The sequence below is a fragment of the Sceloporus occidentalis genome, unplaced genomic scaffold (genome assembly GCF_023333645.1).
Source record: "Sceloporus occidentalis isolate IW3139 unplaced genomic scaffold, rSceOcc1.0.p SCAF_47, whole genome shotgun sequence".
Lineage (NCBI taxonomy): Eukaryota > Metazoa > Chordata > Lepidosauria > Squamata > Phrynosomatidae > Sceloporus > Sceloporus occidentalis.
In genome coordinates this window covers 5,257,536-5,324,637 of record NW_028317027.1, presented here as the reverse complement: position 1 = coordinate 5,324,637, position 67,102 = coordinate 5,257,536, and the positions used below count along the sequence as shown (strand labels likewise).

General features: G+C 40.4%; 1 protein-coding gene across 1 annotated transcript; it reads right to left on the bottom strand.

The window, feature by feature from the left end:
• Positions 1–9,748: 9,748 nt before the first annotated feature.
• On the bottom strand, positions 9,749–34,675 carry LOC149289267 (GRIP and coiled-coil domain-containing protein 2-like). Its single transcript, XM_089490908.1, has 24 exons — positions 34,670–34,675; positions 30,914–30,970; positions 30,066–30,150; positions 29,760–29,827; positions 28,616–28,720; positions 26,435–28,073; positions 25,268–26,011; positions 22,354–22,443; positions 21,850–21,950; positions 21,231–21,329; positions 20,851–20,970; positions 19,880–20,044; positions 19,244–19,348; positions 18,448–18,610; positions 18,076–18,176; positions 17,881–17,958; positions 17,611–17,748; positions 15,181–15,302; positions 14,106–14,282; positions 13,057–13,274; positions 11,976–12,167; positions 11,090–11,229; positions 10,339–10,540; positions 9,749–9,819 (listed from the first exon to the last, which is right to left on the bottom strand). The coding sequence occupies exons 1-24, from the start codon at positions 34,673–34,675 to the stop codon at positions 9,749–9,751; spliced, it is 4,986 nt and encodes a 1,661-aa protein (XP_089347034.1).
• Between the last annotated feature and the right edge of the window lie 32,427 nt (positions 34,676–67,102).

Genomic DNA, 67,102 nt, shown 5'->3' with positions numbered 1-67,102 from the left:
CTCTCCACACCCTAATTCGGTTAGGCTTTTACAGAAGTGAACATGTAAATTTCAGTGTAAGGGTGTGGTTGGGATGTCCCCCCCCCCTATATTCTGGACCTCTCACCATCTATAAAGCTAAACAGATTCCTATCACTATGGGGATTATTCACAAAATCACAAGCTACAGGCGATTTAACTATAGATTTCCAAGGACCATCCATGGGGAGTTTCATCCGCAAGCAGGACCACGTGGTCCCCGTGAAATGATTTTTATTTTTTATTTATGCATTATGGCACCTACTGACGTTATATTCAACCTCACGCAATCTAACTTTGTGTTTTAATCACAACATACAACCTTCCGCGCACAATATTATTTATTGTTATATAGGGCCATCATATGCCATAGCGCTGTACAACGGGATTAAACATGAACAGAAGCTATATATTTATTGGATATATTGAAAACTACTTAGATTTATTTACTGTTGGGTTTGCCAATATGCAAACATGTGATAAACCAAGAAAGAGGGGTATTTAAATTGCACAGATTTCCTGGTAAAGGAATGCCATGGACTGCCATAACCAAAGGCAACCAATGGCAATCTTTCACGCTCACGGTTTATGCGTGCGCGCGGGGGCATTAACAAAAATACAGAAAACCGCATTCAACAAAAATGACAATATTCTATATCCACGTCCATTATAAGCTAATATATCGCACATCAATGAAAACACTAGCAAATAAGAAGGGTGCGCTACAAGAACGTTTCTCTCGTTCCTGTCACCAAAACAATGTCGTGATCTACCATTTATTTACGGAGCAAAAAACAAGCTAGTGCTGGATCCTTTCATGCATTATTTAGGCTGTTACACTATAATTCTGTATTTAGCACCGTTTACATAACTCGCCACGCCGACCTATCAATAAGATCCTGAACAGAATACTACTACTGATATTAGTCCTTTCCCTTCACTAATCACTATGAAGGGCCAAACACCAGCACTGAGCTAGCCCTGTATAATGCATAATTCAACTATACCTGATCAGGGGCCCTACAAGATTTTTTTCTGCAGCAGAAGCCCCCTAGGGTTGGCCCTTCATAATGTATAGTGAAATGAAAGGGTAAACTCATCTGTCAACCTTTTAGTGAATAGACCACGATGTGGCCTGGTGTGGGGTACTGATGGCGATTCGGGGAGGATGTTCTGTTATTACAACTAAGACAGAGATGTGGCATGAAGTAGACGGCAGCTCCACCAATGAATCCCAAGTACACGGTGCCAGCGGGTGTGCACTCATACGCGCGTATGTGCCACCGACACAGGGTAACGGGGTTTATCCGCACGGGTCAGTCGCGGTACTGAGGCACTCGAGGGGTTAAAGCCGAGTACCCCCACGTGTTGCAAAAGTTCCCAGCGAAGAATAGAGAACTTTTTTTTTTTTTCGTCTCGCACATCTGGCTCGGCAGGGAGGTGCTGCCCCTTGTGCGCCGAGATACTTAAGCTAAATAAGCGAGCGCGCACACACACAGTTAAATGCATATTAAAGTACCTCAGCTATGGGTGCTCTTACCTATTCGTCATCCCTGCTACACCCAGCATTGGAGCCGGTAACGGGTGCTCGGGTAATAGCGATAACAACTCAGCTTTCCCGGTCAGCTCCAGCAAGAAGGAGGAGGAAAAGCTGGGAGAGAGAGCGGGATGGGCAGAGTCCCCCGGCGAGAGACAGCCCCCTCCCACCCATGGACGGCTCCACGCCCGGCATTGACTCACCTCCGCCCACTCTACGCAGCTGCCAATCACCCGAGGAGGATAGGTTACCGGGGTAACCAGAGAGGGGCGGGGAAAGGATGCTCAGCACGACCCTTTACGAGCCAAATGACTGCGGAACGGGCTACCAACATCCGGGAGCTATACAGAACTGGAGGAGGCGCGCTGGCTCCGCCTATAATACTAATTTGTGTCGGTCTATTCTCACACCCCGCCCCTAACGGTGACGCCATTGCACTTCCTGGGGAATTGATTATTTTATTTATCCGCTATTCCAAAGAGGAGGGAAAAGGGGCGGAAATATAGAGCTTTACCTAACATACGCCTCAAAATTGCGTGTTCTAGAACAGACGGTATACACCTTTTAATACCCACGGAACAACGGGGTTATGTACGTTTGAGAAGTGCTTTTATTGCAGTAGCTACCAATATTCGCCCTGCTGATCGGAGCATTACGGTAGTCACTGTGGTGCTGACGCCACTCTTTCAAACGTTGAACTTTCCATCGTCGAGTGTATCGGTAGAAAACCAACTCTGATGGTGCTTTTAAAAGTCTTTCAGAGCCTTGTATGTTTCCTGATAAGCATTATGATTGCTCACGACACCTAATTTTTATTTTTTTACTGAGTGATTGATAGATAAATGGAAAATCACACATCAGAAGAGGTAGAGGCTAATACAGTGGTGAAATTTAACATGCATGGGATAGTCATAAAACTATCATGACAAGCGCCTGAAAGAGAAAAAGCCTGACTATAAGACGACCTTATAGGAAAAAAGTTTTACCAGTAAATGTTAATTCATGCAAGCAATTTTTGAGAAAAATATTTTGTTTTTATTTCCTTTTATTTTTCAACCTGCCCCCCAGTTATGCACATCTGCCCCCAGCCTTGCCACTCTGCCCCAGAAATGCCTTATACTCCCTATATGCCACTGTGCCCCATGATATGCTTTTTTACCCTCTAAATACCACTGTGGCCCATAGCCTTTTAACCCTCTATATGCCACCGTGCCCCATGATATGCCTTTTTACCCTCTAAATACAACTGTGGCCCATGATATGCCTTTTAACCCTCTATATGCCACTGTGCCCCATGATATGCCTTTTGACCCTCTATATGCCACTGTGCCCCATGATATGCCTTTTGACCCCCTATGTGCCACTCTGCCTCCAGACATGCCTTATACCCCTATATGCCACTCTGGTATTTAGGGGTTAAAAGGCATATTATGGGGCAGAGTGGCATATAGGGGGGTTAAAAGGCATTTCATAGAGCACTCTGCCTACAGAAATGCCTGATGCCCCCATTTAACCCCCCCCCCCCCAACTTACCGGTGCTTCTGACTCCCGGTGTGTTGTCCGGGCAGCAGGTAGATGTCTACGTGATTCGCGTAGGTAACTTCCGCTGCAACCGGAAGGAGGTGCGGTTAGCAGCGGGGGTTGTCTGCATCCATCTCGGCTGTCAGAGAGTGCGGGGAACTCTCCTCACTGACAGCCGGGGAAGGTCTGCGCAATGGACGCAGACAACCCCTGCTGCTAACCGCACCTCCCGGCTGCAGCGGAAGTTGTCTACGCATAAATGTCTACACGCTGCCCCAGCTGCACACCCCGAGTCAGAAGCACCGGTAAGTTGGGGGGGGGGGCATAAGACAGGAGGATCCAGGTCCCCTGCAGCGCCCCTGATCCAGGTCCCCTGATATTAGTCTGGCCTATTTGCTCTGAAAAAAACCTTGTCTTATAATCAACAAAATACAGAGTGTATATATATATATATATATATATATTAGGGCTGAAACAACGAATCGATAAAATCGATAATAATCGATAACGGAAATCGTTGTCGACGATTTCCGTTATCGATTAATCGAGTGATCGATTCGTTGTTGGCTCCTTTTACTTACCTCCGCGAGCGTTCCCCGCTTCCGCTACTGCACTCTCCGCCTTCTTTTAGTTCCGTGACGGATGTGACGCGTTCCGGAGGTAAGTATTCTTCATGTCTGTGCGAATCGCTCTGTGCGAGTGGCTCCATTCGCACAGAGCGATTCGCGGGGGTGGGGTTTCAGGGGATGCAGGGCAGAGTGGGGGTGGGGGGGCAGGCCAGGGTAGGAGACTGAGTGCAGGGCAGAGTGGGGGTGGGGATGCAGGGCAGGGTGTGAGTGTGGGGGCAGGGCAGGAGACTGGGTGCAGGGCGGGGGTGGGGGTGCAGGGCAGAGTGGGAGACTGGGTGCAGGGCAGAGTGGGGGTGTGGATGCAGGGCAGGGTGTGAGTGTGGGTGCAGGGCAGGGTGTGGGTGCAGGGTGTGAGTGTGGGGGCAAGGCTGGGTGCAAAGTGCCAGGGCTGGGTGCAAAGTGCCAGGGCTGGGTGCAAAGTTCTGGGTGCAAAGTGCCAGGGCTGGGTGCAAAGTGCCGGGTGCAAAGTGCCAGGGGTGGGGCAAAGTGCCGGGTGCAAAGTGCCAGGGCTGGGTGCAAAGTGCTGGGTGCAAAGTGCCAGGGCCGGGTGCAAAGTGCCAGGGGTGGGGCAAAGTGCTGGGTGCAAAGTGCCAGGGCTGGGTGCAAAGTGCTGAGTGCTGGGTGCAAAGTGCTGGGTGCAAAGTGCCGGGTGCAAAGTTCTGGGTGCAAAGTGCCAGGGCTGGGGCAAAGTGCTGAGTGCAAAGTGCCAGGGCTGGGTGCAAAGTGCCGGGTGCAAAGTGCCAGGGGTGGGGCAAAGTGCTGGGTGCAAAGTGCTGGGTGCAAAGTGCCAGGGCTGGGGCAAAGTTTCTTGAACAGTAATAGTCCACCTCTTTTCAGAATGTTTGGGGTTATTTTGTTTCATAAATATTGTGTTTGGGTTTTTGTACTTTGAAAATATTGTTTTTTTATTACATCATAACAAAATAAGAATGTTAATGTAAATTTTAAGTTGTTTTTTAACATCCAGTTCATTAAATTATTTGAAATAAACGAAAAATTTGCATATTGGTTTTTTTTAATCGATTAATCGAAAAAATAATCGGCCAACTAATCGATTATTAAAATAATCGTTAGTTGCAGCCCTAATATATATATATACACACACATATAACATTGTGTGCCCTTCCACGGAAATCACGGCGAGCCTTTATATCAAAATCATTGCCGTATGAAAGATGGCTTCTCGCTTATAGACGTAGTACTGACCCCATGAGCAATCTCAGCAGTGGGGGAGGCGGGAATATTATGACTTTTCACCCACAGTTATCCAAAATGGTTAATTTCTGTACACTGTATGCACAATTAGGCAAGTTGTATTTTTTCAATGTATTTTATTGAACAACTACAGTGCTCTCCACCAATCTAAAATGTTAGGAAACCTTAAACCTGAATATTTAAGAAAGTAAAAGTGGTGTTTTGGCTTTTTTAGGAGACTATTTATGTGTGCACAATTATTGGGCAACTATTAGTGTGCACAATTATAATACAACTAAATGAAAAAAGTGAGAATACTAAACAACTCAAAATATAATAACAACTTGGCACGTGATTATCATACCTGGGAACTTCTGGGCTCCGGCTACCCTTGCGGGACATGGCCAGGACTGCACACTGACATCAGTGGGCGGTCACGTGATGTCCATGGGCAGTCCAACTGACATCGGTGGGCTGTCCCGCAGATGGCAGCAGGAAACACCCCCATTTAAAAGAAAAAATGGGCGGGGAGAGGGTCAAGCTCCCGCGACCGGGAGGATTCGGGTCTTGACCTGTTGAACCAGTGCTCACCCAGCAATCTCCAGGTCAAACCCGTAGAGTTCCCAGGTATGGTGATTATGAGCACATTGCATTGGACTCATCTGACTTGGACCAAAAGTTAGTAAATGCCTTAAGAACTGATCTGCATATTTTTGCCAAGGTACATAAACTATTGGGAACCCTCAAGCCACTGTGTAGCTAGAATGAGAGCCAGCTCTACCAGCTTACAGTGCTATCCGATAATAGCTGTGATCAATGTTGTTCCTCCGTTTTTGTCAACTAACAGTTCTGCCGTCATGCAATACATGCAATGTTCCCTCTATGTCAGGACTTTCCTGTGAAGGCTTTTGTGTCACCTGACAATTAAGTATTTATTGAGAAAGTATGATTCAGGACAAAAATTGTGTGTACTATTTCTGGGAAGGTTTAGGTATCCAACATTATGCTAGGATTAGTGTTTCTAAGGCAGTACTAAGTTCTAAAATGTTTAAATCCAGCACAGCAGGAAGAACACCACATTTAAAAGGACTTGTCATGGAGCCTCACGATCAATAACATACAATTTCATCCTATAAAAATAAAGAACATACCTACTGTGGGTGACTTGAAGCAGCCAATCAGCAGCAGAAAAGCACTGCCATTTAAGTCAATAGAAGCGCTTTCTGCATATAGGGTCTGGCAGAGAGTATAGCACACATGCACTTTGGCAAGTAGGCGACTTTGGCCAAGCACACTTCCATAAACATTAGAAGCTGGAGGTAGAAGGCAAATGCGTGTGGGGGGGGTCTGTAGAACCCATCCAAACATTTGCAAGAGGGATCCATTGATTTAAAATGCACAGGATGGCTGGAGTGGCCCTTTAAGCATATTTATTATCACTTAGATAAGACTTGATAAGTTAAGCTACATGTAAGCACCAGCTATTTCTAAATTTTCTTAGAATTTAAGTTGTGAATAAAGTTAGAACACATACAGAGTAATGTGGTACGTTACACAGACTTAAATCAAACTATACAAGGTGGAACAGCAGAATTAGCTGAAGTAGGGTACTATGTATAGAAAAACTTAATTTTAGTATACCTGATACAGTTGTACATACAGTAGGTTAGTAGTCTGAGTAAACGGGGGGAAAAGTCTGCAAGCACATAACATACCTTTTTGTAGATATTTATTTTCCTTTCATTTTTTGGAAGGCAAAAACAAAAATATAAAATTTACATTTCAAGTGTTTTGCAAAGTTTAAGCTGCAGACAAAAAAAACCCCAAATAGAAATAAAGCATACCATACAGACAGAATGACAAAACAGTAAAATGTACAGATCTTTAATGTATATTCAAGATTTTTCAATAAAACAGGTACATTAACCCCTTTAGTGTCAGGGTATTGAAATGTACTCTTCCAGTATAGTTCGAATTGCCACTAAATTGTAATTGTCAGCATTAACATTCCAGTTCATCTAGGTAATATAGAGTTAATGAAGAACAGTCACCCCGACATAAATACACGGATTTACTCCTACGGATGATCCTACAATTTGTGTATTCACTTAAAGAAGAACTTTTACAAATCTTAAACATTTCCACTCACTGACGTCACCATGCATTATAAAGGACCAACTCCATTGAGCGTCTCCTGCAAGAAACGTTTGGTTAGCCCTGATCAATGATATTACTTGAATGTCACCAAAATGATTAACTTTACATCATACATGATCTGTTTAGCCCTTGTAACAGGAGAGATTGGTTGGGGTTTTCCCTTTAGAACGCATTATCAAGTCAGATATTGAAAATCTTTTATTCTCCTGCTTTAGTGAATAAATCCCACTGGAGATTTCATAGGAATCCTCTGTTCAACCCAAAGACAGGAAAGTGAAAATAATCAGAGACGTTAGTTCCTCTATAAGTGCAAGTTATTTCAAATTACAATATGAATTGCACATTGCTGGATGGACAACATGTTCCATAACAGGGGTGAAGGTGCATTAGTGCGGTTACTTACGTCACCACTCGTGTAAACAATATCAAAAAGGCAAAGAAGTCTCAAGTTATTTCTTACCAGAATACCATGTATAAGGACTATTTTTTTTTTTGCAGTACAAAAATGGAAACAATATTTCATGCATACGAGATACTCAACCAAATTGGACCTCGTGATTGAGAACATCATGCCAACTCTAGATTAGCGACATCCGAGTCTTAACATTGGGAGATGCAGGCCTTTCAGAATCCAGCAGTTTGATGCTTATTTTATAACCAGTATAAGGCTTTAGAATGTATAGGACTTTCAAGAAGAAAAGGGGCTCTACAACATCGATTGAGGAGAGCAAAGAGCTAAGGCAGCTCTAGGCGGACAACAATATTCTAGAATAAGTCTATCCAACTGGACGACAGCAAGACAAGCATAGCCCAAGAACGGCTTTCCGAAAGAAAAAACACTATTATATATATATATACATACATAAATATAAATCATGCAGGGCAAAAAAGGAATTGCAACATACCTCAGCCAATTTTAAAAAGGCAAAAGCAATACCCAAAAACTAAAGCTGCTTAATTTAAAATTAACCTTCACTTTAAATGCAAACGGGTGGACGTCTACCCTGACTGACTCAAAAACTATAGGCAGGGATATATAACCCCAAAACTGAATTATACTACGTGTAAAGAAATGCTTTGGTTTAATTAGCCTTCCACACGCTAAAGATTAATCACTGCTGGACGTCACAAAAGTTGTTTCTGATTATTTATATTAATCACCAAAAATGTGTAATGGTTGAGATAATCTACATTACAGGAATTTATATGCAAGACTTACTACAGAAAAGTATTTCTATTCAGATGGGTATTTTTGTACAACATAATACAGACGTGTTGGATTACATTTTTAGATGGTCACTTTACCTTGTTTGTCCACATTTATTCACAGTTCTCTTTTATTCGGTATTGTTTACATTCAAGATTTAGACTTACAGTTCAATAACGTGCACATATATCTATACTTCAATTTAACCAGGCTACAAATGTTCCTGCTGTATCAAACGTCCAGCGTAAAAAGGCACTCCCCGATCGGAGCAATACTGTACATTTTGAATAAATTAGGCGAGTAATTTGCGACTTTTCGCAACAAACTTTACATGTACATTCCCTTTTTTTTTTACAAAAAGGAATATAAATTAAGGATATAAAAGTATATGTGTGTGAGAGTGAGTGTGTGTGTGTGTGTGTGGGGGGGGGGGGGTTGCCCACATTAAAGGATCACATTGACATGTATTGCCGAGACCAATGTTTTACAATGGCATGTACAGAATTTTAATTTTCAGTAGAGTGACACAATGTGTGTATACACTAGACAGGCGGCAGGAGTGTTTCAACCCCTGGATTCTTTGAGAATTTTAAAGGGCCAACATCAGTGTCCCTTTCTTCCAAAAGAAGATCGAGCTAGCCACGTATAAATTATTCAGCCCAGATCTTCTTGCAGAACCTCACTGAGTTTCAGCCACCAGATGGTGAAGCCAGGGAGGCTAATTTTTTCTGCAGACCCCATGATATGTCTGCTAAGCATGACCTGCAATAGTGCGTACCCTACAGCCTTAACTGTTACTCAACCTAATCCTTCAATATTGATAAAAAAAAAAGTAAAAATATAAAACCGGGCAAAATAGAAGTTTACAGTACGCCAATGTACAATCAATGTAGTTCTAAAAAGGTACTGTAGTGTTGGAGAGGCCAACTACAATCTTGTGGCATTTGTAATCCTACCATTAATGCCACAAAACTGTATAACAACATTAACAAAAGCATTACATATGCAGATTAAATTAGTTCATACTTATACAGGGGGTTTGAAAGAGATGGGATCTGAAATAAAGGTTGCATGAAAAAACCAATAACCATAGTGTGATTTGAGTGTTGACCACCATTGCGTTGAATGGAAGTTTGGAGTACAGGATGGTTACTGAACAATTTGTTAAATGGAATGAGGTGTACCGTAGGTTATTGATACCAAAATAAAACATTCTGTGCTTCTTATGGATGTGTTTAAAAAGGTCATAGTCCCAATAGCTTCCTTATAGAGAAGTTTCTATTCACAGTTTTATAGGCACTCTGAAACAAACATCTTTCATGTGACAGAGTTAACTGAAACCATATTAAAGACAACATAGTTTTTAACACACAAAATAGGAGAAAATATATGTTTACAACATATGGTGCAAACGAAAATGAAGAAAATAATTATCTTCATAGTGCAATCCTGGAATGTCTTGTTCATCTGTTCACATCCTTAGAACTACCGGAGTCCTGACCAGCTGTGCAGATAGGAAGCCCAACCAGCGGGTCGCGCGGCAGACTCTTCTTCACCTTTTAAATACAGATGTTTATTAAAACTTGGGATTACTGTTATACATCAACAGAAATACAAAAAAAAACCCCAAAAATAAAACAAGCAGGCTCCCTACCGATATTAACTGGTATCAAGAGCAGAGAATAGGTTGTATGCTGAACCTTGATTCCACCTAGGGCTTCTGCGCTACCTGGGTCCACAATCAGCTTTTTATTTATATAATGGGCATCATGTTGGTTCAGCAGTAAGCACCAGGAAATTGTATGTGTATACGAATGCTGAATGCATATTTAAGAATGCCAATCTCTTTAACTTTAAGAAGATTGACATAAATAACCAAAATTGATTCTTTTGGGACCCAGATTTTTCATTAATATTCAGTTTCTTCAGCTGAGAAGAGACATTCAGTGAAAGATTGATAACCCATTTCAACGATGTTTGTCATCGGTTAATGAAGTAGATCACAGCGCCTACATACATTTTAACAGAAGAGCATAAAAAAAGCCCCAAAAAACTAATTTAACAGTCTGTCCTACCTTGAGCTATGGCAAAAAGTTTCCCCTTTTCCTCTGGACTCAGCTGCAGCATGGTGTCGATGACCGGAAGAAGCCTCTGTCTCTCACTACCGGCCTTCAGAAATATGAACTGCAGCAACACGTTCTTCAAGTATTCTAGGTTTGCCACAGATTTCTCTCTCTCTTGATTCCTTTCCAGGCGTCTAATTTCATTCTTAAGAAGCTATAAGAAAAAAAAAAAAAGGCAAGTACGACTAATGTTAGCCTTTATAGAAGATTTTCTCCAGCCTCCATCTCACACAAGGATTGGGCAATCTTTGACAGTGGTCAGTATAAACCAGTTTAATTTTGTGTGATAAGGAAAAGATAAAGGGAAAAAATACACAATAATCAAAATAAACTTAAAGTAGAGGTGTGCAAACCAAACAAAGGACTAAAATAGAGTTCAGGAGAAAAGAAGTCTGAGCTAGATTGACTTCATCACTCAACACTACAGACGAAGTTTGTTTACCAGAGGCACCTGGGGAAAAGCCAAACCTGTATAGCCGTGTACCCGTTCTCTGTAGCATACAGCAAAGCATAGACAGAGGTTTACCTATTAATTAGCTCTGGAGGGGAAGGATGTTACTATTTGGGTTTATTTATTAACGGCACCAGAATAATTGTACACAACACTGTGTCTGTAATGAAGTGTATGTCATTAGATTGCCAATGTTTATGAGACAAGCCTTTTTAATATTCAGCATTATAGAAGGTGGAATGGAATACATACTGTAATTTGTTCCATAAGGATGGCATTAGTTGCTTCAGTCTCGTGAAGAAGCCCACTCAAATGGTCCACGCTCTTTGATGTAGTATTGAGCATCTGAGACAATTCCTCCTTAGAAAATTCGGGTTGCCACAAGGGAGTCTCTATAACTTTATCTAGAGGAAAATTACAAGAAAGCAACAGGAATATTACCTTATAGGGACACTCCAAGGATAACACTGAACAATGAATGCACATAAAAGTCCCCCCACATGCACTTAACAAAAATAAATAAAACACTTTAGGGAGAAGCCATCTCCAACATTTGCAAGGGGGAGCTACATGTTAATTCGGTTAATCAGCTCCCATATCCAATAAAGTGCTTATGATGCATTAAAGTGTCCATTTAAGACTTTCAGGCCCATTATCAACAACTGTCCCGTGTTGGCAGAAACCAACATAGCTGGCTTCCTGCTGATCGATCATGTGTAACAGTGCTGGGTGTGAGCGCCAGTACACTGTTATTCAAGGAATGCCTGATCACACGACCGGGGATGCCCTTCGGTAGGTATCACTGCTGACATCCACCAGACTTAAGGCCCCCACAGGGTCTTACTAGACCCTGATGGCCTCCCCTATTGCTCCCCCTGCTGGCTGATCGCAATGATTGCAAATCAGCAATGCAGCGGTATGGTTCAGGTTAAATTATATATATTCAGTGTGCCAAGTTTTCCCCTTGTTGATCTGGACATCAGATAAAAGTATTTGTGTGTACACTCTGAAACATTCAGATTCAGCAAAGTATATACAATGTGGATGCCTCCAACCACACGTTTTCTTCCCTTTAACACTACTTTAACACTCAAAATCTATACATTAAATACATTTGCAAATGGAATTATATACATACCAGGTCTTGCTTCAGAGGAATTGAGAAGCTGTTCTAGTGATGCTACATGGGTACTAGCTGAAGACACTGATTCAGTATCTGTTGTCTCCATTCCTTCACCCTCTTCTCTGGCCAAAGAGTACAAATCCAGGAGAGGAAGGTCATTTGTTCTCCTTTCCCGTAGGCCCTTTGACTGCTGGGAACCTGTTGGATCTAGAAAAAAGAGGGAATATATAGTACAGCATTAAACATGTATTACAATTTATGAAGAAACCTCCACATTCTTATGATGTTAGTCACTACAATCTGTCATTTAATACTTATAGTTGAACTAATGTGGTAGGGCTTCCTGTAATCCAAACCAAACGTTAGGCTGACTACCATTTTAGTATAATGTGTGTATATATACACATGAAGATCATATAATTGCAACATGTTTACTAGCTTCATTACATGACTAATATTTAATGTGCACTGAAATAATTTTATCATAGAAGTATAGAATTCAAATGTCAGTGCCATTTTTGCAACATTTAGATAACCAGTTCTCCTACACAGCCATAGCAATGAAGAAAGGGGACAGTGCTCCTCAACTATCAAGTAAAGAGATGTGTTCAGCCAAATACATCTCATGCAAACCAAAAACACCCGTAAAGAGTGTAAGGTGGGGGTTCTAAGGAATCCATCATTGGCTATCGTATTCATTAAAGTGCCTAGGATTGTTGGAGCGTCCCTTTAAAGATCGTTGCTCTATTTCGAAAGCACTATAAAAATGTACATTCTTCTATAGAAAGGAAAACACAGATGTTATTTTTATTTGTCTCCCACACAGTCTCCCCAGCTGAGTATATATGCATAGCTCTAAGAAAATATTACTGTTAACAATTAAGCAGCAACTAAAGGATCTTGACAGATCTAATTAATAAACATATCGGGCTGGAAAACAAAGAAAATTGTTGATGTGTGATCTTTAGGGGACTGGTTGGGGATGTAAAAATTCTGTTGGTAACAGGCTGACCCTTCGGCACATGACAACCAGTAGTTCAGTACATATAAAAGGAACATTACAAATTCAGTTGCATTTTATTATTCTAAAACTTACTTGCCACCGTGGATTCACTCTTAATTTGAAAGAGTTGTGCTTCCACTTTAGACAACTGCTGCTGTAGGGTCTCCACAGTCTTCCTATGGTCCTCTTGCATGTGTCTTACTTGGTCCCTGAAGTTGCTCCTCTGAGTTTCAATTTGAGAAGAAAGCTGACTGACAGTCTGCGCATGCTCGGTTTTCAAAACCATATTCTCTGACTGTGCTGCAGATAACCTTAAAAACATTTAACATACAGTTAATGTATGCTGGAATATCCCAAATTAGCAATAATACATTGACTATGCAATACTGACTCCTAATATAGTGAGTGCATACAATGAACAAAAGAGACAGTCGACATGCATACAAAGAGGTGCAAGTCTTCCACATTGGAGACACCACTTTGTCAGTCTGCATTTAACAAGAGCTGCTCTTTAAATTTGGATTGGATATGAATTTAGGTAACTGAGTTCTCCCCAGCATGTGTTATTTTAACATTTAATCAGTACCTGGGAGACCACGCTCTAGGGTACTCAGTGCATTAAGTACGCAAACTGGCCCAAGTAGCAGGACGATGAACTGGTGTTTTGTCAGCTGGGTACTGCCGGACCCCTCCACACCTTTTGTTGCTGTACGTCTAAACAGTTATCCAGTGCATTCGTTGTTACTGGGGTTCTGTCTACCCATTGTAGAGCATTGGAACGGTACATGTTGCTATACACACACATATGAAATTCTGGAATTGCATAAATTGTATAGGGCTGGTCTTTGTTTTATGCATAATTAGTGCACTGATGACACTTTTACATTTTTAGCACCTTGAGAATTTAGAGAACAATCCTTGTTAGTGATTAGGACGATTAATTGCCATTTGCATTTTTTTTTTTTTTACTTGAAGCCAGGAGACATTGGACATACCTAAGAGAAAATGTACCTTACATTTTTATTAAACATATCTACACATAGCACAAACTATTTTAAGTGAAACTGGTTTGCAGCTCTTAAAGATCAAAAAAACCCGACATTTCTGGTGAACAATATTCCAAAGCAATGTAACCAACTCACTTTTCTCGTAGCTCTGCCTCCTTTGTAACAGTCTCTTGCAGCATCTTATTGTGTCTCTCAAGGAGGACGTCATGTTCTGACTGCAATGTCTGCAGCTCGACTGCGTTAATCTGGAGAGTGTGTTGAGTTTCTTGGAGTTTGACTTTTATTTGGTCCAACATTGACTGCAGATGCTCTCTTAAAATACAGAAGGTAAGTGAAAAAGTAAAATACTCACTTTTTAAAAAAAAAATGATAGTAAAAATTTTCAGGTTTTTTGGCCACAAATGGACAGGAAACTTTTTACCCAGGGTGTGGCAGTCTACCTAAAATCTCTTAATGACAGAAAAGTGGAAAACCGGTGGTACTTCCATGTCAAGCACAGGCTACAATTTACATCCGTCAGGCCAACGTCGGGAAAACTTGCTATGGCTACTGCACACTGGGTAAGTTTTAATGTTGATGTTCCAAATGCATGATGTGCAAGGTACTAACAAGGTACTAATGTTTACCAATTTAAACGTTTTAATTATTTACCAATTTAAAGTATATCAAGCATTGCAAACAGGCAATGTGGGTACAATTGTACATGCAGATGTAATGTTGATCCACAGAGGGATAAAAACAGATTTAAGGCAAAATTCTGAATTGAGTATATGACTTCATTATGCATTATGAAGGGTACATCTTAAGTTTCACCTGAAAGAAGGGCTTTCTTACCAAAAAATAAGTTAGATCTGTGACATTTTCTTTGAAATATGAGCTACACGTTCTGCAGGGCCAGCCCTTCTGGTAGAAGCTCACTAGGATTAACATAGTTACATAGAATTTGACAGCAGAACCATTGAGGTGATCAAGTCTGCATATATTATTTCTCAGATCTTCATTTCTATATACTTGCACCTACACCACCAACACTACTGACATGGACTCCACTAAGTATCATGAATGACCAGTTCAGGATTTCTTGTAGGAGAAGCGTGCTGGATTTGATGTTTGACATATTAGTAATCTATTATCACATCCACAACACTGCAAAATGTCTTGGTGCAGTAGAAAAAATAAAAAATAAATTATAGCCAAATAAGCCATTTACCGCTCTTGTTTGAAGACTTCCTGTTCAGCCTGTGATGCAGATTTGTTCTTCTGCTGCTTTAAGACATTATGGACGCGTACTTTGTAGCTTTCAAATTCAGCAGTCACCGTGGCTTGCTCTGCCTGAAGGGAAAAAATATTTACTTCCCAGGAAACATACGACAATGAAGCATAAACAGAAACAAACAAAATTCCATTACAAATGCATGGCAGTAATACAACCTCCAGTCCTTAATGCGACGCGCTGCTTTTCTAATTAACACAGATATAGTTAAAACATGTTATCCAAGCCCATTGTTAAAAGGGACAGCTTAACATACATGATACCCCTCCTCTACAGTACTTTAATATGCCCTCTACAAAACAAAAACACAAAACCAAAAACACTTGAGAGGGAAGCTGCAGCCCTGCGGTTGTAGCTGCCCTCCTCCACAGCTGAAATCAATGGGATCACTTTCCCTGCATGCGCATGTGGACCTGGACAGACCCCTTACCACTGTATTTACCCCCGCACACAAAATAACCGGGGAAGGGGTGAAAGGGGCAGGCAAGGGCATTCTGTAGAACCCCTCTATGCATTTATGAAGGGGACATCATGCAAATTTTTATGCGCCATGCAACTTTCACATTAAAGTGCATATCATGGCTGGTGCGTGCCTTCAATTTTGTTCTTTCCTTCAATCAGTTCTATGTAAAATGATGGTAACATCTCTATTTGGTCACAGTTGAGACTAGTCCAGTATTTTATTCATGCTTAACCACTAACGCGAAAGTAACAGTTATTTACTTTCCATTAAAAACTTACATGCAAAAATGCACACATTCCCCTGGATGCAGCTATAGCAATGAAGGGCTTGGTTGGGATTGTTTAACTTTTAAACATCCTGTGTACATGAATCCCGCAGAGCCATGGGAACTTTCCAATGTAATGCGGGGCTAGGAGAGGATGATAGAAGCGCTATCGCCCTACAGGAAGCATTGGGGTCAACAGAAAGCAGATGTGCCTTTTTACGCAAGAGCGCAAGTATCCTTACTGTCAACGCTTACTGGACACGCTTTACAGACTTCAGTATTAACGTCACAATAAAGAGTTCCATTATATTGCAGATCAGACTGATATTTTCTTTTCTGGTGACGCAGATATGCTACCATTTCTGGGGTTAAATTTGGAAGATTTATTTTAAGTCCATCTTCCACGTCAGCACTTTACAAAACTACATGACGGCATAAACCCGCACTTTGTATGGTCTCTTAATATACTTTGTAAGCAACTGGAATAGGGCAGAAACTATGTTTTTATCTTACATCTACCAAGGGTGCTTCCTTTAAGTCAATAGCAAATTGCTAGCGTCTGTGGTGATAATGGAGTGGAAATGTGGCACTCAATGGTCAACCGGCAATACTGGGTCCAATCACTTAGTAGCAGTATAGCAACATAGGCATTTTAAATGTCTATTTACATATATAGTATATATATATATATATATATATATATATATATATATATATATACTTATATTCTATTGCACCCTCTATTCCTTAGAATACTAATAGCTAAGCTGTGTTTGCAACTGCGATGAAATACTTTGCATCCCCATCCCAATTCCATATTCCATCATGGGATCACTGCAGGCAAAAGCTCTTACCATGGATGAAGGCATGCCTACTGTTTGCCATAAAAACAATTACAGTGTGCATAATGCTTCATGTCAAGCATCCAGCGCTGTTCAGGGTTGTTTCATATCGCAGTTACATTTAGTAATGAATCTGCGTGTCATATCGCTACAACATAATCCATACTAATACATTTTCCGGTTACTTAGCGTGCAGGAATGTATTTAACTACCGCAGTGCTGGAGGAAACCTAACAGACAATGGGGGTCGCTTTGCGGTAAAGGAGGTTAATCTGGAACGTAAACGGTCTTGGAATCCACTGCCAGCATGACTGCATTTCTATAATTAGATCTCACACAAGCCAGATGTTTTATTTCATTACTGCCCATTAGAGGAGAAGTCAAGATGTGCTTGTCCCGAAAAAAGAAACATGTATGTTAACCCCTTTGACAACGTTGAACAGCATGTCCAATTTAAAGCCTCAGAGGAGAATTGTGTGAATATACAACACCACTGGCGAAACACACGCATTTTCACCCTATTGGGACACACATAGTTTAAAGCCCCTGAAAAGTGGAATTCAAGCAGATGACCAGGCATGATTCTGCTTCCGCCCATACTCTTGATACAAAGATCAAGTAATTGAAGATAACTACAGGACATGGTTGTGCTAGGATGCTTTCGTATTTGCACCTACACCGTTTTACAGCTTTTATGCTTTCTTTAACTGGATACAACAAAAACTGAAGTGGGAAAGGTAAAGGCGAAGGAGTTTATGAGTGGATTAAAAAGGTACAGCCGGGGAACATGCAGATACCTTGGCAGCCGTGCATTCCTCCTGAAGGGCAGACAGCTTTTGCTGGTAGGTGTTGGTGGCACGTTGGTGCTGCTCAGACAAGGCCCTCAGCTGCTCCTGTACTTTGTGCTTTTCAGACATCAGTTCTGCCACCTGAATCTAAAACAGCAGAGTGAGATGTAAAAGAAAGCAGAAACCCATCACTTACTAGTTTATAGTAAGAGAACTTTATATTTTTTTATCTAGGACTCTTCTGCCAGATTTACTCATGGGTCAGGGAATGTAGCTCACCTTATATGCTTCCACTTGCTGCTGACTTGCTTCCAGTTCCCCCTTCAGCGATGCTTGGATAATGAGTTGGTCAGACTCCTATTTTAAAATGATGTTTAAAAGTTAGCAATTTCTGGTCAGTTTGAATAAAAGACACCCCTATGGCAAATGAAACCCCCAATAATCCAACATACTTGCACACAACAGCATACTTACAGCTTGTTTTGAATCTGCAAGCTCCTTTTTGGTTTTCACCAATAACTGCTTCATCTTTGTGTTGCGCTCCTCATGCTGCTGCAGAATTGTCTGCAGTGAAGCTATAGACAGAGTAGAAATGTAAACATGGTCATCCTCTAAAGCTAACCATTTTATTATAAATATTCATTTCCAAAGCCGATTGTTGGTATCTTATTTTCAAACAATTAGCCACTTGGCCATATACAATTTAAAGGAGGGGATGGCAGGCAATTTAGACTTCATAGTTTTTATAAAATTCATACCATGCCATACAGCATTGACAAGTAATTACTGCACACAACGAGCTTTCTTCCCATTCTGTGTGTTTATATCAATCTCAAACATGCTTACATATTTCTTCTTGTAGCGTGGTCTGTTTCTGTTTCTGTATATGAACCTCCTGCTCCAAGTCCTCCAGTTGACTACTCTTATTGGCAATCTTTTGGTTGAGGTCTTTAACCAAGCGCTCATAATCTTCTATCTCCATATTCATCAAGGTGCTCTGCTGAGCGTCCTAAGAAAACACAGTTCATTAGTTTAGCAGAAGAGAGGGTGAGTAGTGTATGCGAGTGTGTATACTATAGTGTCAGAGTGAGTGTGCCATATGTATAGTACCGGAGTCAGTGTTTGTGTGTAAATGTATAGTGCCAGAGTCAGTATGTCTACTGTATTGCAGTACAAGATTCGGTGTGTAAGTGTCCACAGTGTTAGAGCGGTCTATTGGTCGCTCGTAGGGACCTTTAACTCCTGGGGTGGGGCGTTAACATGTAACCATACACCATGACCCATTTGTAACGTATTACCTAGACTCCTAGATCATACCACAACCAAAATTAAACACAAGTGATTTAGAACACTAAATATTACATACAAATAAGGTTGAAAACAGAACTTTAGCAGCTTGCCCTCTGGTGGGTAAAGTGCCAAGTTTTAGCTCACATGTGGAATTACAGAAGAAAAATCTCCTTCAGTATTTCGAACTAGCCCCATACTCAAGGGCAGTATCAAACTGAAATTATATGAAACTTGGAAAGCAACAACCCCAGTGGTAGGTTTTTGGCCTCTCCTGGGCCCCGTCAATGAGGAGTTGGTATCCCTCTAGGTACAGTGAGCAATATTACACCTAAAAACACTTTCACTAGATTACCTTTCTGACGAGCTCCAGCTCCTGCATGGTTTTCTGAAGCAGTTTCTTTTCTTTCTGAAGCTGAGCCTGAAGATCCTCAATTTGTTTTAGTGCACCACAGTGATCCTAAAATGAAAAGTAAAAACAGTACAGGTGAAGACCATAATAATGAAGCTGCTGATGCCGTCTGAAGGTCAGACCTAATGATCTAGTATAGTCCCTTTTTTTTTTTTTTTTTTTTTTACTTTCAATAGCGCCACATTATTTCAAATAATCCTCTACTTGGTTACATCTATACTAGAATGCATTTAACTAAATCAATTACAGACAGGGCGACTTCAGTACAACATAACTGTTTATTATAATAAGGATGTCTCAACAGCACAGTGCAGCCAGCCAGCTATAAATAAATCTGAATTGCGTCAAAGAATTCTAAAGCCTGTTAGGGAATTTTAGTTTTGTGCTTTTTGGAGTTGAAATCAAGTGCTGGCAGACAATGTTTTGCCTTTATGCATAAAAGCTCAGTGTAAGAGACTCTTGACCCACAACATTAACATAACACAAAGATACATAAAAAAAGATAAGTGTTACAAATACACAAGTAAAAAAAGAGACAGCTGACCTTTTGACGGTATCACAAATCAATTGAATGCGTACCTTTATCTTTTGCTCCTTCAACAATCGTTCAGCTTCCAGTTCTTTATCCACTGCAGCCTTGGCTCGCTGCATCTCTAAAATCTGTGCTTCTAGCATCTTTGTATTAGACTGCAAGGTTTCCACACGAGCTGTGAAGTCTTCGTTTACAGATGTAAGCCTTTCTTGCTGAAATATAAAAATACATATTTTTTTTCAATAAAAAATAGCTGTATAGAAAATGAATGCATCATTTATTGAAGGCCAATTAAAAATTGCCCCGTTCATGAAATTAAAACATATCTAGTTTGATTCTAGTTTTAAAGTAACGAAGCTCCGTTTATTTTCACTCTATAGGGGAACAAATTAAAAGTAGTCGAGATACAAAGTATGAGCTTTTAGATACAAATGATAATGACCCGTGTGTCCCTTGATTATTATAACCTGCCTGCGTAAAGGGATAGTTTACTGCCCCTGACACCCCTACTAAAGAAGAATACCTATTAAAGTAATCTGCGAGTACAAGGGGGACATCCCTTGGGAATTTAAAGGGACCCTGCAGCTATCATATGATATTAAAGAGCATCTCTTTCAGAGTTAAGATAGACGAAATCTTGCTTTAATTTGTTACCACTTAAAAGACTGAAGACAGAGTTATTATTCAAAAAAAGATTTCTGGTTTGGATCGCTCCTCCATAAGATAAGTAGATCGATATAAGTGTATGGGTAGTTTATTAACACCAGTAACCATATTCTTTTACAAACGTGTTGTTTACCCAAGGCCCTTTTAATGAAATTGTTTTTGGCCTTCCCTTATGTGAAGTCAACCATACTGAATCCTTGAAGACTGCATGATTGCAGCAGAACATACCCGGTAAATGATTTAGACTAAATTAAGTTGTGTCCTTGTGAGCCATGAAATATGGCAAGTCAGATACAGTGAATGTTAATTAAAAAGAAAGGACACGTTTATAAAGCTAGGAGATGTAGTTCACCTCAAGAGAGGCTGCAGAAAGCTGTCGGCACAGGCCCTCCACTTGATGCTCTGCATTGTCTGCTCGCCCCTTCTCGGTTTCCAGCTGCTCTGCTTGCCTGTCATATTCCCGCAAGAGATTCTACAAAAAAAGAACATACTGCAAGCGTAAGCAACACAGACATACATGCAGATGATCTACTTAATGTAAATCTGTGAAGATGGGTTCAAAACACACACAGAAGCACACTACAAAACGGTTAACGAAAACAGTTAATACTACAGTCCTGGCAAACCATTGCTCCAAATAGCAACATTGTGAACCCAGACTATTTTACAAGTGCCTTTACATTTTCCCTTAGCTCTATAGCTTACTGTAAGAAAAAAAATAATCGTATGTACCCGATACCCCTCAGCTGCTTTCACAAGATCATTCATGGCAGACGTCATCTGGTCTCTTTCTGCCTTCAACTTTTCCAGCTCCTCTCTTGCTGACTGAACCTTTTTGGCAGAAAAAATATGTTTAGGTTCCCAAACATACATTACGTACTAACAATATTATTACTAATATTAAAAAAACATATTTGAATACACCTGTTTTAATGGGCCAGTTAGCTTGGGTTGGAGAACAGCTTCAAGGACAGGAATTTTTTTTTTAACTATTGACAAGCCAGCCTAAACACCTATCGGCATGTCCATACAGTAGCACGCAAGGACTTTTGCCAACCAGTGGACAAGATCGGACAGGCTTGTGCTGGGCTAGGGAGGATCACCCACAAATAATCATGGCTGCATGTCAACAGTACCAATACTGTAAATCAGGTTGCACTACTTACAAAACACAAGCAATACTAAATGACCTAAAAGTGTGAAATTGGACATTTTTGCCTATTCTACGTGATTTTACAAGTGTAGAACAGATCATAGCTACCAGATGTTGGTACCCCGATTTTTTTTTCCCCCACAGCATATTCTTTGTACAGAAATTACAAAATATGATAATATATGTAAGATGGCTTACCTCCTTCTTATTAGCATCTAACTCCTTCTTTGCTTTAACAGCCACTGCCTTGATCTTATTGCTTTTCTCTTCTTTTTCTTTAGATTCTTTCTCCATAATTTCTACATGAGGGAAAATCTTAAAGTATATATACATGTAGAATCACGTTGAGACTTTCTGGGAAACAGCATTTTATATTTTAGAGGTATTTGTAAAATGTTTCTCAAGACAAGTATACTGAACTGAACAGCACATATAGAGTGTTGCCTACAGTATGAATTACAAGCCACTTAATAAAAGCACCACATTCTGCAACATAGCACATGTAAGGGACATTATTGCTTCACAGGTATACCAACTACACTTATGTTGTACCATTTATGTGCACTAGTGTGAAAAGTGGAATATCTGCAATGCAGAATCAAAGCAATATTGTAGAACTGTTAACTGGCCATCATAGTCTGCCAATTCAAAATCGTATTGCAGGTGTTTAGGTGGCAGGTTCGCAAAACAGATTAACCATACCTATTTTGTTCTGAAGTTCTGATATGCATGACTGTTGCTGAAGTTCCAAATCTTTTGATTTTGAAAGTAAGTCCTGTAAAATGAACAATTCTATGAACTCACAAATGGCACTGAATGCAAAATAAATGAATCTGTTTCCCATCATAATCCCTCATTATGACTGATAAAAAGGTTTTGTACCGTGTTAGCCGTTGAGAAAACAGGAGAAAAGTATAGTTAAAATGATACCATTTATTGGCTAACTGAGAGTTTGATTGCGAGCTTTCGAGACCAAGTTGTTAGGTCCCTTCCTCAGGCATTAATGAAGCTAACACAGACTTATCTAAATACAAAAGCACAATTCGCACGTTAACAAAGACTTTAGATAAACACAGAGGTATTGGGGAATTTGTTCAGCAGTAAATTAGTTGGACAGATCCAATGGCCAGATAAGGTTCAATCAAAGCATCGTTGGTCAGTTCACTCCCTGGTTAGAGGGGCCATAAAACCATTAGACATATGCCAGATCCATGAAGGTGTCAAATGTTCCCAGGAATAAGTTGTTTGTAGTAAATTCGAATTGTGGGAGGATTAATGGTTGGTGATGTTATAATGGGAGATGAATTCTCTGTCTCTGTTGAGGCCAGTAATTAGGGTATTAAAACGGTATATTAGTTTGATCTCCCATATCTTTCTCTCCCTCTGGGTGCGGAACGATCCCATCAGTACTGACAGCTTCACATCCTGAATGCTGTGTCCAGGCTGACAGAAGTGTTCTCCAACAGGTGTATCTACTTTTTTCTGTTTGATGGTATGTCTGTGGGAATTAAACCGTTTGTGTAATGCTTGGCCTGTTTCCCCCACGTACATCGCTGTTGGGCATCTAGCACACATGATGAGGTACACCACGTTAGATGATTTGCAGGTAAAGCAGCCATTGGTTTTGTGGTGTAAGTGTGAGCCGGGTATCTGTATTTCATCTGTGGGAAGGATGTGTGCACAGGTCTCACATCTCTTTTGTTGGCAGGGAGAGGTACCATTTGCTGTTCGCCTGTGAAGGGTGCTCCTCACTATACATTGTTTGAGATTGGGAGGTTGTTTGAATGAGAGCAGTGGGGGATGTGGGAATATCGTCCGAAGTCTTTCATCAGTGTGCAAGATTTCCACCTGCCACAACAAACACATCTCCACCTGCCACAACAAACCACTGGTATATCTCCGCTACATCGACGATATACTAATCATCTGGACTGGTAGCGAAGAGGAACTCCTCAGATTTCATGAAGGCTACAATGCCTTTCATCCCACTATAAAGCTGAAACTGAGCTACTCCCGCACTAACATCCAGTTCCTGGACACTACCATCTACATAAAGAACAAGTCCATTCAGACTTCACTCTACCGCAAACCAACAGATAGACCAACCTATCTGAAACACAACAGCTTCCATCCCAGACATACCAAAAACTCAATCATCTACAGTCAAGCTATTCGATATAACCGCATCTGTTCGGATCCTATGGACAGAGATAAACACCTCCAGAATCTCAGGGAGGAATTCATAAACCATGGGTACAGTACAAAAATCACAGACTCCCAAATACAGAAAGCCATCAATATCCCCAGAGAAAACCTCCTGAGATACCAGCAGCCACAAAAAAGAGATCGAGTACCATTAGTGGTCACCTATAATCCACAAATGGAAGCCCTGCGCAAGATCTCAAAGGAACTACAAGAAATCTTGCACACTGATGAAAGACTTCGGACGATATTCCCACATCCCCCACTGCTCTCATTCAAACAACCTCCCAATCTCAAACAATGTATAGTGAGGAGCACCCTTCACAGGCGAACAGCAAATGGTACCTCTCCCTGCCAACAAAAGAGATGTGAGACCTGTGCACACATCCTTCCCACAGATGAAATACAGATACCCGGCTCACACTTACACCACAAAACCAATGGCTGCTTTACCTGCAAATCATCTAACGTGGTGTACCTCATCATGTGTGCTAGATGCCCAACAGCGATGTACGTGGGGGAAACAGGCCAAGCATTACACAAACGGTTTAATTCCCACAGACATACCATCAAACAGAAAAAAGTAGATACACCTGTTGGAGAACACTTCTGTCAGCCTGGACACAGCATTCAGGATGTGAAGCTGTCAGTACTGATGGGATCGTTCCGCACCCAGAGGGAGAGAAAGATATGGGAGATCAAACTAATATACCGTTTTAATACCCTAATTACTGGCCTCAACAGAGACAGAGAATTCATCTCCCATTATAACATCACCAACCATTAATCCTCCCACAATTCGAATTTACTACAAACAACTTATTCCTGGGAACATTTGACACCTTCATGGATCTGGCATATGTCTAATGGTTTTATGGCCCCTCTAACCAGGGAGTGAACTGACCAACGATGCTTTGATTGAACCTTATCTGGCCATTGGATCTGTCCAACTAATTTACTGCTGAACAAATTCCCCAATACCTCTGTGTTTATCTAAAGTCTTTGTTAACGTGCGAATTGTGCTTTTGTATTTAGATAAGTCTGTGTTAGCTTCATTAATGCCTGAGGAAGGGACCTAACAACTTGGTCTCGAAAGCTCGCAATCAAACTCTCAGTTAGCCAATAAATGGTATCATTTTAACTATACTTTTCTCATTATGACTGTAAACTACCCCCAACATAATATTTTAAGCCCAAGTACAGTACTTATTACCAACCCATGAGAGAGCTCAACCGTATAGTGTATTTGCTGCCCATAGCACACATGCCTTCCACAAACCACAGGTAACGGCGTCTCTGCACCCCTTTGGAAAGCTTCTACTCCTTTCCAAGTGTGCTATGATTTTTTATACACATCCAATCTATCCAACACTCACCTTAACAGAGGCAAGTTCTGCTACGAGTGTTTGAATACCGGACTCCCTTTCTGCTGAGCTTTCTCGGTCTTTATGGCCAGACTCCAAAATGGTTTCCGTTTTGCTCAGTTTCTCAATGTTCTCCAGGTCAGCAGAAATCTTTCCAACGTGTAAAAGGAGATCCTGATTTTCAAGCTTTGCCTTTTCAAGAGCATTTTTCATTTCGAGCAAGTCTCTCTGCAAAGCTTCTTTGTCCGCAAGCGTTTCCTCTAGCTCTTCCTTCAACAGCACCTTTTCTTTAGAATAATCACTTAATAAGTCTCTTAATTCTGTGCATTGAGAATCAGACTCCTCTCGCAGTCTGTCAAGCTGTACCGATTTCTCATTTACCTGCGAGACCAGTTGTTGTTTTGTTTCATTCAGTTGATGCACCGCAGCATTGACGGCTTGAAGCATAGGAACTAGATCTTGTTCGGTGATCTCAATTGACAGTGTTTGAGTGAGAACAAGAATCTGAAGTTTCATGGCTTCCATATGGCTCTTTTCACTTTCAAGCAATTTTGTCATTTCTTCTTTGTCTTCTGTAAGCAGCTGAAATCTATTTTTTAATTCTTTAAGCTCCTCTCTTAAACCCTCATGTTCAGCTACGACTTTATGCAGTTCTCCTCTCAAAGTATTCTTTTCTTCACGAAGACTTAATAGTTCATCGTGACCCTTTTGTGATTTGGCTTCCATGAGTTCTTTGTCAAGTATCAATGCCTCCAATTGTTGTTGAAGTCTTTCAATTTCATGTTGATGCTGGTCTTTGTTGTGCACATAATCCTGGAGTTGTTCTGTCAATTCATTTACGGCTTGCTTCAATAGCGCATTACATTTTGCCTGATTTTCAACTTCTTGCTGCAAAGCCAAATTCCTTTCCTGCTCGCTCTTCATGGAGGTCAAGTCATTCCGTGACTTGACCTCCATCTTTTCTTTGTCAAGTATCAATACCTCCAATTTCTGTTGGAGGCTTTCAATTTCACATTGACTGTGTTCTTTGTTGCGCACATACTCCTGTAATTGTTCTGTCAATTCAGCTACATTTTGTTTCAACTGTGCGTTGTGTTTTGCTTGGTCTTTTAGTTCCTGCTCTATTTTGCACACACCCTGTAACTCAAGCACCACCTTTTCCTTCTCAAGTATCAATACCTCCAGTTTCTGTTGAAGACATTCAATTTCACATTGACTCTGGTCTTTGCTGCGCACAGACTCCTGTAGTTGTTCTGTCAATTCATCAACTGTTTGTTTCAGCTGCATGTTGCGTTGTGCCTGGTTCTCTACCTCCTGCTGTAAGGCCAAGTTCTTCTCCTGCTCACTCTTGCATGTATCTTGTAGTTTATGGATTTCCTCACTTGAGAGTTTAATACTAGAATCAATCTCAGTGTTTTGCAAAGTAGTTTGACTCATTTTACTCTCCATGTCTTTTAGCATTTCCTCCTTTTGGTAGAGTGATGTCATAACCTCTTCGTTCTTCTGTTGCAAGTGACTAACTTTAAGCTGAAGTTCTTCGCATTCACTTTGCTTGGCCAATAAGAGCTCTGATTCGGCCTGTAGCCTATTCACAGTTTCCATTAAGTCATTCTTGTTATTGTATGCAGTTCTCAACTTCTGCTGAAGCTCATGGACATCTGTGGCCTGTTGCGCTTTGAGTGCTTTAAACTCCTTGCTAATCTTTCCAGCAGATTCACCAAGCTCTGTCTGAAAGGTAACTAGTGTTTCCCGGATGGACTCATAATTACTTACTGCCTCATCTTTCTCTTGTTGAAGTTTGTCACATTGTTCCTTGAGAACCTTTATTTCATTCACAAATCCTAATCTCTCATTTTCAAAGACAGATGTTATTGCTTGTTTCATCTCTGCTATTTCCTTCTTGTGTTGTTCCCTCATGGCGTGAATACCTTCTTGGTGCTGAGCCCTTAGTCTGTCATAATCCTTTTCTGTGACCTGAAGCTGAGACTTTAGCTTCTCTATCAAACTGTTGTAATCTTCTATAGCAAGTTGGAGTTCATTTATCTTGAATTCCAATTCCTCTCGCTCATGAAAATACTCACTCTTTAAGTGTTGTACCTCCATTTCCAGTTTTATCTTCACATTGTTAGTGTATGTTAACTCATCTTTTAGAATAGCATGCTGAGACTCCAACCCATTTAGAATACCTTCTAAAAGTGCCACTTTATCACCTTCTGATGGTGCATTAACAGAAGTGCTGCTGTTTTCCTCTGGCTTTTCTTTGAAGAGTCTAATTTCCTGGTCATATTTTTCCTTAGTTGCTTCAACTTCCTTCATCAACATCTTCTCTTTTTCCACATGTTGGTTGCACAAGACTTGAATTTTCTGCTGCTCGCTCTCATATAGCGTTGCTGCTGCCTCAAGTTGATTCATGAGGTTTGTCACTTCCTCCTGGTGTAGTGCTCTCTGGTTCACAAGTTCTGCATGAAGACTTTGGACCTCGTTACTGTACTTTTCAGAACAAGAGGTGTTAGCATCCTTGAGCTTGCCAATTTCCTGATTTTTTTCTTTGGTGACAGTTTCTAAAGTTTTGTGCAAACTTGCTATCTGCTCTTCATAAGCAGTCTGGGTATTCTGAATCTGTTCCTTCAGGTCCTTCACCTCAACTCCTTGGCTTTCATGTTCATGTAATGCATCAGAGAGAGACATCTGCTTTTCAAGGGAATTTTGCAGCTCTTCCTTCAGCAAGTCCACCTCTTCTTTCTGCTTGCATTGACTTTGTGTCAGTTCATAGTTTAGGGATTCTATTTGTTTGGAAAAACTGTTTCTTGATTCTTCCAAGTGTTCTTGTAACTCAGTTGCTTTCCTGGCAGAATTCTAAGTATAAATTAGTAGAAAAAAAACAAACTTTATATTAAGCACATATATAAAAATGTATGTATATGCATAACATATACCTTTAATTACTTTACATCTAATATCCAAATACTTTAATTGTAAATTATTTATTTTACATAAGCAACCCATATAAAGGGGAAATTGGGTTATTGTAAATGGAAGACTTGTATCGCAAATCTCATCTATGTAACTGAGATGTCATTTCTAGCCTTAAACATTTGCTTTCCATTTCAGAATTTAGATAGCTAGCAGATGTTCTAATTAGATTATTCTACAATTTATACTCTGCCCCTTACGTAAAAACTAAAATAACTGTATAAGTATTTAACAACTTTTTAACGCCAGATAACTTTATAAAAGCCACATTAAAAGGAGGGATATAGCTTTTCAGACTAGTCTTCCGTTTACAAGACTGCAACGCTCACCTGTAGGTTGCCAAGAGGGCTAAAAAGAATATCCTAAACTGTATAATGCGTCACAGTCTAGCGGGGGGTTAAAAAAACATTCAAACAAAAAACTACCTCTGCATCGTGTTTTGCTTTGGCAAATTCTTTCTTCAGGACAACTAATTGCTGTTGGGCTTCTCCCTTTTCCAACAGAACAGAGTTCAACTTTTCTGTCAGCGCCTGGTAAGTAAGAGAGAATACCATAATAGTTAGCAAACTGTTCACAAACTGCTAACTATACCACAGACATTGTTAGCCTGCAAGCACACATAAGACACTTTATTTAGATTTGCTTTCCTTAAAGTTTACCTATAGCTGCTGCTTGTTTTCCAAAGATATGATTTAAAGGGACAGTTTATTGTCCCTGACACTCCTACTATATAATAATGCATATTAAAATATTCTGCGAGTACTGTAATATGAAGAAAAAAAACTAGACAGAAGTTATAGCCATGCTGCCCTTTTGTCTCCATGATCTCAAAATTCTTGCCACTGATTGGTTGCTTAAGCACTGAAATCAATTGCAAGACGTAACACATGTGCACTGGGGTCTACACATACCCCTGCATTCAGTGTTTAGTAGAACCAGCCCTGAAGCTCACTAGAGAGTACAACATTACAGGCAGGGAGACAAATTCAACCCAATGCATCTGCTGCAGGGCATTTAGCACACGCATACGGTGGGATTCTGCAGAATCTCCCCACGTTTGAAAAACAGATCACACAAAAATTTAAAGTGACCAAGCACCTATCATACGCATTAAAGTCTCTTGGTGCTACAAGTGAAAGCAACACCACAAACCTACTGGAAACATGTGAATACAACACAATTGCAGTTAAGCAAATGTAGGAACCTGATGTTTAGTGTATATAGTAAAGTAAAAAATAAGAAAAGTTGCACATACATATTGTGCTTGATAAACATTTGGGTATATTTTACATACACAATTGGAAGGTGATATAGTCATGTATGTAAACCCAGACAACTGTCAGAGAGACTCCAAGTACACAGTAGCAGTTCTCATAATGTAGAAACTTAACTTTGACCACCAAAGACAATAGCCATATAGCAAAATACTTGCTCTTTACTGTCCATGCATGGTGAATAGTGCTTAGTTTAAGTAAGTGAATACCAGTTCGCTGGTTTGACTACAAACATACTGTACTGCTAAATATAAAAGTGCAGCTAATACAGGAGGTAAGAAAAGGGTTTATTTACCTGCACAACATCATCAGTTCCTTCTGCGACAGGTCTTGACTTGAGTGTCTCGATTTCTTTCTCCAGGTCTGTAAAATAAGTTATGTTCAAGTAAAAAGAAATAGTCCCTGAACACTATTCGGTGGTATTCCCACTTACTGTACACACAGATATAACACATGTAATTGTGTTTTAACAAGGCTTGAAATTACGAAAGAAAAACAGAGAGCAAAAGAATATGTAATCCCTAAAAGAAAACACAAAAAAGTAGGTAAAATAATAAATAAATCACAACCTGAAAACAAAATAGGAAAAAAAGGGTCACACCTGAGCATCTTCCTTTAACTTTCTGAATAACCACCATCTGCTTCTTTGCAAATTTTATGAGATCTTCTTTAGGTAATGTGTCCAGCTGCAAAATGCAAAGGTCGGTGTGTTTTAAGACTGCATTGGATTGTAAACCCACAGCACCAGAGTTCCCTTCTGTACCAGTAGATTATACAATGTTCAAATTCAGAATATTTTGTATATTGGCAATTTAATATTATTGGCAATTTTGTATTGTGCCTCTTGTGAACAGTGCTACAGAAATTAATTTAAAAAAATGCATGTGAATATAAAAGCGACCTAGTTTGAACCCCGACACCCTACACACCGTAACACTATATGCTGACATTCACTCACACTAATGCCATACAGTAACACACACCATCATATGTGCTAACATACAACTAAAACACACTAATTGTGGCACAAAACATACACACACCAACATTACAGTACACACAATGACTCCACTACTATACATATACACACACACACACACACACATTACTCTCCCTCTAACCTGTCTGCATCGCTGCCTCTCTTATACCGCAGGATCATATAACACAGGCACCCGGGTGCTGTGAACGCCTCAGTGATCCCCTGCAGCCAAGAACCAGTACCAGGCGTACATCCCAGGCACCAGGGAGCGATTTCCAGACACGATGCCAACCTGGCATCCATGGTTTGCCCAGCGCTGTGTATATGACTATGTAAACTCATTGTCTCTATATGCTGAGTGGGATTTAGGTCTGACAAGGTATACATACAATAATTCTATAAAACTAGCTTCTGTTATTACAGCGTCATCAAGCTCCATAACAGTACATATACAAAAAAATCCCTATCACCTTTGATTTGCTTGCTCCTGGGGTTGCTGGGGATGAGATCCCATCCTGACCAGTGTCCTGTGGAGAAGACCTTTGGTTAGAAGTGGTTTAATGGACTTCAAAACAGGTTTCATATCATTGCAAATCGGTTCTAGGATAATTTAAATACAGTATACCACTGCATCCATTACTAACTCTTAAATAAAACATGAATTTCCTGAATTAATAAAATACTAAAATGTAAAATACCGTATTTGCTCGATTATAAGACGAGGTTTTTTTCAGAGCAAATGCTCTGAAAAATACCCCTCGTCTTCTAATCGGGGTCGTCTTCTAATCAGACCTCAAATAGAGGTCTGATTATGAGACTAAGATCCAGATCCCCCGCACAGCTGCAGGGGACCTGGATCCTCCTGTCTCCCCCCCCCACACTTACTTACCGGTGCTTCCTGCTGTATTGCCGGGGCAGCGGGTTGACGTCTACGCGATCCGCGTAGACAACGTCCGCTGCAGCCGGAAGGAGGTGTGGCTAGCAGCGGGGGTTGTCTGCGTCCGTCGCGGATACCTTCCCCGACTGTCAGAAATCAGAGTTCCCCGCACAGGTGCCGGAACTCTGATCTCTGACAGCCGGGAAAGGTATCCGCGACGGACGCAGACAACCCCCCGCTGCCAACTCCACCTCCTTCCGGCTGCAGCGGAAGGAGACGTCAACCCGCTGCCCCGGCAATACAGCAGGAATTTGGAAGCACCGGTAAGTGTGTGTGCGTGTGCGCGTGTGTGTGTTAAATGGGGGACATAGGGCATTTCTGGAATGCCTTATACCCCTATATGCCACTCTGGCACTTAGGGGGTTAAAAGGCATATTATGGGGCAGAGTGGCATATAGGGAGTTATAAGGCATTTCAGGAGGCAGAGTGGCGTTAAGGGGGCATTTAATAGAGCACTCTGCCTCCTGAAATGCCTTATAGAGTGCTCTATACAATGCCTTTTAACTCCCTTAATGCCACTGCCTCCTGGAATGCCTTATACCTCCCTATATGCCACTCTGCCCCATAATATGCATTTTAACCCCCTAAATGCCAGAATGGGATATAGGGGTATAAGGCATTTCTGGAGGCAGAGTGGCACATAGGGGGTCAAAAGGCATACCATGGGGCACAGTGGCATATAGAGGGTTAAAAGGCATATCATGGGCCACAGTGCCATATTGGTGTGGCAAGCCTGGGGGCAGATGTGCGTAACTGGGGGACAGGTTGGAAAATACAAGGAAATAAAAACAAAAAAAATATTTTTCTCAATCATAGCTTTTATTTAAAAAAATAGTTTACATGAATTAACATTTACTGGTAAAACTTTTTTCCTTTAGGGTCGTCTTATATTCAGGCTTTTTCTTTTTTCCTAAGTTAATATTCAGATTTTGGGGGGTCGTCTTATAATCAGGGTCGTCTTATAATCGAGCAAATACGGTAATAATTGGATGGTACAAGACCACAAGGAAAAATATGTAAAACACTACTAAAGGAGGAAATTAAGCTCACATAAACCAACAAAGTGGATTTATTTGCAGGTGAATTGTGATTTCATCAGGCATACTGAAGTTGGTTTTGATCCCGCATTAGTGAATAAAACCTTATGCCAGATACAGTTTAGATATGGAGACATTAAAACAGGAGACAGGTTCACAACTAGGTCTATTCACTAAAGAGATTTTGCAGCTCCGCCACTTCACTATTTATTATAAAGGGGCAACACTGGCAGCTTTCTCCAGCATGAAGGACTGAGCAGGCCCTGTATAATGATTAGCTTAATACGCAAGGAGACATTGGCGAAAGCAAAGTTCATCAAGGATGGGCCTTCATAATGTGTAGAGATATCAAGGAACTGAAACCACTAGTCTATCAATTTTCTCTTTAATGAATAAAGCCTACACTTAATACAATTAAAGTCTTCGATGTTTCACAGCGGTGTTACGGTAAGCTTCAACATCGCACAATTACAAACATATGAACATCAAAACTAGAAATTCAAAGCATACAAAACCTCCAGAGTATTCAGAGGAACGGAATCTTACACCAACTCCAGGAAACTGTCTTGGGACCATAACTGCTCAAAACAAGGACCTTATTAAACTGTAGCAGCGAACCCACCCCTGTGTTCACTACAAACACCATCTACAAAGCTGTCAACTAAACGTCTTTTTCTTTCGGTAGCACTACAAGAGAGATCTGTTCTCCGCATACGTGTGAAATAGGAGTGTGTTACAAAAGCAGAGAACCAGCATGAGACCCACGCAGTTCTCTGTAGATATGTTACATGCATATGTCTGGGTGTTTTCTATATAGCCACTGTTTACATATTAAACTAGTGACAGATTTTTTTGACAACTTAGGCGTGCAGGTGAGTTTCTGTATGTTTGGTACTATTAGGCTCCTGCTCGGAAAGCCAGCATTGATTGATTTTTGGGTTGTGCGCCAACGTTGTTAACTGCTTTATGACCCGAGTGTTCAGTCTACAATCATTTCCCTGCATGTGATGGTTTCTAAAGCCGGTCGAATGCACGGTAATGTCAGATGACAAAGGCAATGCTTGTAAGCTCTGTCTGTCTCTGCCGCTCTTCTTCTCACTGTTATCGTGAGCTTGACAGAGACAGGACAGTCAAAACAAAAAACAAATAACAAAATAAAAACAGTGTTTCCAAGGGTTTATTAAAAAAATAATTCCCACTTTTTTTTACTTTAAAAAGTGGTTTACCAACAAGGGTTTTTTTTATATACATTTAATGGTTCTTAGTGTAGTTGGTTAGTGGGAGGTTTTTTTTTAGATAAGGTAGGGCTTAAAAAAGAGAAATAAAAAAAAACAAAAACTTAAAATAAATGAAACCCATATAGGCATATATGGCGGTTTCCAAATCAGGGCATGCTAACCAGTATATATCTTTTGCTAGTTTCTCCCATTTATACCAGCTCTGCAAAATTTATATATTTGTAAAGACTGAATATTTTGTTTCCAGATCCCAATTTCTCAAAATGTTATAAAATTCACTAAATGAGAAAGCTGAAGGGAGACATAGCAAAGTAAACTTTGAAGTAGCTTAATACGTATTACTCTCCAGAATATTAAACTGTTGTTAACATGTATTCTTTGTTTAAAGGGCTGCCTGGGACACAGGGGCACGTGCCTTTAAGTGGCATTTAGGGCACTAGGCTTGAGCATACGTTTCGTTTACACCTTGCATTTCGTCCAGTACTTTAAAACAGGTTTTTCAAGCACCCTTTAGGCTGCTTTTGTATTACGTACAGACAATAGAGCTGTAATGGGTATCCTCGCCCACATTTAAAAAGGTATCAACTAAAATGACTCGATTTTCCCTTGGACCAGTATGGCTATATCCATTTTATTTTTCAGTGGTAGAATGGAACATTAGACTTTAGTCTATGCATCTAATACATGCCTGGTCACACTGGGAATATTACAATCATACATGTAATATTAATAAATACCCCATGTCGGAAACATCCTCAAGACACACACAGTCACAAAACAATCACTACAGGGTTTAATAAACGTGACAACAATATAACCGCCGATTTCTACTAGTTTATTACTGATACCCATGGCATTTAAACTGTAATAGAGCATTGACATGGAGTATTTATCTAAATAACTTCCAAAGAACAGGCAGTCTTTCAAATAATTCTGCCAACACAGGGGAACCGCCGTCCATGCGGCACAACTTAACAAAAACCCTCATATATAACCGAAAAGCCTTATTCTCACCTCCATTTCCGCAACAGCACTAGGATTCACTATCACCACTTCCGCCTCCGTCACTTGGTCGACGTCAATCCCTTGGAGCCCCGCCCCTCATTCGTTTACGTCATCACGTCCCAGCGTTCGCAACGCGCACGTAGTAGGGAAAAAAAAGAAAAACACTCTACAACGCTCTTTTTTTCTTTCTAAGACAAGCTATGATTGGACAATGCGCCTGTCAATTCTAACGTGGACGGTTTCAGTTTGTGCGGAAGGGGGTGTGTTGCACTTTCCTTTGTGTATTGTTAATGTGTATCTACTCTTGCCGCAGTGTTCATGTTAACCAGCCGGGTTTTTTATTTTTACTTTAAGTTTGGTGCTCATGTCAGAGATCTTTTTTTTTTCCTTTGTCTTAATTAAAAAATAAAAAAAACCCTCTCATGTAGTTTTTTGAGACCTTATTAACACATACGATATATACAAAAATAGAGGCGCACACAACTTAAAAAGCAAAAAATTCAGCACGTAACCCAGTGAATACCATTCAAAAACACCTGAATCTGAGGCATAAATATTGGTGATTCCGTCATACTAGATGGCCATATTTTGCACAGTCCACCTCTATGTCAAAGTAGCCCAAGTTTGGCGAGTCCTATCTAATTTTCCATAGCGGTGTACAGAGAGGGCTTTAAATTGCTTGGGAGTCACATTTGGGATTAAGCAGTCCCGCTGATTCTGCTCCTTGGCAAACAATATAGCCATGAAAAATTTGATAGAACTTGCCAAACTTGGGGTACTTTGACGTAGTGGCGGGTTAAGCAATATATGGCTACATAGTGTGACGGAATCCCCAATATTTAAGCTTCAGATAGATAGGAGAACTGAACAAGAACACTGTTCATTATGCCTATTCATTTTAAAACCAATACTTCCCAAAGTTAACAGTAACATTAATTGAGCTTTTATTTTTTTTCCAGAGGAAACACATAAAAGTGCATCTTCAGATTATAGAAATAACTCAGAGCTATAGTTGACAATTAAAAACAAAGTATGTTAAAGTATGTTAAAGGTTTTAATCAATTATTTTTCTAATCTTGCCTTGTATGTAATGGTTTAGTAATAAAGCTGGGCAAGACGTACGTGAGCCGGGAAAGCATTATTGTGCCTTTCTAGCCTCACCTCTCATATCTAGTCACTCATCAAATCGTGCTGCCTTCACCTGCCCAGTCCTTGCACAGAATAAAACAAAAATACCAATTCAATCCCTTGTGATATCCTATCACCCTAATAATTGATCTTCACCCCATCTTTTCACCACCCCATATCTCATAATACAAATCCTTCAGATTAAAATTGAAGATCCTGAACCCTACTTATATAGTCCTTAATAGTGCACCCCCTACATCTCTGTAGACAAGGGTTGTCAAATCTAATCCACAGTTGACTTAAAAGTTCTTACTTGCTGGGACTCTGCATTCCCTGATCTATTTGGCAAGTCTTAGCTACATGTTTGTCTCATCCTTTAATACGTCACCTTAACTTCCAAGTTCTGATGGCCGCTCAAGGGGCTCAAGTAAAAGGGGCCAGGTCCAGTTAGGCGTACCTCCCGCTACTGAGGGTGTAAAAATAGACATATATTTTGTTTTTGAATATGAATATTTTAAGGAAGTGTCTACGCTTCCTAAACGTACACAGGTAAAATAATAATATAATAATATCAACACAATAAAGCAGTGTGATTGGTTAGAGAATAAAGTGGCAGTAGTTTTGGTCTCAAGTGTGTTTTTCTGTGCGTAGCAGTTGAATGGGTCCATGATCATGGTAAAATGGATTGGACATGTAGATGGTTTTGAATAACTTACCGCATAACCCTTTTTCCAATAAAACTGTAAGTGTGTAACTGAAGTAGCCGAGAAGTTCATACTTTATTTTGCCTAAATAGCTGTTGTTTTTGAAAGAACACTTAATTTGATATAGCAAAAAACAAAAGGGAAGTTGGTTTCAAAGGAAGAGGAATATTAGAACAAGAGGTCAGGATTTATAACTAGAAGATCAGAAGAGGTTGTAGAGGCTAAACATTGAGGGGATTTAAACATGCATGAGATAGGCATGAAACCATCTGGAATGTAAAATAAGATATATGACTGTTAAATACTTGACTCTTACATCAGGAAAAACAGACTTGATGGGCAGAATGTTTATCTGCTGTCAAATTCTATGTTAAATTGAAGCTACTATTTACATTCTCCACTGTATCAATGATAAGGTAGCAAGGGTAGTTTAGTGGAATCATTGTTATGCACGGTGTATTGTGACCTTCACAATGTATTCACTTTATTTAATGGATACTTATAGAAAATCCATCCAACAGACAGCCAAAATGAAGACTGCTTACTCACTGATTGCCTTCTATATTTGGAAAAATGTTCTGAACTTCGCAGCCTCGTATGATGGTTTTTTTATTTAGAACCGTTAAAGCCTGAAAGCTGTAAACTGAGAATTTCATGTAGATGACATAATTTAAAGACAACCTTTCCCCTAAATAGTTTAGCATGTACATTAAGACCACAGCCAACCACTTTGATGTTAAAATAGGTAACTTGCAGAGCGAGAAGCTAACTCCTATTTCTTCATGCACATGTTACAGGGGCGATTTATTGTGAAAGTTCATCTCAGCCTGAAACAGAGCTGCACCAATTTGTGCTTATATACCTAAAGACATTGAAGCAAAACAATTAGTCTGTGTATATTTTTAGTAATACAGTTAATTAGTTAATTAGTTACTTAATCCAGATTTTCATCAAAACTGGTCATGGCAACCTAAAATGACATTTTTCAATTAGAGATATTTTAAAGATTACTTTGTGTTTGCTGGACACAGAAGAAAATCAATTGCCTGTAACTCTTTGAACAATGTCGTAAAATATTTAATATGTTACATAAGATTTATTGCCACTGGAAAGTGACAGGTGTCTATGTATTGTGGTGAGGCTGTATGATCTAGAGATCCCATTTCTTGTTTTATGCATATGAATTATACGGAAATTGTGGTATTTGCCTGTTTTCCATCTGGCTCTCAAATAATAAGTAGATTACATACCTCCAGAAGCAGATAATCAGATGAAATGTACTAAATGGGCTATATTAGGACACTGTAGATGAGATAAACAGATGTAATTTACAGCTGCTGTTTACTTTCCAATGTTATGAGTGGACTGTGGACGATTCATGTTTTCTTGTATTATTTTTGAATAATCTTAATATACTTCAAGATATGTAAGTGTGTTACATTTTAATCTATGTCCTTTCCAGATATATAATACACCAAGACTGGTGCACCGCCACAACAGTTCTTCATTATAATTGTGTTGATTTAATTTTCCCTTCCCCTGAAGTGCCCATTTTTTAAAATTATCTGTTTATTAAGTGTTTGCATCAAGTAAAATATACAAATACATGGTACAGTTAAATACAAGGAAAAGAGCTTTAAAAAACCTCCAAACCTGTATCTAGATCAGCAATATCCCATAAACAAATGGGAAACAATAAATAAAAAAACAAACAAACCCCTCTCCCCAAACTAATGTAGACCGGGTACCCCAGAATGTAGCACCAGTGTAGATAAAGAGGCATCATGGCCCAGACCCATCCTCAATAAGGACAGAAAGGTATCTGAAGCTGTAAATTCCCTCCAAGGCAACAATATGACTATAAACTGTTGGTATTCTGTCTCATTATATCAACATTTGTTCTTCAGTGTTGCTCATATCCTCCACTGCAGGAATATGTTGCACCCAGGCTGTAATTGAGAAAAAAAAATCCATAATGCGTTTTGACCATCTCGTTATTCGCATATTGCAGTCCTGGGAGGCTGGTCATGGGGCTGCCTACTTACCTGAAGTCGCAGGGGTGTCCAATGTGCGGCCCGCGGGCCAAATGCGGCCCACCGGACTTCGTGAGCAGGACTGGACTGGCCTATCATGCACAAGCAGCCAATACATGCACATAACCTACAGCCTCCCTGTGCCCTGCCCCCCTACTTAGACATCCATGCTATCACATGCTATCATTCACAACCCTCCCCCACCCTTACCTGAACTGCAGATCTTCTGGTGCCGCTTGCAGACTTTCGCAGGGGCGCTGTCTCCCTCTGCGTTGCTCGCAGTCTGTTTGAACTTCTCTTGACCTGCCCAGGGGAACAGGAACGGAGCAGAGTCACGTGAGGTGACGCACATTCAGGTGACTCTGCTGGGTTCCTGCGTCCCCTCGACAGAGCAAGAGACGCTGCTGAGCAACACAGAGGGAAGCGGCAGAGCCCCTGCGAATGATTTTTTTCAGTGGGTTTTTTTTTTGGTTTCGGCATTTTGCCGATAATGCTATTTTCCGCCGATACGTTTTTCGGTGCTTCCCTACTGTCTTGGTGTCGGTATGGCAGAGCCTGTCTTGGTGTGTGTGTGTCTGGGTGTCGGTGTGGCAGAGGCTGTCCTGGTGTGTGTGTTTGGGTGCCGGTGTGGCAGAGCCTGTCCTGGTGTGTGTCTGGGTGTCAGTGTGGCAGAGCCTGTCCTGGTGTGTGTGGGTTTCGGTGTGGCAGAGCCTGTCCTGGTGTGTGTGGGTTTCGGTGTGACAGAGCCTGTCCTGGTGCGTGTGTGTTTGGGTGTCGGTGTGGCAGAACCTGTCCTGGTGTGTATTTGGTCATCTGTTTCCTGGCACTTTACTTACTGTACAATTAAATGTAACTATTTATCCTGAATTTGTAGTCACTTCAGAGGACAAAACTTTCTTGGCCCATGAATCAGTGAGAGGAAAAGTAAAGGTTTTGTGTTATTTACTCTGTTTCAATCTGCATATTTTATTAAAAGAGGATTAGTGGCACTAAATTGTGGCTAAAGGCTCTGATGTGTATGATGACTTTTTTAGTGTATTTACTCCCAATCCCATCACATAAGATTCTATCTTGTATTATCTGCAGAGCATTAATCTTTATCCAATACACATCGATGCCGAGGAGTTAAGATTCTGTCAATTTTATTTATTTCCATAAAATGGCCACCAAAATCCTCAGCACCAGGCCCACGATGCTCTTAATCCAGCCCTGCTTCCAGTGTGCGTCAGCTATCTTATATCCAGCTGGTACCCACAGTGTGCTCCAGCCATGTGCAGTTTTATTTGGCTAAACTTGTTTTAAATGGTTTGGGGACTGACTTTGTTTTACTGTAATTCAGTATTGATAGAATGACGTATAAAAGTTGCTCAAAAAACTGTTTGTCCACTGCTTTTTTCATTATCACCGAATGATTGACCTTTAAGTAAGATACATCTCCAAACAATATCAGATCCTCTTGCAAACCCGGCAGAAAAATACGTATCTGAGAAACATAAAATAAAGCGTAAGAAGTTTGTGATTATGATTTTTATTGCCCTAATCTCAGCGCTAGATTGGACAGACTCCAGTAGAGCCTCCAAAGAAAGCACAAAAGGAGGTATCTCTGTTGTACACTGTTATAGATCTGGAAGTGATCAAAAGGGTAACAATTTACTTTTAGACTAGCTGAAGAGTGAGAGAGTATACTTGTTATTCAAGACAGCACATTCCTGCCTAGACCAAAACTTGAGATAAAAATGAGATAGGGCCAAAAAACATATTAAATGCCCCCCCTGGCGTCAATTGATAACAGCACTGCCTGTCCCCTCCTGCCAAACCCTCTACTACAACATCCTAGGTCCAAATCTTGTTATCTCTGGCTCATATACTATAGTTTATTAATAATAAACTATAGTATATGAGCCAAATCTTGTTATCTCTGGCTCATATACTATAGTTTATTATTAATAATGATATCTAAAGAAAACCATTCTTATCCTAAACAAAACAATATATAACATGTGTGGCTACACTAAATGAGAAAGAAGAAAATGACAGCTAAACACAAACTCCGCAGAAATATTAAAATTGGCCGCGAAGGGTACAATTTAAAAAAACAAAACAGCCTGGTGCTTAAGGGGTTAAAAGGCTAATTCATCATTAGAAAACCATTTTTTTAAATTATGTTAAAGCTAGACATTTCCCTGTTGGACATGAAAACAGCAAATAGTGATCCCAAACTTTTGAACAGTAGTGTATATGTGTGTGTATTTTACTTTGTTTTCTAATGACAGCTATTTTTTTATGGAATTGAATCCAAATGACATTGGCATTTTCTTCATGTACTGTGTGCATTACTTGTGCAATTCGTATCGCCCGACGCCCAGGACATGCAGTTCTGGGCACCAGCAGGTGTTTTTCTTTTTCATTTAGCCCTGCTTAAGGCAAGCAGCAGGGTTAGGATCCAGGGCCCCCACAGCACTGCAGGGGACCTGTATCATCCTCGCTGGCAGCCGGTGGACGTCTGCACCATGCAGACAACCCCCGCTGCTGCCGGCACTTCTGCCGGGGCTTCTATGACGGAGCGCTGGAGTGACATTAACTTTCGGGGCTCCACCATAGAAGCCCGACCATCACACAGACGTTCACTGGCTGCCAGAATTAGTACAAGAAAACTAAAAATACACCCTCTAGTTTCACAGTAACACAGTTAAGATTTTATTACATTTTCTCAAGACACTTGTTCATGCTCTTAAATAAGAAAGCTTTAACTTGACATGTAACTATAACCAGACAAATGGTCTTAGTCCAGTGTATGAACAAGAAAACAAGACTGATAGCAAGATTAAGTGTTTACATGTAATTTTTATAAAGCCTAAGGAAGCTTGTTATAGATGGCAGCATCATTCTGGGAGCCTGAGAATAAATGCAGGGACAGATCCATAAATCATAATGAAAGCCGACTGCTGTGGTGTGGATTACCTTTCATGTCCCTCTCCGAGTGTTTAAATTACCATGGCTGGCTTAAAAAATGACTTCCAAAGAGTTGACAGAGTTGATTTTCTTCTGCTTTTATAGGCAGGGTGATGCTTGTGTCATTCATTCATCAGATATACTCAGAGGCTGAAGTGGGCTCAGTATCTGCATGAACATAGAATATACACTCAATATAAGGAGACTAAAGTAGTCCTATAGATGGTAATTATATTAAATGAAATGCAGTTTTGCACCTGTTTCCATTCCCATTTCCTTAGAGGATAATAATTAAAACATACATATTTTTCTTATGATATCTCCAGTTTTGAAATGCAAAGAATACTTACTAGAGAGCACATCTCAAAAAAGTAAAGCTACTTAGGTTCCAGATGTAGCAGGACTAACCTGTAATTCCCAAATTACAATACAAAAAAAGGAAATGTATTGACAACCAAAACATATTAATTACAACTATAAGATGGAGTACATCACATGTCTCTGCCCTTGATGTCAGTATATACTGTGAGACTGTGAACCCCGGGGAGTTGATTGGCATGGCATCTGGGTACAGCTGCTATGCAGATAATACATATGGGTCCCTGGGGTGGAGCAATTGGAGATCAGGGTGGGCCAATGCTCCGTTCCCCCATTCTGTGGAAAATCCATGCCAGCTTTTCCAAGTGGCTAGAAGTCTGCAGGATCCGGTCCGGGATTCGTATAGGGGCAGCATCAGGCACAGGTGCTGGGCATTAAAAAACCCTGGATCCTGATACTCAGGGAGACTGTTGGGGGAAGAGGAAGTTCCCTGCGCTCCCAGGGCAAGGAGAGGCCCTGAACAAGAAGACCATCCCTGAGCCAAGTGAGGCAATACCTGCCTGGACATTTTGTGTGCTGTCTGGGGGAGGTTTTCCAGAGCCTGGCTTAGCTGGGTCTGGCTGGGAGGTCGAGTTAGTGGGTGATTAGGCTGGTCAGTCTGGACCAGCATAGTTTAGTTAGAGAGGGCTCCAATTGGGAGCTAGGTTTTCTTTTTATCATTTGGTTTTTGGGGTTTAAGCGATTAAAAATAAAGCGCTGTTTTGTTACAAGCTGGTGTTCCCGACTCTGATTGTCCTAGAGGACTGTGCTTAGGACCCCTAAATGTGACATGTATGGGCCTCATGCTACAGGGTTTGTCCCAATAGAGCTCCCTGGCATGTAGATACATGGGGCGCCAACCACCTAATGTCCCTGTAATCCATCCACAATACACTGACCTGCTCAGCTGGGAGCCCCAGCTGTAAACCAACTGTGCTCGAGGCAGTTCTTCTAGATGCCCAGAATGCAAATAAGTGCCCCATAATCCATGTGCCACAATGCACCTACAAGGACAAAAACCCTAATTCAACAATGATAAATATGAAAGAATAACTTATTTACATATATATAAAATAGAAGCACATTCTCTTTTTTGGTATCTATATATATATATGCACAATGGCCCCTCTACATAGTTTTAACCACCCCACCGAACATCCTCAAAAAATCTTCACAGGGCTCTATCAGAAGAAGCCATAGACTGGTCACTCACCGAATGTGGCCTAATGTAACCCCAAAAACGGGATTATTCCCCTCTACATACTCCCCTCTACGAATCATCACCTCTAAGAGACCGCAACATGCTGCCTAAGTGGTCTCAAGGACCTCCAGGCACTTCCTAAACACAGCCTGAAACTAGGATAAAGCCAGTTCATCCTCAAGCACGCCTTTGTTGCCGGGTGCACTTCGAGGGAGGAGAGTAGAGCGTTCATGGGCACACCTCTTTCCTTGGTAACTCATGTTAGACTACGCGCAGACCCTTTCCTTCCGGATAGCCTGTTGTAGCCGACCCCCCTCTCTTGCTCCACATCCGATACATGAATACCACCACCACTCTTCTGGAAGACATTGACCAATTCCATAACTTGAAAGCAACAAACAGGGAAAAAAATGGTAGTTGGAAATGGTATAATAGCCAGTCTAGCCAAAAGGTCAGGTTAGGAAAAATCTACTAAATGAATGCCAGGTCATGATGCCAGAAATTGGATAATCGAAAGCCAAGGTCAAAATGGCAGAAAACAGAAACTTCTACAAACAAGCAGGGTCACAACAATGCACTGGTACTGGGACACAGGCAGTACCGTTCAAGGGCAAAGGCTGACTGTGTATGGTTCTATTTAAAGTCCTAAAACAAGGAGCGTCTGGAGCTGATACATAGGCATGGGATCCCATTAAGACTCTTATATGATCATTGTTTGTGTGTTGTCTATTGTTGTGATTTACTTAAGGATCAGATCAGATTGAATGACCAATATATAGAGAAATCCAGGTAATGTCAAAGGGTTTGTGTACATGTTTCCTGCAACAAATTATACAATTAATGTAGATACACTAAAACTAAAAATGGGATTCATGGGTTGACAAACATATTGTGAAAATATAAAAAATGGTTTAGGTTTTATGGTATAAAATACCCTTAGCATGGTTAAATCTACTTATATTACTTATGAACCACATTATTGTGACACTAGTCTTAACCTTATCTGATCTGTTCCATTTCTCTAGGCAAAATTCTTACATCTACGTAAAAAATCCAGTCTGAAATGACAATGGATGACGGAAATTTACAATAACTCTTATATTCATGGAAGAGCTGTCATGTTTTTTTCACTTGTGTTTGAAATCTCCTGGCTATTGGTCTTTTTTTAGTTTAACCTCTGTACACATCAATCAGTTATAAACACTGCACCTGTCTATTTGAAATTCATTTGATAGAATTCAGTTTGAGCAATGTCTCTACAGGTTTCTCTGAAAATCACAATTTTAACTAGGATTTTTTTGAATACACCATTAATCTGGGCATTTTCTCTGCATTTATACCATGTTCAATCACACTAAAATCCAGAACAACCTACTGATAATGCATTTTGTATGAAACAACAATAGTGAAATAATATTATAAAGTCGATTTATTTTGATTTAGGATTGAAGAGAACATATCATCCTTAAAATAATTAAATGAAAAGAAAGGATAAATGAAGAATAATTCTGGTGCAATATGGTAAAAATTGGAAAATATGGAGGAACATTCCACTGGATGGCTATTTTATATCAAATTAGGAAAACATGCCAGCAAACTTGTTACATATATTGCAAAAAATCAACAGTTCTTTGAGGTGTAGTGTTGCATTGTGCTTTACTTGGCTAGTTCTCCCAGAAGCCAGTAAGCAGTAAGTGGGAGATGAAACAGAAAGTCTGCACTGACAGTTGCCCAGTGGCCCAGAGTTCTAGGGGCCCTGTGGTGAATCACATTTGCTACATTAGCTCACACAGTATATTCATCATCTCCCTCTCTACTGGATCTGTCTCATCCTTCTTCAAGCATGCTTCCGTAACTCCAATCTTGAAAAAGTCCTCCCTGGACACGACTGATCTGTCTACCTACCGTTTCGTCTATCTACTTACTCTTGGTCCACTGTGGACCACCCTCTCCTTCAAACGCTCCAAATCTTGGTCTCTACTGGTTGTTATCCTACTTTTCTGATCATTCCGTGAGCTTTCCCTCGCCAGTAACTTTTCCTCTCTCCCTCCTCTCTCAGTTGGTGCACCCCAACTAGGTGCACTAGGACCCCTTCTGTTCTTACGTTACACTACTTTTGACTTTTAATATCACCTGTATGCCAAGTACACCCAGATCTACCTATGTTTTTCTGATCTCCCTCTAAGATCATGTAACTAACTGCTTTGCCTCTGTCTATTACTGGATGTCTGCATGATTTCTAAAACTCAACTTTTCTAAAACTGAACTAATTTTCTCTCTTACCTCCAATGGTAACATTTCCTCAACAGTTTTCCTCAATATCAATGATGCAATCATCTCACCGCCCCCTGATCTTCGCTGCCTTGGTGTCACCCTTGAGTCTGATATCTCATCTTCAAAGCTTTTTATAGGGGTTTTCCTACTTACATCTCATCGCTCCAAATACACACCCACCCAGTCTCTCCGCTTATCTGATGATCTCCGTCTTTTTGCTGTCCTCTGATTTCTAGTTTTCATACATGCTTGCAAGCTTTCTCAAGCACTGTCCCTATCCTCTGGAATTGCCTTCTTGGCCTATCCCATCCTTCAAAAAAAATCCTTCAAGACCCACTTCTATAGGGACGGCTGATAATTTACACTTTAATGTCCTTCCTTAACGTTTCTCACAACACCTTGGGACAATACTTTTTTTACTTTGTGTAATATACCTCAACTCCTGCATTGTAAGCTTGTTTGAGCAGGGCTCTTCTTACCACTTGTTTCTGTAGGTTGAATTGCTATCTTATTTACTACTTGTTATGTCATGTTTACCCATTGTACAGTGCTCTATATAATTGCTCTACAAAAAACAATAAGTAATAAGGCGCTAAGGCTCTATGTTTTAATTACACCCTGAAATAGTCATTTTAGTTTCCAGTGCCAGAAAGCGTTCTTCTTAAATGAACACACAAAGTAGTTTAAAATTGATACGAAGGATATTTTTCATTCTGTCAAAGTGAATATGACCTTATATAATTTTGGTTCCAGTAGGCCGTGCATGAGTGACTTGCTCTTAATAAGATTTTATAGCATTTTTTTCTGTATTCTATATTATTATATATTGTCTATATCAAGCCGTAACATTCTGTATTAATCCAGCAGCATGTAACCATATGGCATCTCTCTGTATACACATCTATCATATACACCGCAGCAGAGCGTTGTGCTCTGCTGAACTGTGTGCATCTCCTCCACATGTTTATTCTACCACCTACCTGTGAGAAAATGAAGAATATTAGGAAAATGTGTAAAGAAATAAAGCCACATGATAAATAATAAGCAGGAATACATTATTGTTGTACTCATACACACATATTATGCACACAAGATTACAAACCACCTAAACTTTGTTCTTGCATTAATGTATTTTTTTTTATTAATTATACTTTGTTTGATTTTCTTTACCATAGTAGCACAAACACCTTGGACAATAATTGTCCCGAAACTGAAAAAACTGTCGTTGTTCGAGAGATCTTAATCCAGAAGTTCCCTCAAATCGTTTTTTTCCCCATGAACATTAAGTTAATATCACACATTTTGGCAAACATGAAGACAAATGCGTCTGTATGTGATAGGCTGTTGTAATGCTATTGAGGTGCTGTTTCTGTACTGTAACTGTAATCTGGTAATCCAATTGCTATCAGAAAGGTATCGAACACTCCTGTGTAATTTTACATTTTTCTCTGCTTCAGATTGAATAGCTACAAAAACAAGTTTTATTTTTTGACCGCATGGAAGAGCAAACAGTAGTAATTTTTTTATATTTCTTTATTTACACAGGGCAACATCACATCAAGACTAGTACAAGCATCAGAACACGTTCTCATATGTATACCCACAATATTTATGTTAATGACGTATAAAACATATGTAGCATACGGGGAAAATAAATGTCAACTGCGTACGAACCCATGTAAATTAATTCTGTCTGGAATTATAACAGTCTACAGCATACCTTCAGCTATTCATGGCTTCTCCATCTTCTACAGCCATAAGAGATTTGTGCCCTGAATTATTGGGTGTTTGCCGTTGTTGTTGGATCTGAAAACATGGGGGTGTAGCTATTTTGTCTGATCTGGAACAACTGGACATATCCTTTGTTCATGTGCAGAGGATCAAGGGCGCTCCTTATAGAATTGTTTCTGCCTCCCAATTACCCCTGGAAGGTGGACTTAGACTCTTGGAGGCCTATTTAAACCTGCTCATTCCGCTTATGCATTGCTTGCTATAGGTCGTGTTACCTGAGCTCTTGTGCCTTGTATCCTATCCGATATTTGTTGCTCTACTGTGTATGATCCTTGGTTTGTTCCTGACTCTAAATATTGTTATCTGCTGTTCCTGTGTATGACCCTTGACTTGTTCCTGATTCCGAATTAAAACATCTATTCACTAATCCAGTACTGCATTCCTGTCTATGACCAATGGGTTGCCTTGCTTTAGCGACCCTGCAGCGTAGATCCTATCCAAAAACGTTACAGGAATACTTTGCCTGCTTGTATACTCCATGCATAGACATTTCCATTTTGAGAAGTAAGAAAAAAAGAAATGCTGCAACGTCTTTAAGTGATTGCAATGATGTATTTATGTTTTTTCACATGTAATTAATCTATTGAAACAAAAAAGACGTGTTCTTAAGGAGACAGATCCACCAAATAATAATGCATAATATAGTATTTCGTATTAAAAAAAGCTCTCACCTGAGGTTTAATCTGCAGGTCTCCAGTTGCCCTTCTCCCCTATTGCCACTGATTGGGTGCTTCAAGTAGTGAGATACTTTATTTCTGCACATTTCTGTAAAACACATATTTACTTTTGCTATATAAAAATGATGATGTAGCAAATAATCAAACCAATTGTTTGATTAAGGTCCTTGAGACTATCATAATTATTTTTTTCTGACATTACAAACAAAACAAGAACTCAATGTTTGAACAAACTAATAGATACATTTCCTGATATGTTTAGGTATTTCGAATTACAGGGAACATGTTGAAACTCTAATACTTAACAGTAGATGGCACCATTGCAAATGGGTAAAGTGAATGGTAAACATGCACAACAAATTGAAACTGTAACTTGAAGCCTTAGTATAAAATAATGGAGTATGCTGTTGTGGAGGGCCGTAACCATGAGAAAATATGGGCACGCCATTAAATTGTTGAAAAAAATAAAATATATTGTTTCTGTATACAGACTGGGGCCATAAAAAAGCAAACTGGAAAGGCCACATTTTGCATTGAACCATCAACAAAAATGAAATAACAAAGTGGAATAGTCATTGTATCACGGATATTTTCATGTGTACAAAAATATTACATGATAAGTTATATAGAAGTACAATAGAGCTGCATTCTTGAAAAATGTCACTCACTGGAGTTATTCACTGTGTGAAGCACTATACTTTAATGTATGGATGATGATGTGAATAAATGCACTTTAGAGGTGGTGGTCAGCAGCATGTAAAAATTAGAGGAGTCCTGAAAATGAACGACCACAATGGCGACCCCTACAGTAAAAGCCTCACTAATGTTAAGGTAAAGCAAAATAAAGTCTTATTATCTTGTTTCACTATGACTTAGCTATGATAACATATTTAGTTTCTGGACATGATGTAAAGGTAGGCTAACTCATTATCTTTCAGAAACATTGCTCTGCTGCTTTAAACTGATTTATGTGTGATGGATTAATGCTAGGGGGAAACTCAGAGTTATGTTCATGTGATCATTTATGATGTGACAATGCATTAACCAGCAAGAAATATGTGGCTTCTGTTTTCATACATTTGCTGGATTGGTTCGTTTACTTAATGTGCTGATGAAACAGATGGCTTAATTATGTGCCTCTGGAGACTACCGTCTGCAAGTTGATTTAATAATTTATTTGTTAGTATTTTACATTAAAAAGTGACCCTATTTCATATATTTTTAGAAGTTGCTTTATGGTTTGAAAAGACTAAACATTGCCCTATATATGGACAGACACACACTCTAGGATTTTACATAGATAAGTACCACAAAAAAGTTACATACGTATGTATGTATGTGTGTATATATATATATATATATATATATATATATATATATATATATATATATATATATATATATATATATACACAGTATATAGGTGTGTGTGTGGTAAGTTTTGAAGTATCTATGAATATGGCATTTGTACTGGATGAATGCATAAAATAATAAATAAATACAATCAGAGTAATAAACTAGATATTATAGTGACACTTGGTGATGTTTTAAACCAAGCGTATTTTGACCTTGCAGTAGGGTTAAAAGATTTTCCTATGCAGACATTGAGACAGCACATCTTTCTTTAGCAAGAAAATCCAGCCTGTTTAACTTTTTCTCTCTATGCTTCATTCCACATTGCTTGAGAAAGGAGGATTTCCTAAAGCTCCCAGCAGTGCACATATAAATCATTAAGTCAGGTATATCATGATATTTTTAAAGAAAAAAAAAGTGGAGGTATCTTCTTTTGAAAGGACGGTTTAATTTTGTTTTGATCTTCATAAACAAAAACCCAAACTTCTTCTGACTTGAAAATCCTCACCTAAGCAACAGTTTAGTAGATAAGATGGTTGATGGAAGCCTCTTCTATACCCCCACAAAGGTCGGTGGGCACCATGGTAGTCAAAAGACTGATTGCCTGTCAGGGCCGGCCTTAGGGGTGTGCGACCTGTGCGGCCGCACAGGGCTCCATGGCAACAGGGGCGCCTGCCCGGGACTTAAATTAAAACATCGGTTTTTTTGTTTTGTTTTTTTTTAACTTTATTTAAATCCTCCATTTTAAATAGTTTTTTTTTAACTTTATTTAACATGGAGGATGTTAAATAAAGTTAAAACAACAACAAAAAAACCCAGATGCTTTAATTTAAGTCCCGGGCAGGGGCGCCGAGCGGTTGCTCGTGAAGTTTTCAGCAACCGCTCGGCGCCCCTCATTCTCCGTGACTCCGTCGCGGTGCCGGCGTTTCATGCTCAGCACCGAAATATGATGTCATATTCCAGCGCTCAGCTGTAAACGCCGGCACCGCGACGGAGTCATGGAGAGTGAGGGGCGCCGAGCGGTTGCTGAAAACTTCACTGGTTTACTGCTCAAGGGCAGGATAAATCACAAGTAGGATAACAAAGCCCAGAGTATTGAGAAGGAAACTCTTAGAAAGCATCTCACAATGTTGTGCTGGAATTTTTGGGTACCTATCTGATGCAATTTGAAAATGTCGATACTAACTGTCACACCAACCGGTGTAATACGTACATGGACTGGCTACACGGTAGAGATGGCACGGCCAATTTCAGTATGTGAGGGGTTAATTCGATTGTATAGGCATGTGGTGCCAAAAGGTCTTTTAAGATAAACTGGTCTTTTGAAGCTGGGACTCCAACCAAGGCCCTCTGCCAGGTGTGAAATTTCACAGGGAGGCGGTGCCTTTAAGTCTGCTAGCTGAGTCATTCACCATATGCCTGTATCCCCTCATAGACCCCGGGTTCTTTGATATGCTAAGTGACCACTAGCAATCAGGAAAAGCATTTCATATCCAGGTCATATCCAACCCATATCAATAATAACTCATATATTCATTATCATACCTCCTTGTGTGCATACCTAGAACGGGGAAAGCGCACCCTACAAAAAGAGTACAAACATGGCGGCGCCACTTAACCAGTTTGGAAGGAATTGTGAAGTCTTTGATGTTTAGTCATAAGTTGCAAGTGTGACATATCTATGGACTTCACAATTTACAGGAAATTCATAAATGCACAAATTATGGCTGTGGCAAGCACAGGAGGGACGGTAAAATGAAAAAAAAGTTATTTGGACTGATATGTTTCCACCACACAAGGGGGAGGTCACTTATGGTACACCTTCCCTCCGCTTATACCACCTCTGGGCCGGCTTTGAAACTCGAGATGAACTGGGAAAGAGTATAAAATTAACGAGAGAAGATGGGTCATTGTGCTTACTAGGGGCCAAGATCTAATTTTGAGTAAGTTGCCATCTTTCCTTGCCGGAGCCCTACGGACAGAAAAACTGTTACTTGACCATTCAGTGAGTAGTTAGATTTTCTGTAATTTTCTCCTTTTTATTTTATCTGTTTGGTGTAAATCTGTTTATCATCTTTTTTGTATGCACTGTGATTTTTTTTGTGGCAGGGCACACGGCAGGAAGCCCTCTGTGTAGCTGAACTGGTGGGGGCCCGCTCTGTGTAGCTGGGCTCAGAGAAGGCAGATACAGTATGCAAGAGAGTGGTCAATATCAAGCCGGGTCGGTAGCCGAAGGACACAATCATAAAGCCAAAACGGTATGCAGGAGAGTGATCACAATGAAGCCGGGTCAAAACCCGAAGATCAGATGAAGGATGCTAGGAACGATTCAGGACCAGGTACAGAGCCACAGCAATAGGCTGCTAACACTGCAATGCAAAGGCCACGACTGAGGTGCTGAGCTACCTATAGTAAGGGTAACTCCCAGGTAAGCAGGTTCAGGTAGTCAGGTGAGATGATTCCTGACTCCTCATATGGGAGAGGTTGCAAGGAAACATGACAAAGGTATGATATTATGAAGTACAGGATGGCAGGGTGGAACACTGACAACATGTTTCCTCACACACACCCATTTATGTTAACAGACACACACAAACACCTACACATATATATTCATGCTCACGCATTAACACTTATACCTACACATTAATGCTAACACACACACAGTTACCATACACATTAATGCTAACACACACTTACACATACACTCTCACTCTAACATATATGGCCTGCATACTTTAATGCTTAACACTGACCTCCTGCAACACTGGAAAAGTGAAGAAAAAAGAATCAAACACCCTTTAATAAACATAAGGTAACGTAAAGAAAATAAATGACACTGACATTTCCATTATATTGGTTTCTTATTTACACTTATCTCTATAGAGGATTGACCTCTCCCACTAATGTACAAAATTATTTTTAAAGAGGCGTTGAGCATGTCATCAGTATATCTAATCGGACTATGATGAAATACATATTTTGTGTAATTTTATAACATATTGTTTTCAAATGTTTAGCGATAAAAATGTACCAGACTGTATCTAATTATGTTTAATTAAGCAAAGTAATCACATTTGCAGTGTATGCTTCTCTTACTAATTTAGCTTGTGTTGATTTCACTTAACCAATTAATAAACAAAATGTGTAATTTACAGAATAATATATGTTATTTTTTGCCTCACCCTCAACCAAACAGAAATAAATAAAACTTCAGGGATTGGCACAGATATGGTGGATGGAGGAAATTTTTTAATGACTGGTCTAACTGAAGGACACTACCATTGTTTTATTTAAAGTAATAATAAGTAGTTCCCCCTAGGTTAAAAATGTGTTAGAATTAATCATTATAGTTCCTTCATAAAGGCCCGAAACAGAAATAGCATTGGATAGACTGTCAAGATACGTACATATACGCTTGCGCTTTTGCATGCCTGCCCAGGGGCGTATTTAAATTTCCTGCTGGATCCTCGGTTGACATCTGCACTGCGTTAAAAGGTGCGCTGTGCCTTTAAGACACGGATCGCTGGGATATCATGTCATAAAGGCACGCAGTACCTTCTAATGCAGTCTATGATTGCAGTGCTGAGTCTGAATAGTGTAACTGGGCCGGTGGCTCTCCCCTGTAAATGACTTACTGAGCAGCAGAAGCCTGATCGCCCATATCCCCAGTTTGGCAGCAGGTGGACTGCTGCCGCCCTAGGCCAACTCTCACTATATTTGCCTAGGCCAACTCTCACTGTATTTGCCTATACACACACACATTGTTGCTCACACTTACATACAAACATACTAGTATGTATTTGTATTTGAATTCAGATGAGCCGGTATTCCATCTTTTGGCAACGCTAGAAAAATAATTCAATGTGTTGTCAGGCATACAGTCCACCATCCAGTGAATTTGTGGATCCCACCTTAGTTCTTCTTTCCAAGAAGGCAATACAATCATCTAAATTATGGACATCCCATTGTTATTTTGTCCCTTACATATCAATAAATGTAAAACCACAAAAAATAAATACTTAGTGATGAAGACAGTTCAATGCAAGTTAGGCACAATTGCTGTGTATGAAACAAGACTTTTGATCATGGAAAAACATTCTTAAATAGAGCGAAATGAAAACAGGCATTTTAGGTTACTTTTTATAAGTGGAAAATCCACAAGCACTTCAATCATTGTGCAGCGCAAACATCTAGAAGAAAAGTCTTCAGCCAGATGACAAGTACAAGGGACAGGTGATTGGCACATCTGCTGCTAAGGAAATGTGATATAAAAAGGGAAAGCTAAGCTGATGAATAAAACATGTCTCAGCACGATACAGTTCTGAGAGGAGAGAAGCTGAATAATTAAAATTAGCAGGTTTTGTTTGTTTATTGTTTTGAGGTGGTTTTGTGCTGTATCTGATTTTGATTTGTTACTCAGCATGAAAAAACCACTGTGCTCTAAAATGCCCACATACCCATATTAATGCATATATGTGAGAATTTGTCTAGAAACTCTTACTTTATGTATATTCAGAAGTATTCAGATCAGGGAAACTTGGTGTGTGTTGATCGAGTGATTGTCACCTGAAGTGTTCGGATTATGTATATTGTTGGTAAGTATATCTAAATACTTTCATTGGTATTAATTATCAGTGACAAAGCAACAGAAAATGTCATCTTAAGCACACTTATGGGAGCAGTGTATCAGAGTCAACAAAAACACTCCATGCCATGTAATTAATACAGTTATGGACTTAGGTTAATGATGAGTTACCCTGCTGGGCCAAGGATGCCTTCAACTCGAAAACTTCAAAGACCTTCATCATTCCCTGTGCCTCTGAGCCTGAGTTGGCATCTGTCGTGGCTATGTGTGAAACACACAGATACAACTACACTGCATCATGTGGCTCTGCTTTGTTGAAGAAAGATGAAGGAAACCAGAGACACTTACACCAAATGGATTTCACTACTGCCAATCATGTTTCTACTATTGATTAAACTTTTATTGTTTTTTTTCCCAATTGGATTTGACGAGTTGCACTGCCTTTTCATTATCATTTTCTAGTTATATGTTATGCTATGTACATTTTATTCTGTTTGTTTTTCATGTTAATGATCAATATCAACCTGAAAGAAGAATCATGGAGATATATATATATATATATATATGAGTATATTTTTTATATCTTAATCACTGTGATGTTTATAACACAATTTTTAATGAATTACCTATAGCTCACCTACTCTCAATTGTTATTTATCTACATTTTGGGTTTGTCTAAGGGAGACTGCCCTGAGTATTGGTTTGAAAGCTTTCTTTTTTCTCTCTTTTTTTCTTTTATTATAGCACTTTATTTCACTTTATTTTTATATTTCATGTACCACTGATAGCTGACTTTAATCCAGATATTTCTAGACAGAGGTTTCTTCCATCTGCACCCCTTTTTACTAACTGGTTTCTAGCCTTGATGGTAGATGACATCAAAGCAGAATGTTATGGCTGCCTGCAAGAAGATGCTCATTAGTCCAACTGTCCCACATAGGGCTCAGAACAGTCAGCTCTGACCTGTCCCTGCACAGTGACTTCAACCTCACCAGATGCCCACAGCCATCACATGGAATTTGTTTTGATATAAAATTTTCAATGGGATTAGACATTGCTTGGCTTTAAGTACTCAGACCGTATTTATTGGTTAATGATATGAATCACACCTTGGGTTCAGGGCAACTTCCTAACCAAAATCTCTCTTACACAATAAGCTTGTATATTTATTCTTTAGCCCTGTATTTCCAAGGGACTAATAGACCACAATCATCAGCTGAAGGCTCATGAGCCACCAGTTTCCATTGAACAGTTTCCCTGAAGTGAAAGTTAATTGATTTAATGTCCTGGGTCACCTTCTCACGGGTGCACAGGATGTTTTATAGTTATCATAATGTTTGGCTTATTTGAATTAGTAACCCCTTCAGTCCTAGCCGTTTTTGGTACTCTAAGTCCTGGAGCAATTTTGACATTTTTGCGGAATGTTGGTTCAGCGATTATTCCCCGTTCCTGCAAATACTGAAGCCATGTAAACTACATATTGTTTGTTCAATAAGAGAGGACTTTCTTTTGATACCATAGTTAGATAATTAGCAGAAAACTTATGATGAGAATTTTTGAATTTTGTTTTTAGATATTTTCCCCTCAGAATCCTCTCCAAATTAGGTAAAGTGATGGAACCCCACCCAAATTTATCAATTTAGGTGTCCTGATTTCAGAAATGCATCTTTTATATGGAATTTCCATATTTTCCTAGCACTAATAGGGAACATACTATAAAGTGTACATTATTCTTTACAAAGCTGTAGAATTTTTACATTATGATGGGATTGCAACTCTAATTTTAAACAAATAAACCAAAAATACCCACAAAAGTATATATTTATACAAAGCAGACAACCCAGACTATCCTATCAAGAGGATAGAGCATTCTTAACACAGCTATTTGGTCATCAATCACTGTCAAAGGTGGCTGCAGAAATTATTTCCTGCACTTCTGTTGGTGTGATTTTTTTGCACAGGGTATGTGTAACGAAAGGGAACCCCGGGCCAAAATTGTTTAGCTGCATCTCCCGATTACGGAAATACCCCACATCCTTAGTTTTTTCTTCTTCTAGAGGGCCATATCTATCCCTTACATATAGTACTCTATAGGATAGTATTTTCCATACTTATGGCTTAACAGGTTTGAGGGTTATAAACGGGGACAGGAGGGTTATACCTTTTAGATGTTGCATTAGGGCCATAGGATGTAACCCTTTTTTCTTCTTCTTCTTCTTCTTCTTATCTTTTTTCTGTTTTATTTCATTTTTTTATATTATTTTTTGTATTTTTGTACTTTTTGTATGATTTTGTATTTTTCAGTACAGTATGGTTAGAGGTTCTCTAAGGGACCTCTTGAGCATGTTATTAATGCCAGTGATGTCGCCATATTGATTTTTATTATTATTTATTGTATTATTTATTGATTATTTTCGATTGTTACAAAAAAAATCACGAACACTTTTTTTTTTCTTTTTATATTTCGGGATGTGTCTCTTCCATTGCAAGAAAGTCAGGACGTAATGGTATGTCCACAAGGGTTTCTTGAGATGCGTTTTATGGATGTACCAGTACGTCCATAGGGAACTGAAGAGGTTAAATGGTTTGTAATTGGGGCTTAAACTGTTGGAGATTTTCATGTTTCTCCTTCTTATTTGTTAACATGAACACACCTTGTGTACACAGAAACGGGACTGAAATGTTACATTAGAGCTTCAGCATCGGCTGCACATACGTTTAAACAGGGGGAATGTTTTAAAATCACATCTTTCAATAACTGTCTCTTTCCATCTTTTTTTCTGTAATGTCTTCAACCTGTCATTCATTAGTGTTGTGGCCTTTGAGTGGAGACAAAGCTGTGTGAACCATCTCTGGGATTTAATATTTTTTCTGTACCCTCTCGCTACTAATAACTGTGCTGTCACAAATTCAGAGGGATGCAATATTTCATGCTTAGTGAAAATGATTGATTGATTAAGGAGCATGCACATTAAAGCATTACTTATGTCACTTATGGGCATATAGCTTCAAGTGCATTGATAATATTAGTAATGCTGTTTTAAAACACATTCCAGTGTTTTCAAATAACAAATAAGCACGCAAAGCAACGTTAAGCAAAGTAATATTTGTCCTGTTTCTGCTATTTTAGTATGGATATAGAGAAACAAGTGAAAATAGTCTGATCAAAGTTCAGTAAACTGCTGCAGTCTTGCCTTTTTTGTATTTTTAAATTATGTATTAGTAATACCGTATTTGCTCGATTATAAGACGAGGTTTTTTTCAGAGCAAATGCTCTGAAAAATACCCCTCGTCTTCTAATCGGGTTCGTCTTCTAATCAGACCTCAAATAGAGGTCTGATTATGAGACTAAGATCCAGATCCCCCGCACCGCTGCAGGGGACCTGGATCCTCCTGTCCCCCCCCCCCACACACACTTACCGGTGCTTCCTGCTGTATTGCCGGGGCAGCGGGTTGACGTCTACGCGATCCGCATAGACAACGTCCGCTGCAGTCGGAAGGAGGTGTGGCTAGCAGCGGGGGTTGTCTGCGTCCGTCGCGGATACCTTCCCCGACTGTCAGAGATCAGAGTTCCCCGCACCGGTGCGAGGAACTCTGATCTCTGACAGCCGGGGAAGGTATCCGCGACGGACGCAGACAAACCGCCGCTGCCAACTCCACCTCCTTCCGGCTGCAGCGGAAGGAAACGTCAACCTGCTGCCCTGGCAATACAGCAGGAAATTGGAAGCACCGGTAAGTGTGTGCGTGTGTGTGTTAAATGGGGGCATAGGGCATTTCTGGAATGCCTTATACCCCTATATGCCACTCTGGCACTTAGGGGGTTAAAAGGCATATTATGGGGCAGAGTGGCATATAGGGAGGTATAAGGCATTTCAGGAGGCAGAGTGGCGTTAAGGGGGCATTTAATAGAGCACTCTGCCTCCTGAAATGCCTTATACCTCCCTATATGCCACTCTGCCCCATAATATGCCTTTTAACCCCCTAAATGCCAGAGTGGCATATAGGGGTATAAGGCATTTCTGGAGGCAGAGTGCTCTATACAATGCCTTTTAACTCCCTTAATGCCACTCTGCCTCCTGGAATGCCTTATACCTCCCTATGTGCCACTCTGCCCCATAGTATGCATTTTAACCCCCTAAATGCCAGAATGGGATATAGGGGTATAAGGCATTTCTGGAGGCAGAGTGGCACATAGGGGGTCAAAAGGCATACCATGGGGCACAGTGGCATATAGAGGGTTAAAAGGCATATCATGGGCCACAGTGCCATATTGGTGTGGCAAGCCTGGGCACAGATGTGCGTAACTGGGGGAAAGGTTGGAAAATACAAGGAAATAAAAACAAAAAAAATATTTTTCTCAATCATAGCTTTTATTTAAAAAAATTGTTTACATGAATTAACATTTACTGGTAAAACTTTTTTCCTTTAGGCTCGTCTTATATTCAGGCTTTTTCTTTTTTTCCTAAGTTAATATTCAGATTTTGGGGGGTCGTCTTATAATCAGGGTCGTCTTATAATCAGGCTTTTTCTTTTTTTCCTAAGTTAATATTCAGATTTTGGGGGGTCGTCTTATAATCAGGGTCGTCTTATAATCGAGCAAATACGGTATATGACTAAGGATATACCATTAGAAAAATCAAGCAGGAATTACATAAGGTCAATGATCTCCTGTTAGGACAACTGGACAATGCTGTTTTTTAGAGATATCCATTGAGATCTATGTGAATAAGCATAACATTTAGGCACTAGTAATAAAATCACCCATGTTTACCTGGTATGTAGGATAGGTGCAGCTCTGAGCTCACATTGATGTGTCTTCTACTGATATCTTTGATGCTTGGACATGCCTTTGGATGTGTCTGGCCTGTTCTAGTGGGTTGACATGGAAGAAAGACAAGGAAAAACAACTTGTAGAGTTACAGAAGCGTTCCAATGCCCTAAGTAGCCAGCAACATATTTAAGCACCTCCAGCCATCACCTCTGTGGCCACCATCATTATTGGTGACAAATGATGACACTGATATATGACGTCATAACTCAAGATCCTCCTATTAAGGATGTATGGGGCCTGGGAACTGCATGCTATAAAAGCTGTACTGATTAAGCACAGTCTTTCATAGTATAAATAGGGTAGCTGGGGATCTCCCTTGCAAACTACCCCTTGAGCAGCAGGACAGCAGGGAGCCTGTTTGCCCCCAGAACCTGCCATCCCTGTATGTGCTGCTGAAAGTAGGTATGTCGACGAACTAAAAGATACCACACACTTCCTAAGACTTGTTTGAGTGCAATATTAAAATATACATTTTTGTTTAACAATGTAACTGTACACTCACCCTCTTTTATTGTTAAATCTGGAAAGGTCTTACCAGGTAGATCAATAACATGTGTTGGCCAACACTAAAGCCTGTGTACAGATTTTTTGCATTTTAGGAAGTTCGCCAAACTTCTATATAAACATAATATTAGTGAGATGTCAATGCTAAGTTAACTGCATTTTATAATACAATATACAATTAAAGAATCTTCATGGTTGGACAAGCTGATTGTATACCTATTGGTAGCTAGCAGAAGTCATGAGCTTACACACATAGGATTTATTTTCAGTAAAAACTCTTTGATTTCTATCTTTCATTTAATGGACTTGCAATTGTGACAACAAAACTGTTTGGATTGAAGCATATCTTGTTGTGAAAGTCTTGCTTCAGTTAACTGGAAAATACATGCCATTTAGTTACGTCAGTGTTGTCAATCCATTTGCAGGAATATGTGTTGAGAAAAAACTACATTAATACATATATTTGTGAAATACACTTGTTTGCATATTTTGCATATCCAATGTTAGTAAAATTATTTTTGTGCACTATTTTTTCAAAATACATAAAGAGGCCTATGAAAAAGCTGAGAATTCAGAAACTCCTCAAAGTTACGGTATATTTTTTATGGTAGTAATACATTGTGAATTATAAGTGGATAGCTTGTATTCTTTGTGTAGCTATGATCCTTAAAGAGGAAAAAGAAAAGTATCCATTAAAAAGAAAAAACAAGATGCTTGACACCTGTAGTGGGGAAATCATTTGAAGGGTTGCTAAAGGCATACATTCAAGTATATATCTTGAATCAGAATATAATTAGTAGCAGTCAGCATGGTTTTGTGAAAGACATTTCTTGTTAAACCAACTTTTTCTTGTCTTGTCAGTGTTTGCTGATGACACAAAATTAGTTAGGATAATAAGGTCTAACCAGGTAAGCGGAAAATTACCGTATTTTTCGCTCTATAAGACGCACCTGCTGATAAGACGCACCTAGATTTTAGAGGAGAAAAAAAAGGAAAAAATATTTTGAGCTAAAAAATGGGCTATAAAAAAAGGACATCATCCTCCCGTCATGCCTGCACAGAAAAAAGCTGGTCAGACATGATGGGAAGTGTAGTTGGACTACAAGCGCCGTACTGCGCATGCGCCGGCGCCATACGTGACACGGCGCTTGCGTCAAATCCCCCCGTCCTCTCCATCCAGTCCGCCCTTAGCCGTCGCAACGGACCAGAGAAGAGGAGAGGCGGCGACAGAGGCGGCGGTCTCCAGATGAAGACCTCCCCTGGACGGCGAAGCGAGACAGAGACTGTCCGGGACACTTTTGGTGAGTACCGTATTGGCTCGGATATAGGCCGCCCCCGTATATAGGCCGCACCCTAAAAGTTTGGTGCTTTTTTAAAGAAAAAGTTTTTTTCTTTAAAAAAGCACCAAAAAACATACTGCCACTCTGCCCCCCCCGCCCCCCGAGATATGCTACCACTGTCCTCCCTCCCCAAGATACGCTGCCACTGTCCTCCCTCCCCGAGATACGCTGCCACTGTCCTCCCTCCCCGAGATACGCTGCCACTGTCCTCCCTCCCCGAGATACGCTGCCACTGTCCTCCCTCCCCGAGATACGCTGCCACTGTCCTCCCTCCCCGAGATACGCTGCCACTGTCCCCCTCTGCCCCCCCTCCCCAACTTACCGGAGCAGACTCCCGGGTGTCTTGCGGGGCCGGCGGGGGACATCTACGCAATACAACTTCCGGTGCGGCACATCCGGCACCGGAAGTTGTATTGCGTAGACGTCCCCCGCCGACCCCGCAAGACACCCGGGAGTCTGCTCCGGTAAGTCCGCTAGGGGTGCAGAGGTAAAACGCATCCGCACGATGCGCTTAGACAACCTCCCGTGCCGGCACCCCCCCCCGTGGGAAGTGCTGGCAGGGGAGGCTGTCTGAGCGTATCGGGGAGTAGGATGCAGGTCCCCTGCACCGCTGCGGGGGATCTGTATCCTAACCCCGCTGCCTGCCCGGCGCCCGGGACTGCATGTCCCGGGCGTCGGGCGCTAGACCCCGAATATAGGCCGCACCCCCACTTTAAAGTCTTAAAGTGGGGGAAAAAAGTGCGGCCTATATTCGAGCCAATACGGTATATCGTTGCCCCCCCCCCTCCCTGCCTGCATCTTCGCTCCATAAGACGCGGCTGATTTTTCATCCTACTTTGGGAGGAAAAAAACTGCGTCTTATGGAGCGAAAAATACGGTATGTTCAATACAGACAAATGTAAAGTTATGCATTATTAAAAATAATAAAAATGGAACATATACTTTAAAATGGTAGTCTCCCTGGAAAACATTACTAGGACGAAGGATTTAGGAATTCTCATAGACAACAGACTTAGCAATAGTGCACAATGCCAGTCGGCAGCTGCAATGGCCGATAAGATATTGGCATGTATAAAACAAGGTATTGATTCACTGGAAGAGGATCTCATTTTGCATTTTTACAAGTTAATTGTGGGACCTCACCTTGAATATGTGGGGCAATTATTGGCACCGGTCATTAAAAAGGACATTATGGAACTATAAAAGATGTCAAGGAGAACTACAAAAGTAATACCAGGATTGAAAGATCTTAGTTAGGAAGAGGGAGACTAGAAAAGTTGTATCTATATACATTAGAAAAAGGGTTTCTTCGAGGGGATATTATAACGTTGTATAAATCTGTGCAGGGCCAATATAAAGAGCTCTCCAGTGTCCTGTTCATTAACAGAAATGTACAAAGAACAGAAGGTCATCCTCTGAGACTGGAAGAGCGGAGATTTCATAGACAACATCAAAGTGTCTTTACAGTAAGGACATTAAAGGTATGGAATTCAGTACCAAAAAAAGTGGTGCTATTAAATACAATGGCCTTAAAAAGGCTCTGGATATTTTTTTTTAGAAAAGCAAAACATATAGGGCTATAAAAGATGAAATAAACATTAATATTTTGGAATAAAATGACAGAATAAACATATATTTAGAGCTTCTTGATCCAAGAAGGAATCTGATTGCCTTTTGGACTCAAGGGTTTTTCTTCTCTCAGTCACAATGTATTTTTTTAGAGCAAGATTGCAGCAGGAATTAAATCTGATTTTTTAGAAAACATTTTTTACCAAAATTCCTTCTCCTTATTAAACTGCATATGAATACATATTCCACATTAAATAACCTCATAATATTGTTCGGGGGTTATGTCAGTGTGCCGAAAGCCTTTTTATATACAAATCTGACTCAAATCTGAGCATCTAGGGTCCTTCTCCAAGAAGGAATCTGATTGCCTTTTGGACTCAAGGTTTTTTCTCCTCCAAGTCACAATGTATTTTTTAAAGCAAGATTACAGTTGGAATTAAATTAGATTTTTTAATTTTTTTTTTAAACAAAATTCCTTTTATTAAACTTCGTATGAATGCATCTTAACCTCATGATTGTTTGGGGTTATGTCAGTGTGCCAAACCCCTTTTTATATACAAGTCTGACTCAAATCTGAACATCTAGGGTCCTTTTCCAGGAACTATTAATATGGACTAATATTATTATAATTATACCCCTAGATGAAGTTGAGACCTCAGTGTGTAAGGGTATGTACAAAAGATGTTTACAAGCAGGACCAGATTGGGAGTAGAAATTGGCCTCAGCCCAGTATCCAATAAATCACAGGCATGTGTTGCTTGCTGGATACACATGGCTGCACACCTTTATATTATAGCTGCCTTTACTGGATATAGAAGTGAAGTGTACAGCAGTGTGTATCTAGCAGGTGGCCACATGCATTAGCATTACATTAGCAGGCGGCCACACACTTTACTATTAAATCAGCTGGCTGAGTGGCCTTTGATAGTGGGAGGAAGGCAGTATTGGGCACCCACCCATCAGGTGCTAAATGAAGACTAGTCCAGTCCTTTTTACCATCCTAGCAATGTTTAAGTGTGTTTGATTGAACCATCTACCAGATGACCTGTCCTTTGTGTTTTCACCAAGCTTTTATGTTCCACGTGAACAACAACATGTTTTGCTGGACAAAATCAGAACTTTTGCTAATGAAAAGTTGTCCACTTGATAATGGTCCTCATAGAGTTTCTTGCTGGAAAATAAGAAAAACATCTTAGTTGTGATACAGAGAAATGCCAGATTTTCTTGTTTCTTGGGACTTGTTCAGGGTGTTAGCTGAACCGCTGTCTATGAGTCCCTGCACAATTCCTTAAGATCAGTGCTTGCTTCTGTACAAGTGTTGATGTGTGGAAGGTGGAAAACTGCAAGGATTAACCTTGGTCATAGAGCAGCGTGGTATCGAGGTCAGAAATACTGGTCGGATAGGCAGCAGATTAAAGAATTGATTAACAAGTTAGGTTCACTCTAAAGCACAAAAGTTACAAAACAGAAGTTTAGGACTAGGAGTATAGGACTGAAGACAATTATAGCTTTATAGTAGGATATATTTCATTTGTCCAGTATCTTAAAAACAGTACAGTATCTTACAAACAGTATCTTAAAATAGAATGTCTTTCAGTCGCTGGGAGTTGCATATTTATTCTATGCTGTAAAAACCTTCTTGAATGTACCTTTCAGTCTGGTCATTCTGCATTTAACATTCCTGGATTGGCACAATAATGTAATTAACATTGAGGTCCTTGTGGCTCGTTTTTTAGAGAAATTAAATACTATGACTCACTGGGGCATTATCTGAACAAACCTCTCAGGATAATGACTTAATCTGTGAAAGTGCTATCTGGCAGTACTCCAACACTGACAGAAATAAAAGCCTGCAGTTAATCTTATTCAGAAGGTTTTTAAGACACGAGTTCAGTCCAAAAGACTATTTTAAGATGTGCAAGTATAGCGTTAAGGACCTGTTAGAGTTAAAGATTTGTTGTAACATTTTGTTTCATAAAATATTAATAGCTATTGGGTTTATGACATGAAAAAGGGAAATGTCATAATACAAACTAAATGATATTAATGATCTCAAATATATAAGAGCACAACATCCGAGAATCACAGTTGCGAAAACAAATGTCTAAAGAAGAACCTTTGCCAGGTTCAAATAACAATAAACAAATAAAACACTGCATACACCTTGTTGTTGGGAAAAAAACAAGTATCCAAGATGGCACTTAATACACCTAAGATAAGAATTTTTCAGTGCTGTTTAATTCAAAAGTTATGGTTTACAATTTCATAACTCTCATAGCATTTGTCTCAATGGGTGATAAATGGGAATACCATTAAAACATTTATAGTTGTCATTTTTAGACAATGCCTAGGTGATACAAAGGTAGCATCTATTGTATTGTATGTATGCATGTATATTTCTATATACTGTGTGTGTATATATATATATATATATATATATATATTATATATATATATATATATATATTGTGGTAAAGTGTATGGGAAAGTGGTGGATGGGATATATATCTCACCTGGTTTCCTCACCCAGGCACGGTAGCAAACCCAGGAGCCCTCAGGTGAGGCTTCCTAAACTCATTACTGGGGAGGAAGCCTTAAAAGAGAGGGCTGTTGGGTTTGCAGGGGGAGGAGGGACTGAGGCAGGGAGCAGCTACAGCCAGCGCTGCAGCCCACCAGGTATGAAGCTTTGCCCATGCAAAACCTGTTACTTTGCTTTGTGCCAGACCTTAGGCTTGTAGAGAGGTATCCGAATGTTTGGTTAGAGCTGGACAGGCTTAGAGTTTGTTTTGTTTTCAAGGTGCTCTGTGCATACATCATCTAAATAAACAGGCTTGACTTTTGAAACCTGTGTGCAGGGCCGGCCCAAGGCAAAATGCCGCCTGGGGCGAATTTTAAAATGCCGCCCCCCCATTGTCTACCCTCCCTCTCCCTCCGTCCCTGCCGCCCCCCCTCCCCTTATTTACCCTTCCTCTCCCTCCGTCCCTGCCGCCCCCCCTTGTACTTACCTTTCAGCAGTCCTGCGGCGAGTCTCCCTGTTCAGTCTCGGTGCCGGCTTGTAATGCTGAGCGCCGGAAATCTTCCGGCACTCAGCATTACAAGCCGGCACCGAGACCGAACAGGGAGACTCGCTGCAGAAGAGAGAGCGAGGGGCGCCGAGCGGGTACTGACAGCTTGGTAAGCGAAAACCACTCGGCGCCCCTTTCTCTCTTTCGCTTTAAAAAAAAAAGGGGCTTCAAGAGTGCTGCCTGGAGTGGTTGCCTCACTCGGCTCCATTGTCGGGCCGGCCCTGCCTGTGTGAATACTGTCATTGCCGCCCCATGTGTGAGCTGTCCCCTACAATATATATATTATATATATACTATATATATTATATATATATATATATATATATATACATATATATAATCTTTTTCTATGTATATTACTTAATAGACCTGCTTCTGAGAACGGTTCCTGTAACATTTCCATATTCTTTAATCATTTTAAGTAGTTTGGTTTTAGTGTCTTGGAAGAAGGCCAGTGTAGAAAATCCATAATCATTGCTAATTGAATTACAGTAGCTATTTTTGATTTAAACAGGTTCTAAAGAAATCTTGTGAATTAGTTATTTCTGGATTTCTTAAAGTCACTTGAAGGACTGTGTATTTGTGCCTATGTGGCTTATTTTGGACTGCAACTAGACACGTCATAGAGAGTAGAATGCTACACAAGGATTTTGCTCACTATTGGGCTTCACATAACCATTCATAACTCTGACTTCCCCTGTTTTTTTTTATTTTGTGTGCAAGCAATACATTCATTATGTTTTTCGATAATTACATTTGCAGCCCTCTATAAAATGAGAACAAAGCCAATACTATATGTCACGGAGCTGGCTAGTCCGACCGACTACCTCCGCTGTCTTGTGCTTCCTTAGCCTGGGACAACACTTTCCCCGGTTCCCCAGTCACTAGCCGAGACTCAGTGTAGGGTAAAACCAAACGAAGACTGATTTATTTTAGACACACAGAGCTGGATATATCCAGCAAAACACACATTAACATAAAACAAGATATTGGGACACAAACCGCCCCTTAATCTGCCTCCCAGAGACAACAGGGGCAGTAACGGGATTAACAATACAATGGGGGGGAGACTGATTTATATAACATTAAACATCAAAGAATGGTGGTCACTCCCTGGTGGCAGATCCTGGCTGTCTGCTGGAGATAATCCCCTCAGCCAGTGATGAGATGATACTGCTGGGGGTAGCCACAGAAGTCTTTACAAACCCAGGGCCCATAGTCAATAGGGAGGAGGCTGGCAGTCAGGCTTCTCCAGTGGCCCCAGTGATGGAGGCTTCCGTCACAATTCTCCCCCCTTCGAATTGGACTGACATAGGATGAGACCCCAAACGGGTTGACTCCGTAGTCAGTCAGTTTATTTGGCCCATTAATGCCCTCCCAAAATTGGTGCTCCTGCTGCTGCTGGGGAGATGGGCCGGCTGCGCCATCTCCCGGGTACCGCTGGGGAGTGATGCCGCCTGCATCCCCTCCCTGGTGCTCCTGTTGCCGTTGAGGAGGGAGTTCCGGTTGATCCGGTCCTGGAATTAGGTTCTGCTGCTGGGGAGGCGGGTCGGCCGCTGTATCTCCCTGAATTCCTGCAGCTTTGGTAGGTGCTGGGCAGAGGCCAGCGATGCTCTGCCTGGTTGCCAGCACTTCAGCTGGGGTTAGGGAATCTTGTGGGTCGGCCTGCCGCTGGGGCGGGAGGACCGGTTCCTCTGCTCCCGGACATGTGAGCTGCCGCTGGGAAGATGGACCGGCTGTCACATCTCTCGGTTCCTCCCACTGCCGCTGGGGAGGAAAAACAAGTTCCTCCGCTTCCGGACATGTGAGCTGCCGCTGGGGAGAAGGGCCGGCTGCCACATCTCCCTGGATCCCTGTAGTCATTGCAGGTGTGGGGCAGTAGCCAGCAGCGCTCTGCCCTGTTGCCAGCTCTTCAGCTGGGACTAAGAGATCTGGGCAGACTGCCCAGCATTCTGAGGCCCCCAGTGTGGAGACCGCAGTGTTATCCACCCCTCTTGGGTTAACATCCTCAGATGTAAAATCAGTTAGATCCACAATCTCTGGATCTGGTTGTGGAGCACAGTCGCACAGCTCCA

What these genes read in the sequence shown, in the direction of transcription:
- LOC149289267 (XM_089490908.1), bottom strand. An exon ending in CACGCTACAAGAAGAAATAT is followed by an intron (nt 18,177 to 18,447) that starts GTAAGCATGTTT and finishes CTCTGTCTATAG; the next exon opens with CTTCACTGCAGACAATTCTG. An exon ending in AGGAATGCACGGCTGCCAAG is followed by an intron (nt 15,303 to 17,610) that starts GTATCTGCATGT and finishes TTTTCCCTTCAG; the next exon opens with GCAGAGCAAGCCACGGTGAC.